Source organism: Etheostoma cragini, chromosome 2 (genome assembly GCF_013103735.1).
Source record: "Etheostoma cragini isolate CJK2018 chromosome 2, CSU_Ecrag_1.0, whole genome shotgun sequence".
Taxonomy (NCBI): domain Eukaryota; kingdom Metazoa; phylum Chordata; class Actinopteri; order Perciformes; family Percidae; genus Etheostoma; species Etheostoma cragini.
Window position 1 is genome coordinate 9,393,168 of NC_048408.1, and position 55,824 is coordinate 9,448,991.

The following is a 55,824-nucleotide window of genomic DNA, read 5'->3' on the forward strand; positions in this document are numbered from 1 at the left end:
CACATGTAAAAATATATTTTGGTTCTGAGACTCTAAACTCAAACCTCTTCGAATTTCAAGTCTGAATAGTCTGAAATAATGCTCAGAAATAGTTTGAAATTCTGTGGTTGTCTATTGCCCTTTGTAAACCTGTGACAACAACTTTGTGAATATGTAGAAACGACTTGAATCCTTAAATAATTCTGAGAAAAGTGTGCACAACATGGAAGTTTTACATGCACCCTGACTATCAAGTTAATGGCGTTGTTACTATTGTTCAATACAGTTATAGTGGGGAAGGTGCACAGCTTTAAACTTTGACTCTGTACTCAGGTGTTCAAAAAGTAGTCCTTTGATAAATAGTGAAACACCAAACATGGAAACATGGTTCTGTACTATAACAGTGCCTGTGTCAAAAGGTTTTCAAAATTAAAAACCTATTAAATGATTTTTACATTTTACATTGCTTCTTTTGTCACATAGCTCAAGCAGCACCAGTCACTGTTGGTCATGCAGGGCTTAGCAGCCATCATGCAGCGTCCCATTGGTGCTTGCGAGCATTGTAACCAGGCAACAGATGTAACCTTAGCTGTGTACCAGAGTAAACAAGCAGCATAGCTACCAATACTTCCTTTGTCTGGGTCAGTTTGTCCAGCAACTCCACAAACTCCACCACAGAAGCTTTGACTACAGAATCATTTTCTCCCAGATTTGAGTCAAAGAGAGGTCAACATGCCATCTCATGTAATGCTCTCCTACCAGCAGGATGACCAGGCTCTGGTGAAAGATATATACAACCGCCTTAGAGAGGATGGTCTGCCAGTGTGGATGGATATTGAAGGAAGGGTGACGGGGAACATAAACGACTCGTGAGTACAGAGGAATCATAATCAGTGATGTGATAAATGAAATGTATGAGTTGTAACTCTTTAAGCTGTGTGTGTTTTCAAGATGGCTGCAGGTGTGGAGGAGGCTTGTGTGATTTGTCCGTTCGTGACTCCAGCTTACCAGAACTCAACTATGCAGACAGCAGGGAGGTCATGGTCGTGCCAGTGATGCTGGCCAACAACTGGGAGCCCAGTGAGTGGCTGGGGCTGATCACTGCAGGCCTGTCAAAGAGGACAGGGGACTCACTTTTACATCACTTCATCCCCTTTCAAGGTTATATGAATCAAAACTTGATTTTGGTTCAAAGTGTATTTTAAAAATGGCATAATATGCATGCAATGATCTGAGGACAGCCTCAAGCTCACCCTGTAGAGTGTGCCACCCATGAAGGCATGAGTCCTTTGCAGCGGTCCAGGTTCAAATCCAACCTGCGGCCCATTTCTGGGTGTCCTCTTTTTTTAATCACACATGCACAAAATGATTCTTCAAATTATTAAATTAATAAGCCACATTTGAGCCCATAGATATTTTATAACTTACTATAAATGGTCTTATTTTTAGAAATGCAGAGTGTGACGAGGAGCACTTTGAGATGTGTCTCAGGTCTCTAGAAGAGGAAATCCTGTTTAACGCCGGTCACCCCCTGGCAGTTAAAGAACCTGCAAGAGAGTGGTAGATCTGCCAGAACCATCAAAACCCCGTCTGAAGAAGAAACCGGGACAAGGGTTTCGCCATGCACTCTCAGACCTCTACATCCATGACTTGGGTAGAAAAGTGATATAAAAAGCTCAAAAAAGTTATTTTTAGGGTCTATGACTATCTGTTCAAAACCCTTTATTCTGAATAGCTATCTTAGTCTAGCAGATTGAAATGTAACTGCATGGACCTCTATTAATACATGTGTATGTGAGTCAATCTTTTGGGTTGTGACGTGATTTTACAGGTGAGCCAGAACTGATCTTTACTGAACAAAAGAAACGGCATGTATGTGAAAAATGTACTGTTTTATTAAACTGAGCAAAATAAAGTTCACATTGCAACCCAGAAAAAAGGGCACCGTTGTTTCCACGTCTGTACAACTGGCATCTTCAACGGGACAATCTTTTATTTTTTTTCTCCAAACTATTTTTTAACACACGGTCTTTCCTTCTGCAGGGTTTGACCCGAGCAGTGAGCAGGTCCACTCCGAGGCCAGTCCGTCAGTGTCTGAAGAGTGGCTGCTGCTGGCGGATCAGACGGACCAGAGCCATCAGAGAGCCGTCGTCATCAAGAACAAACACTCTGGGAGGTTCCTGGCAGTCCAAAATGGCCGCTTCATTGGATTAATATCATACAATGCAGACTGCAAATGGTTTTTAGAATAAAATGAGACAATTTACCGGATTTTAGAATGTGGTTGCTTCTGTCAAAGACACATTGATTATAACAAAACAAAAAAAGCCGCAGCAAGTGAAACTTGATGAGTTGATCTACAGCAGTTGTTTGGTAGAAATACAAATAAACATTGTTACTGAGACAAGATGAACAGATAAAAAAAGAAGCATTAGAATCTTTTTCTCTTGAGGATTTCTGGTTTCCAGTTGACCGGATGAGTTTCTTCTGTCTACAAGAAAGAAAACAAGAGTTGTCAAATTATCCATCTGCTGCTTGAAATATTATATACTTATATCTATAACAGGTAGGGCTGGGCAATATACTGAAAATCAAATATCACAATATTTGTCACCAAATAGCTCGATGTTGATATTACGACGATATTGTATGTTTGACTATTGGTGCTTTAACAAAATGTTATTTACACAAAGAGTTTTTTGATAAATATTCTCCAGAAATGATTTAAAGACTTAGTGGGTAAAGGTAAACAATAGAACAGCTAGAACAGTCGGATAAGTTCCGAAAATGACATCACTTTACTGTAATGCAGCCTGTAAAACCAGGAGAAGACAACACTTACCATGTTACAATATATCCAAACTCCAAGACGATATCTCGTCTCATATCGCCCAGCCCTAACAACATGCACTTGAATATGAACTGACTGTACACATAATCATATAACTTACAGCCGTGTCGTCCTCTTTGTATACTTTAATGGTCTTGTCAGCCTCGGCGGTGATCAGTCTGCTTTCGGAGTTGTCGAACATGCAGGCAAAGATTCCCGACTCGCTGTCCAGAGATCCAGGCTGCACAGCTGCATGAATCCGCTGGAAGTTGTAGCCCGTCCTCCAATCCCACAAGTGGATAGTTCCATTGTCCGCTACAGAGAGAACAAACAAATGTGTATTATCAATCACAAGTTGAATGCGCTTATAAATCAATACTTGATCCCCTTTATCATAAAGGCAAAATTAACCCTCAGAAAACTTAATTTATTCTAAGAATTAAAAGTTAAACATTTTCTGTAGACCAAACGAGGATAGTGTTGCTAGGCCTGCGCAATTCGGGAGAAAATATAAATCACGATTTTTCAGCTTAGGATTGATATTGAAACAATTCTCTGCCACATTTTTTTCTCACAAAGTGTAATATGTATTGCACAAGTGAACCATGACAAAACAAAAGAAATTGGCAGTACCAAACATTTTTTGGCACCTATAGCAGATTGAGCATCACCACAGCCTGTAAACATAAAGGCTTCAATGAAGAGAAGGGAGAGCATTGCAGAGCTTGGGAGCTCTTTAAAACCTATTTTATACAATCTATGTTTAAAACTCAGAGAAAGTAAAAGCTTTTCTTGCTGTTGTGATGCAGTTGGCTCGTAAAATTAAATGATAATAAAAGCCAATAAAAAAAAAATGTTTTTTGATTTTTTAAGGATTTATTGTGCAGGCCTAAGTATAGCTAGTTATGAATACCTCCGGACACCAACACGCCATCAGAGTTAACAGCAAGAGTGTTGATGATGGCATTGTGGCCCGACAGGTTCTGGATGAAGTTGCCATCTGGGAACATCCACTGCTTGATGTTATCAGCAGAACCGGAGGCAAAAGTGTATCTGTAAAACACAGGAAATAAGATGACAACGTGTTAAGAACATTTCAAACTCTTAATTGGCTTTCCAATGGTATAATTGGTGATTATAATCCCTCGGGTCAGACGTCTTCATACAATACTCAAAAAGAACTTTGATTGACAGGAATTTTTTTATTACTGATTAATTTGCCAATGCCCTCTGTACAATTAAAATAAAAAATGACAAATGCCCATCACAAGCTATTTTATTTTTAATAGGAACACCTTGTTATGTGTAACGCTGTGACTATACAAATCCCAACGTCTAAATAGGAACATGTTGGCGTTATTTAGTCACTTATTGGGAGTAGTAGGCAGGTTGGAGCCGCCAACATCTGTGGTAAGCTAGGCTGGCGGTGGGTGCGTCAGACAGAGTTACAACACGCACAGAGATGAGAAGGGTATGTATAAACTCAGGGGGATAAGGTGAATAAGCTAGAGTCCCAATAAGTCGGCATGTTCCTTTAAGAATTCAAACTGATTTTATTTAATGATTCTATCTGAGGGAAAGCAACACATCCTACAAATTGGAAACCAGCTAACGTTTAAAAACAGTTAATCAAATATCCAACTGGTTTTGACTATGACGGACTTATTGTTTCAGTACTACGCTTAACACCAACTAATAAAACAATATAGGTTAGGATTAGGTAGCCGCTTATTGCTAGACCTTCCTCCACAGCGCTGCAAAAGAGGGTCTGGCACAGTCCACACAGCATTCCAGGATGGGAGAAAACCTGCTCTGGATTTCTTTAAACCAATCACAATTGTCATGGGCGGTGCTAAGCGCAGACACAATAATGGTGCCTCTGTAAAAAAGCCTGGGGAAGGAACTTGTTCTGCTGGAACATGTGTATGCCAAAAAGTTGTTTAATGGTGCAACAGAAGACTCAAATAGGACAGGTAGTCTAGCTAACTGTCTGGATTTACCCTGCAGGTATCTGAGGAGCAGTTACATAGTCCTTTTGAATTCAACAGAGTTTATAATGCTAACACAAAGAAAGTGGAAGTTGACGAATATCCGGCGGATCTTCCGGGTGTACCGGAGCAATCCCGGATATTAGTCGTTGAGGATACAGACTAAGGGATGGGTAACTTACTGTCTGGGGTGCAGCGCCAATGTTCGGACAGACTTCTTATGGTTGGTCAGAGTTGCTCTGGTTTTTCCAGCAATCAGATCCCACAGCCTGATGGTGGAATCATGGCTGCCTGCAAGAAGTTAATCAGCTGAGGTGAAAAGTAGAAGACCAACCAATCAACCATACCTTTAATATATACATATACACAATAGTTTGTTAGGAATTCTGTGATTGTTTAAAATAAAAAAAGGTATTTACCAGTGATGACTTGTGGTTCTGCCGCCTGACATCTCACCGTGGCCACGGTGTTGGTGTGGCCGGTTAGTGTGTGTACGTTAGCTTTGGTCCTGATGTCCCACACCTTTTTGGACAGAGAAGAAATCCAATTAGTTAAATAACTTAATCCTGCAGAGGCCTAATTACTTACACATTATATACAAAACATATTCAACTATAGACCCCTGATGGAAGGATTGTCTCTTGGACATCTTTCCCCTTTAGTTTGTTTAAGTGGGAGAGATGAATTCTATTTTAACTCAGGTGCACTGCCCACCACACCTCACTAAGACCAGGTAAAAATGCAGGATGAGTATGTTGTTCAATATCTAACTATTCTCCCATTGTTCAATAAGTTCTGCGTAGATATAAGGTGACAGGTGCAGATATCGGATAGCCAGAAGTTCCTCATACCACGGACAGGGCTGTGAGTGTCAAAAAATGCCTCGGCAATCATTACCCAATTTTCAGTCACCTAAGGAGTTAATCAGGTAATTTAGTTTGTTTTTGCAGAGAACAGAGATGCTGTTTTTTTTTTTTTATTGTTATAGATGATTGTCTTATTTTGTTTACAAGTTACAGATGGAGTCTGGAGACGATGTGGGTTACTTCTTGTTAACATCTTAATTTACATACTTCAGGCTGTTGCAGCTAGCTCAGGGGAGAGACTGTATGACACTACGGCCCAAGACACAAACAATAATAATAATAAAAATAGCCTTCTCCATTTTTGTTTTGCTTTTTCCTCTATTGTACCGAACTCGTACCAAACCATGATGTCTGAACCGGGGTATGAATTAAACCGTGACTTCTGTGTACCATTAGTACCCTGGTATAGGTACCAACATTTTTTTTTTTTTACACGATACCCAGCCCTAACCACAGATAAGATACAAACCAAAACAAAAAAGTGGCTAGAAGCAGACCAGCAGAGATGTTTAGAAAATAATTCAGAAACTGGAATGAAATGCTTTTGAAAAACACTGTTGCTGTGTCCAGCAGCCAGGTCATTTTCACATCCATGTGACCTTTGTTTACTTGCTTAGGGTCACTTGTAACAGAGGAAATGTAAATGAATAAAAAAAAAATTGACTACTAAAAATGAGAAGTCTTTTATCAAAACATATCCTGAACCTGTAAAATTAAGTAATTTCTACATTGTCCTTCACACATTAAAGAGCAAATATGCAAAGTAAGAGCTTACCCTCGCTGTGGCATCTCTGCTGCACGTCACCAGCACGTCAATAGTCGGATGTAGGTCTATATCATACACGGCACTGAGGTGTCCGTGGTAGTGCCTGATGACCTAATACACAGATCCACATTGTCAGGAGAACGTAGAAGTACTGTACATCAAATCAACTGAAATGCCGTTTCATGACCCTTTTAGACTTAAGTGAGTCCATCCCATTAACCTGCCTCTCATTACAATGTCTGACCTTGTTGTACTCCAGATCCCAACACTTGACCTGCTTGTCTTCTCCACAGGAGAACAGGTAGGGGCTTCGATTGCTGACCGCCACCCCTCGCACTGTACTTATGTGTCCAGTCAGGGAGAGTTTCAGTTTCCCACTGGCCAGGTCCCAGATCTGTCAAGACAAACATCACTCAAGTTCATTACTTGAATTATAGAACATTTTGAGAACTAGAGTCGCCCGAGAGCCATCTTCCAGTGGAAGGAGTTTGGACATTATCAGAAAAAGGCTTCAGTTGGGAATACCAAAAAAAAATTGCTTATGGGTCCAAAAGAACATGTATGATATGTGGCTGTTAAACAGCAGAGTGTAATATAATGCTTCTATCTACCATTCCGGATCAATAAGACAGGTGATCTATAGAGATACTAAATAATAACATTATAATATAATTTGCCAGGGTATGTGAGGGGAGACACAACACAAAATCTTAAAAATCTGTTCAGACATTATAGATCATTTTCTTTTTCAACCACGTCTCAGTTTTGATCAGTTCTGTTAAATGTGACCCAACAGAGAGCTTCATGACAACAGAGCCAACTTCATTTTGCCGAGGAGGAAAACAAGATGGGATTGAAAGCTCTGGTAGATAGAAGGTAAACATTGAGTTTTGGATTACTCTGTCAAACAGCTGTTCCCACGTCAAAAAGGAGCTTTCATGCTAATCCTTTCTAGTTTTGTACTGTTCTTATACAAGACAATAAAAAGGGATAACGTGACATTTTATCCACAAAATAATTAAGCAGAGGAAAAATAGACAAAAAACTGAAAATGATTATTATTATCACCTTTATGGTTCTATCAGCAGACCCGGTGACAAACCACTGATTCCCCGGCTCCACGGCGATGGACCTCACCCAGCCGAGGTGACCACTGATGACCTATTAGATGAAACACACTACAATTTAAAAAAACGCAGAGGACACATCCCAGATGCCTCGCTTTGGCATCAGCGTGTACACTATATCTACAGGTGAAAAATATAGCCTAGAAAAGGTTAAAAATGAAAAAGTTGAGATGAGTTGTGGTTACCCGGAACAGTTTCCATGGTGGATGCCACTGGGGTTTAGGCATGGTTGGCGCTTTCCTGGCGAGTGTGGAATTTCTGGTGCCGCCTCCCTCCAAGATTGACTAAAGTAAATACATTAATTCATTATCTTCTCTGTACATCTTACAGCAATTTTACATCAAGAGTAAAAAGTAGGGCTGCACAGTATATCATTTCTTTCCTTTTTTTTTATTATCATCACGGGCAATATAAATATTAATCAGACATCAATAGAAAACTGCACTTTAAATTTAACTAGCCTTTTTTAGTGGTGCCTTTCATGGTCAATTCAATTAGTTCTATTCAAAACAGAATGTTAAAAATGATTTCCTTTCATTCGTTTAAAATTCAACAAGCTAGTTGTTGTGTTTTAGAAGAATATTAAAAGCAGCTGAACTGAGTACACATTAATATCTGTTCATTTACCGGAAGTAATATCATTATCGTGATATTCAACAACCTTCTCACATATATTGTGCAGCCCTAGTAAACAGGATATCTGATCAGGTGGAAATACACGGCAACCTACCACAGCAGTCGACGGAGGGTGAGATCTCTCTGCTCCTCCTGCGTGTCGATGGATGTCACCCACACTGGCAGCAGTGCGGCTTACATCCAGCCTTAAATTCAACAATATGAGTAAAGTGTGTCAGAATCCTGAAAGTTCTGAAAATGTATCTCATCTTGAGTCATTGTGCCAAATTAGTACCAATAACATTCTCAACTAAAATACTGTGGAGAAAAAAAATATGTTCACCTGGCTTGTGAGGGGGGCAAAGCCAGCGCCATGGAGTGGATTCCTCCCTCACTTGGATTCCTGTGCATCGTTGTGTCAGCAGTCAAGGCTACTCCTATTAAATGAAAAACACTTGAATAAAACACTAGAATAATGCTGATACAGTTCATTGACTAGGTTCAGAACAATTACATGCATGCAGCTTGGTTAAATTAATAGCACAGTACTTACCAGGTCCAGAGGGATAAGCATGTGTCCCGGTGATCAGGTAGTCTGGGTCATCCCCTGAAACGTGTACAAACAGAACACATCAAATGAGCTAGTTTTGGAGCATCAATGTTCAGGAAAACAATACGCAATGATCTTACATCAGCAAATAAATGATCAAAACTAAATATTAAATACTATATTGTTTTATCCTCACCTGGCTGTGTGTAGCTCTGGTGGCCTAGCATACTGCCAGGAAGAGACATTCGGTCTTTCCCTTCCTTCAGGACAGGCATGTGTAAAACTGCACTGTAATCCGCTGTCATTTTCACACTCATCTTCAACTTGTGGCTGAAAATACACAAGACAATAATGCATTATTTTCTCCTTCAAAAATCCCTCATGTGCTCCTTCTACTTGGCAAATGAGCATTATGTATGTCTGACGTAAAAGCCCAAACACTACACAGTTCTTTGCTTTGAACAGTTAGGTTAGAAGTGATCAATACGGGTAAAATTCTCTCTTATGGTATAGTATGAAACCATATAAAATAATACCGATGTACAGTGTATTAAAAATAACGACATATTTTTGGTAAATCAAGTAAATAAAATAACTGACAAAATTCATGTAACATTACTTCATCACATTAAAAGATTGATATTACCCTACAGCAGTCTCACAATGTATTGCATTAAATATCAGCAGGCCCAGTACATGCAATTCAATATATATTGAATATATATATAAACTAGTCAAAGCTGGACTAGATTAACACATGTGAACCAATGGTCGTTTTAAACCCATTTTAAGTTTTGTATACTTGTACAACCTAAAGTTAGAGTGCTCTGCAACAGGTAGTGATGGAAATTGCCTTAATGGCGAATTACCTTTCCTCATCCATTGCGACGGATTTCGCATGGTCGGACACAAACATATCATGCGTCCTTTTAAGAGACCTGAAGACCAACGTGTGGACTGAGTGCTTCTGGACATCCTGTAGAAGAAAATAGTTACATTTAATAAAATTATAATTAAACAGACCAAAAACAGCACTGTTTATAAATGACTCTACCCTTGAATGAGTTAAATAGACAAGAAATCGTATCATAAACGTAACGCGATTCAGCAATTAGCCGGGCCCGTTGTGTGGCGCTTTACCGGGAGCAAAAGAAAAAGCTAAAAAAATACTTCAAACATCGGCTTACCTCGGCCATTGTGGTGATATGAACACAGATAAAGCACCACAGCTGAATAAACTACTTTTTCGAAGATTGTTGTATGCTTGCACTGAAAAATATATCACAATCCTGAAAACATGATCATCACGACAAACCAACGACGAACGTACGCCCCGGAAGTAAACAACACAAACAGCAGCTAGCTAGTTTGTCTGCGCCATCTATTGGTCAGGAGGTGTTAACCAATGCTAATCTGCAAGACATCCTTGGATCCATCAAACACGATTATGATTATTATTAGAAGTAGCACAGATAAGCTTTACAGTAGATATACTTGGGGATTCAGCATGGGGAATTGATTTTGCTAAAGTTTTTTTGGTCAAGATCGGTCACATCAATTTATTATTATTTTTTTACACTTATCTCCTATTCCACATTCTGGTCGGGTGGGTAGGGATGATGCACCTTGAGCTGGTTGCCTACTGCCAAAATCAGAAATAAATAAGAAGAAACCCTGCTCCTGTTACTCTTGCATCATTTCTTAATTTCTCCCCACTCTTTTAACAGCTTCAACCCCTTTACACCTCTGATCATATTCACATTGTTTCCTTTATTTGCTTTGGACACTGTGCTGACACTGCATTGAGATGCAGCCACTTTGCTTGCATTTTTTTTACTCCTCTACAGAGCAATTGCCCTTCCACACCTTCTGACTTTTCTACATACTGCATTGACATGTCCATACTCCTGGCAGCAGAAACAGCTGAGAGGAGCTCCCTCATATGGCCTCACCCTGTAACACACATACTCATGATACACTTTTCCCAGCAGTTCCCTTTCAATAATCAAACACACCCACTTCTTGGAATCATGTCAGTCTTTGTGGCTTTTACACAAAAACAAATAGTAATTAGATCTTATTTGTCATTGTGCTTTAAGCAATAAAAATCTGTGTGTCACCTCTTCAGCAGTGTGCAACATAAAAATGCAAGTAAATAAAAATGGAGACTAAACAATGGTAATAATAACTAACAAACACATTAGTAAATACAAATCAAGTAAAAAAGTGTTAGTGAGTAAAAGCAAATACAACTGAAAGCAAAACACAGGACATGCGATATAAAAAAGATATATATGAAAAAGATTATGTAAACAGACAGTACAATTTTGGTTTAGTATGCAGTGTGTGTGTGTGTGTGTGTGCGCGCATGTTTTTGTCAGTCAGTGTTTTGCACAAGATGATGTATTCCTGAAATTATATTTTGAATTTTAACTTATAGCCATTGTGTGCATATTGATACAATGACTGTAACTTGCAGTGAGCACAGGCCAAAGTTTGGTTTCCCTGCCTTGTGTATCCAAGCCATGTTTGCCTAAGAGAGTACATCGATCAATGGTTATCCAATCCTTCAACGGCAAAATGATTCTTACCAAGTTGGTTCAAAGTGTGTGGTTGCCCATGCTGAGGCATTGGAAAACTATTACCGAACAATCATGTTTCGGACTACTTTGTTCTTACAAGTTTGACTGTAAATATTATTAGACCGATCTCAACGTTAGGGACTTTGAGGAGTGAGGGGGGCTGTATGTTTACCTTTTGCACAATTATTTCTCATATTAGGCAATGCAAAGGCATTTGATGTTTGGCACAACCACCTACAACGAACCAGATGGAATTTGGACTCCACATGTCGTTATTGAGGTGAGTTTGAAGATGCATGAGGAGACAAACTGTCCTAGTGTGGATCAAAATAAACTTGGCAACTGTGACACTCAGATAAGATATCTGCCACAATAACTCAGTCCCGGAGTTGCTTTGTTCTCCTGATTGATCTTGAAAATTCCACCATAGGCTGGGGAGACCGGGGACACTACTTCTTACTCTTGTGTGAATTGCTATTCATTAAAAGATTTTTTCAATTGTCATTCCTACATTAAATGAAAGCTTAAGGCCTTGCACTGAAATAGGCTACCAATAGGTTAACCAATTTACCATCAAAGACACTCTGAAACATTCTCACAAAAGACCCCCATCGCTTGGTCATGAAAATGACAAAACCTCTCCTCACCTCAATGTTTTGTGTGTGTTCCACCAAATGACCAGTGCAAAATGAGCAGGATTACAGGACAACTGTTTAATATCAATACATTTTTGCAGTGGTCTCTAGGAAAAGAAAGTGTGACACAAGGTTAATTTAAGGGAACAATTTGTGGAGGATTTAATTTAATTTTAGTGAGGAAAACAAATAAACTAAAGTTTAAAAAAATATTCTAACATGCCAGAGGTTTGAGACAGCACAGCCTATCACAATAGGATGGAAATTTCATTAAAGAAGAACATTTTTTCTTTTTTCAAACCAACTACAGGTAAGCAAGAGACTCTATGAAGAACTCTCAAGTTTTAATGAGAAATGACTTCTAAAATCCATACTGGGACACACTAAGTTGCCTGTTAGAAGTGCCTAAATGATCACTGTCTTGGTTCATTTTTTTTAATTATTCAATTTGTGTAGAGAATAGGCTATAGATGAATTGTGTTTTGTTCCTCATAAAGCAAATTGGTTAAGCTGTGCAGCTTTTGAACTTGACATTTAATTTGCTTAAAAGGTACCCTGTGTATCCAGATCACTCATCAATACACTGCTGTTTTTTCATGCTTGTGTGTGTGTGTGTGTGTGTGTCTGTGTGTTGGGCAGTCAGTCAGTAAGAGATCAGAAAGCTAAAATCCCCTGGAGCTCAAAATGCAATCCAAATCACAGGTTCTGTAATAAATACCACATTCGTGAACTTTAATTATTTTAATGGTTGATTGATACTGCAATTGTCACAGTGGTGTTGAATATGTAAGACAGCATTGGCAAATGAACTGGACCCATCTTTACATGTAGGATGGCATTAAAGATCGAATTGGACATACATACATACATACAGGTGTACATTTACGGTCACTACGTGCACTACGAGAAATATTTAAATGTTTCTCAGAGTTTTTTTTCAGATGTTATATATTTTTTAGCATTTTGTTTTTTGTGATTTTGTCTCATCTCCACATTGTTTTACAGAACAGCTGCTTGCCAAAAAGACTGAACTACTGTAGTCTTGTGTCTCCAGGCTGGTGACAACAGATTCCAAACTAAGACTGTCCAGTGACGTGAGGACCACATATGGTTTAGAAAAGACATTTATTTAGTGCTGAAAACAACAATGAAGACGAGAAGGAAAATGTGAACGTCAGTGTCCCGCTGTGTCGTGATCAGCAGAACACGATGCACGCAACACACCCAGACACATCATTAACCCTTGTTTTCCTCGAATCAAATTTGACCAGTTTCAAGTGTTTTATGTCAGAACTATGGGTTTCTTACTACCAAATTGACCAATAAATTACTTGGATGCATGCATGGACGTTTTATGGAACCCAAGCAATGTAAAATGGTATGATGGCTTCTATTGAATGTTGGGGGTTTTATTCAATTTCATAGCATTTCATAAAAAAAAGAAGGTTTAAAACAGGATCCTGACTTAACTTTTACATAAACCAGTCTGTGATCCACTCAACAGCCTCTGATCGCAACTATTACTCAAAATAATTCATAGTTTCTGCTTTTTCTGAAGTCAAAAAATAAGTATAACATCATTGAAATGTGTTTAATTGACCATGAATTAAAAATGCATTAAAAAAGCAACAACAATTTCTTAAAAATTGCCAATAAAAGTGAATTTTCAATTTTTTCCTAGGACAACAAGTTCACGGTCGATGGAAGAGACAAGGGTTAAGTCAGACATTTTCCACGGAGGCATGTTATTTCATTGAAGGCGGTTTCAGTGCTGTTGTGCTTAACACCCTAACTGCAGCCTAAACTGACCATGGGCATGTCAGTCTACTTTTTAGAAAGTCCAGCCAGCTGTTTGACCCCAGTCTGCTGTCCACCGCCTGCTGTGATGCGGGTGAGGGGAATGATCTTCATGGTGGTTTCTTTCAAGGAGTACCAGCGGTCATGCCATGTCACCCAAATAATACCGTTGTCATAGCCAAATTCTCCTGCGTCCTTTTCTGTGTACGCACCACCTTGACAAAGAGAACATAAACAGGTCAGATGCTATGCTTGGATAACAGTTTTGTCTCTTTGTGTTTCTGTGAGGGCTATTTGTTAATAAAAACAACATTGCAGGATTGTAAACCGCTCGAGAGATCATTCAAAATGAACACCACTTTCGACGCTGGTTTCAGCCATGCGATCTTACCCTGGTAGTATTTGCCGTTCAAATGTGCAGCGTGACATCTGTTCATCCACCAGCCGGAGCCGTCCTGCGCAGCACAGTTGCCGTCATACTTGTCATTGTCCTTGTCGAAGGTACTGAACTGCATGCCATTGTGGGACGTGTAGAACTTATCACTGGGATCATCACCAAAGTCAAAGCCATCGAAGGCATCTCCAGCATCACCACCAAAATAGTAGCCGTATGTTAGACGGTACTTGTCAACCTCTGGTGCAACTCTGAACATGGTGTAGTCAGCATACCTGGAGAAAGGAAGCCACAGGGAGGAGTGGAAGATTAATATTTAAGTTTTTGGTCACTTCTGCCATGGCATACTTGTCTTCTTCAAAAGAAACCTCATCACCAGGGTCATGTTTGCCTTGTCAGCTAACCCCTGTGCTCTCCTCTTATACAATCTCTTATCATGTGAGTGTAGCCTACATACCTTTTTGTACCCTGCCAGTCAACAAGCTCTATCCTCAGCACAAGTGGGATGGTTGAAGTGGCCGTCAGGAGATGTATCTTCTCGTTACCGAGCCAGAACTCTGTGGTGTCATCTGGTGAGAGATAGCCAAAGCCCTCCTTGTACTGGATCCAGTCCTTGTGGAAGTCCACACTCCCATCGCGCCTCTGTGGACAGGAAAATGGGATCAGTGTCCCGGGACTAGGGGATGGTCTTTTGGACTGTCCTCATGTTTTATGTTAATGTTTCCTTGTCAAATGTATTAATTGGTCAATTTCACACATAGCAGGCCTCTGTACCATCACATCTAATTTATGTATCCAAGAAAGTTTGGCAAATTTTCTCTGGTTTCTACTTGTATCTACATGAGTTATTCTGTGTTTGAAATCTCAATTTCTCAAATAAAGCACATACCCTCTGTATGACTGTGAAGCCGCGTCCAAAGCTGTCAATCTCACAATAGACCAGGAACTGCTCAGTGGCTTTTGTTGGCTTCACATAATAAAGACCACTGGTGGTGGCACCTTTGTTTGCAACATCCTGGCAGTCTGATGAAAGAAGAAGAAGACAAAGAAGAAGAAGGAAGACAGTTCAACTTTAATAAAAGTCACAACAAAACCTGATTAAAGGTCTGTGTGGTTTGTTCCAGATTGGTGCTGTTAACAAAACGCAAGAACAAAATAATGACGTTTTTTAAATGTATATATTTTATATATCATTTAGAAATAACTTCTTTGAAATAAGGTCACAACAAACAACATCTAGAATAAATCTGTGTACCTTATTGATTTTACTCTCTAACTAAACACCGAACAAGGACACTGGTGGTTGAGCTGATTGAGAAACCTCTTGTGAAATGGTATTGGCCTCAGGGTTTGTTTTTTCCCCTTACCTGTTCCTGTAAGGGGTTGGATCTCAACTGAGTCTTTGCAGGGTTCACTGCACTTCTGCTGCAGCTGGACGGAGAGTTGTTTCAAGTCCGACATTCTCCTCTCGTTGGATGTAATTACGTTCTGAAGATCGCTGGAAAAAGGGAAGCAAACATGAGTTGCACAAAGATCATTTACACAATAGATAAGAACAAAAAGACGTGACATAGAAGCAAAATGAACGACTAATGAAGCAAATTTGGAGAAATATGTTAAACATAATTAAATATGAGTGTTTTTTAAATGTCAGGGGTAAGTCTGAGTTCCCATAGGGGAAAGAGGAGTGGGCGGAAAATTGCCACATGATCTGTGCTCAGTCCTAACAATGTGGGCGGTAATCAGGTAATCTTCTAAGTATCTAGGAATTTCAACAGTCAAGTAAAGGCTTTGATTTGTTATAAAGGTACAATATTTCACATCTATAATGGAGTTAAATAGAAGTATAAAGTAACATATAAAAGAAACTTGTTTGAATAGTGACTTTCCACCACTTGGTATGAAGGTTTCTCGTCAAATGATATTATTTCAGTATTAATGGTAACTCACATAATTTGCTGTTCCTGTGTGACGATGGTCTTTTCAAATCGAGCAACATCATCCAGCATACTTGATGACTTTTTGTAGTGTGAGTCTGAAACATAAAAGGGAATGTGTCAGTAATGATCTCAACACTCAACAACACAAAAACAAACAGGTGTTGACCAAAGTGCTTTACAGAGGAATTTGAAGTGAGTGCAACAGATAAAAATGATCTGGGCATGACAATAATGGGACTCAAACCCAGTTGTATGAAGATGGCATCAGATGAAGTGTGTTACCTGGCTGGGAACTTTTTTGAGCCGAAACAGCTGAATCTTTCATGTAGACAGCTGTTTCATCGGCCTCCTTGGTCAAATTAGCAATTATGTCAAGTTGCTCTTGCAAATCCTCCAAATCCTTGTCCACCCCTGGCATATACCTCAGCATGTAATCAGCCACTCCGCATGTCGTTGGACAGTACAGTCCCTGATTATAGATGGGCCAAGTACAAAAACATTGATGTTATAATATATCTATACATAATCCATATATGTGTGGATACATAAAATCCACATAGCACAAACATATCAGTTTCTTATTTGTAACTTACAAAGCCGTCATTCATGTTACATTTTCCTGCGATGTTGTCTCCTCGTATTTGCTGCGTTAAAAAAAAGATAAAAGGTGTTAGGTGTTTGTGCTTGAGAAAAATGGGTCAGTGAAAGAGCTAAAGTCAGTGACTTACTGCTGATGAGAAGGAGAAAAGTAACAGAAGTCCTCCTGCCGTTGCGAGAAGTGACGGTACCATGTTGTTTTGGCTACCAGTTGTGGTCTCGCCTTCTGTGGAGAATGATGAGCTGCTCGACGCTGTGGGATATTTATCTGAACAAGGTCCTCAGGTCAGTGTTTGATAAAGGGCTCATATGCAAACATTTCACTCACAACAGTGAGTGGGTGTTGGGACAAAGCTGTGACTCAAAACATCCAAAAAAGTCATTTCCCAGATTTGATGCTATCTGTGATTGACAGCTGTGGTTGAGCTATCAGAACACAGCAATGGGATTTTACCATAAGCTGTATGTTTGTATATAACCTAGTACTGGTAAGGATGATAAGGCAAGTCTAAAGGTATGGTGACTCAGCTTTTTATATTGCCTTCTCTAACAAGTACATGATGACATTTTATTCTATTAGACTTGGACTGTCAGTCAAAGAACTAAGACTGGGACAAAGTTGGTTTATCATATGATGAAAATTAAAGACAAATGACAACATTAATTATTTCTTAAACGACATAATGTCACCATAACAACATGAGGTGTAAAACCTGAACATCACTGTGTCAATAAAAGCATGCCCAAAAAATGCCAGAAGAACACAGCGACACCATAGAAAACACACGTTTTGAATTGGCAGATGTCAGTTAAAATATCGTAATAGTAGGCTACACTTTTCAAAATAGGGAAGCCCCCTTCTGCCAGTAAAAGAAAGAAAAATAAATAAAATAATTTTGCTTAATTATTTGAGAAAATCAAAAGCAAGCTCCGAGTAAAACACTATAGGATAAAATGTGGCCATATGAAATGTAAATGTTCCCATTCTTGAAGTTACTACTTGTCCTGAAAAATTAATAGTACAAAGTGCTCTGTGACATCGTGTCTGTGGCCAAAAGGAAAATGATTAATGCTTGATGATTGAGGTACTGTATATGATGTACCAGGCCTATATCTAGACGGATTTTGATTTAAACTAACACCTGGACTCAAGTACTACAGCCCGGGTGCTAGGCATTGTATAATAAATAGCAGATACAGTACTTGTTGCTACTTGCACGTATCATAAGTAAGACAGACCCAGCCATGACGTAAACTGACAACAACTTATTCTCTTTTTGCCCGTGGTAAGTGGCCGCGACTTAAGCCTCAAAATAACATTTTAGGGTTCATCAGGACACTTTGGTGTTTTATGTAGGAATGAAAACACAAAAGTCTTTGAAAAACATTTTCTCCTTACATGCTGCAGTTTGACTGATGTGCTGACCTCCTATTTGAAACTGCACTGGTAGGTAAAAGAACAAGTGGGAGTGGAACCACAATGATCCAAGAAGCTGAATCCGATTTACAACTACAGTTAAACAAAATCAGTATGAGAAAATTAATGTAATCGTTCTCTTAGATATTACAAAATGAATAAGACAGCTTAATAGAATTGTTCTTCCCAGACAGTTTACATATTGTGTTACAGATTGTAGTTCTTTTCAGAGAAGTTTTAATTGGATTCCTACAGTCAGCTGGAAGCATATTTGCAGCTGAGCTATTGTTTATTGAAGTGGAGCCAGACAGAGATACGAGGCAGATCGATGGCCGAGAGCAGAGGAACAGGAAATCTCCTCAGTGTAACCGATGAAGACAGCTACCGTCAGCTCGTTTCTGGCATTTACAAATCATATCAGACAGTGATGCTGTATATGAAAACTTTTAGTAAAGGAGGATCGTCAGAACAATTATATTATCTTTTTTAAATTTCCATCAATTTCATTTGCAAAGCATACCAACACTTAGGCAGGCTTGTTTTTCTAATGGTCGGTGGTACATACTGTATGTATAGTGATATTTGAAGAGGATTTTTCATAGATTTTGATGTGAAGATAAACTCAATCCAGTGGAATAATCTCATAAGGAATGTTATGCTAATCTGCATAAAGGGTGAGTATGTTCAAATGACCTTTTCTCAAAGATTCTACAATACTTTTCTACAATTATTAACGGATCTGTCACTTTAACATTTTACAATATACGTTCTTAACCACTAGTCGGTGAAAGTGATTTAAGGTTATATCAATAAGTCAAATGCAATGTTTTCACTTGTTTGACTGGGGAATGTATGCAGTTCATTCCATACTGTTCAAGGCCACTTCACGCTGGACTCATCATTTCAATATTTTTCATGCTGCACAGTGTAACTACAGCAACACATGCATATAGTTTTGTGATAACAGTAAGCCTGAGGGTATTCTTCAGGGTGCTGCAGGCAAACTCTTTTTATCACAATCAAAACAAACAGTGAGGGGAAATGGAACACAAGAAAGTTTAATAAGGCTTTATTTGTACACCCCATTTTGATATTAGATTAGATACATTTTACCTAAACTACCTCTGTGTGATCTGGTTTTATTGTGTGGGGGAAAAAACAGGCCCAGGACAGATGTAAAGCATTGCCGACCTGAGAATGAACGGCCATGCCCAAGTACCTAAATAGTGTTAAACCTTTACTGAACTGGCCTCTTTGTGAAGAGACACAAGATGCAAATCATTGCTCATTGATGCCGGGTTGACATTCTTACATTGTGTGAACAATACTAGGATCTAAAGCAACAGAAAAGCAACACAAAGTTAGTAGTTTCGCTTGGCCTGACCTTCCTACTTCGCGGCATTCCAGAGGAGGGTCTGGCTAGTCCACACAGCATTCTGGGAAGAGAGAAAAATTTCTCTTGTTTATTGGCATTACTTTAAACCAATCAATTTCTGCTGAAGAGCCTCAGGAAGGAACTTGTTGTGGTGGAGTATGTGTATGTTCAAAAGTTGTTTTAGTCGTGCAACAGAAAACTCATATTGGATAGATAGTCTAGCTGTCTAACTCATCAAATTGCAATTTAAAGGGATGGCTCAGTTGGTAGAGCAGGTGCACAAATATAAAGAGATCATGCCTTGACGTAGAGGTCGAGGAATCGAGTCCAACCTGTCCTGTCCATTCAAGGTGGAAATACCCAAGAAAGAATATTTGAAAAAAAAGAATTAAAAAAAAGACAGAAGTTCTTCCCAAAGTATTTCTGGGTCAAATAATGAGAATGTAACTAAAGCCTACAGGATTAAGTTAATCTGGTCAAATGAATGCATGTTTCATCATGTGGTTCTTCTGGATTGACGATGGGACAGAACAGACTAGCCACTGTGAGACAACAAAGTCCTCTGCCCACCAGGTCCTCTGCACGCCAGTGTCTGGACGGTAATCACGTTAAAAGTCTGATAAAAAATGTTGCTTCACAAAGGAGCAATCCCCCCCCCCCTTAAATTTGTTAATATCTTAAGGTACTTGTACTTTACTTCTTGCAGTGAAGGTTCTTTTGTACTAATACTGCCAGGGAACCCTTCTGCATAGTGAATGCTACTATGAATGTAGTACATGATGTAAGACTTTTACTTGTGATAGAGTATTTTATGGTGCAGCATTGGTGCTTTTACTAAAGTAAATGATCTGAATACTTCTTCCACCACTGTTAAAGATTGAGCAAAAATCTCTTCAGATATCAATCTGCTATCAATTCATTAAAAACACAGTTAATCCCAGATTGTCCTCCCAAAAACACGCCTCTGTGGGTCCTGTTAGAGGGTGAACAACCCATCATTGTGTGGTTTTGAGGACGTGTTGGCTGATCCACTTTAAAGCGGCACTAATCGATCAACAATATTGTATCAACTACTTGTAATGTGACGTAAGGTGCCATTCATAGTTAAAACCCACAGACAATTATCACTCGTTCCTGCAACTGCACTCAGCTCTACAGTGCGGATTTGATTTTCTGGCCAGCAACTTCACTGTTTGGTTCACTTTCACAACTCTCAGCACTCTCATCGAGATCATTTCCAGGCACAGCAGGCAGCGGTTTCCAGGGAAAAAGGTCAGACAAACTCTGATGTACACCGCCTGGTCAGCAACAAATGGCAGACTGACACAATTTGGGTTAGGGTTAACCTTGTCTCAAGCATTTCATGAGACAATTAGATGACTCTTGATTGAGCATTAAAACATTTAGATACATTGATAAATGTAAGTCCTTGAACTTATATCAGCTTAAAGGGACAAATGTTCTCATTTGTGTTCGCGAAAGCATTTAGCAACTACTGCAAAAAACTCATCTGTGGTATAACTGTGGTATAAGTGTAGACACTTTGTCACATGTTGCAGATACAGACCTGCACTCATTTCTGTGAATGAGTTCAGTCTTAAATGTTGTTCTGGTTATTTATCATGTCTACAGCATAATTATTGTTCTTAGTGCATAAGATAAAGGTATATAATCCATACTGGCACCTTAAGGAGTGTATCATCATGCTTAGGCTTTATGGTAGCCACTTACCACAAAAAACATGCTGTGTTTAAATCCTCTTTTATCATGCTAAAAATAATGCATTTTGTTTGCTTTTTAACCACTCAAAGACACTTTAAAGAGTCTAAAAAAGCATGGACATCCACACTTTACAAATAGACACACATGGATCAAACATAAATAGCAGCTCTAAAAAAGTGACAGGACTGGTTGGTGCAGTTGCGGATGTGTTTGTGGAGAGAGTGCCAGATGGAGACAGGAGGTTGGCACCAGAGGAGTGGAGGATGAGGGAGGGAGTGTGGATTGCTTTTCAACACATTTTGTTGTTGGGTCCCCCATTGACTTCCCTATTGGCCCCTGGAACCTTTACTTGTACCCTGCCACCTCCAAGTTCCCATCAGCCCTAAAAAACAACCAGTTATTCCATGTTGTTGGAACAGCTTTATTTAGGAATACGTTCTATGTGAACAACATAGGCTAAGAAGAAAAATAAGCTCTTAAAACTCAATTTTGACAAGTGATCCCTCCATTTCACAGGACCACAAGTTTAGATTAGGGTTTCACTGGGAGAGTTTTAACATCTTGTCTTGTAATTGATCCCCATATTGGTAGACGACAGTCAAAACAAAATATCAACCAACATCAATTAAATAGGCTGATGTATCATCTGTTTTTTTCTCTTGAGGTTAATGTAGGTTAATGTATTTTTTCAAAACAAATGTGTAAATGTTTTTCTTGTGTCTTCATATCCACCACTGCCATGAAGCACAGTAACAAACCCTGAGACATTCAACTTCATTCATACAGAGTGGCAGCTCTGCTTTGCCAAGTTGGTAAAGATTAATGATGATGATAGAGTTTAACCATCACAAGAACCGTTGCAACGGTTACCTCTACCAGGTAAACCTTGCACACAGATTAAGAGTGGTAGTTTAAACCGTTCATACAAACTATGATCATGGTATAAAAGATTCGATTTTAACAGACTTTTTTTAAGGTGAGAGTCCATCAGAAATCTTCTCTATCCATGGTATGAACTCAATACAACAATATCAAGCACAACATGAAATAAACTATTTATTTCCTTTGTAGTTCTGTGAGAGCTTGGAATCAATCATCAGAGACCAGTGCAGCGTGATTGTCCCAAGCCTCCATGGAATGATCTCCATCATCTGTTTTGGCATAGCACCGTCAACCACGTACTCCCAGTACCTATACTCTTTGCTCTGTGAATGGCTGGGCAAAGGAGCACAAGGAAACTGCTAAAACAAATTGAACTGCACTTCAACTTGACAAAGACTGATCTAAAACCTCTTCGGGATGGTTTTATTATTTTTAACTGTTTTTTTAACGGATTTTGTGTAAAGCACTTTGAATTGCCCTGTTGCTGAAATGAGCTATACAAATAAAGCTGCCTTGCCTTGCCTTGCTTTGTGAGTTTCCTTTACAACTTTACTTTCATTTGAGCGTAGAGACACTGTGTCATAGTTTCCTACTTGACTTATGTTTGTCATCTCATAAAAATTTGGGGAAATACTTTTCTTTTCAGTGTTTCATTTTTGTAAACACATATCACAAGTGTGGGTATTTTATAGTAGTGTAGTTAACATAATGTAAATATGACAAAAGTATGATAAACAATTTATTTGTACTTGTGTGCCTTGTGTGAACCACATGCCAGTGAAAGCTGATGCCTAAATTAGACTGTAATTAGCATGTGTGTGATATGTCACCATGTATTATCTTATTTGCCTGCTAGGAGACTGCTGATGAAATTTAGTCATTGAGCTAACTCTAGTATAATGAATGACTGCCCATTGTCCCTGGCAAATAAACCAATAAGTAAGTAATTAAGTAAATAAAGTATTTTTTATTTTGGCTACACTACACCTATGCCATTTTTCTTTGTATTGTGATGGATTTAGTTTATTTTTAGTATGTTACATATGTCATTGCATTTTATATAATGAATGTATAAAACAATTCTAAATGTCCAGGAATTCAGTTAACAACGATGAAAGAGCTGCAGAGCAACATAGTCCACAAAAACAAAGGCTGTTTATTTGGGTGGGATGACTCAATATGAGTGACCTTCTAATGAGGATTTGACTTGTTGCCAAATCAGCCTTCTTAATGAGGACCCCTGGTCTTAATACAACAAGGCCTGAGTTTCAAAATCCAACTACACATTGATTAGAAAAAGCTCCTTTGTTTCTGTCAAAATCTTACTGAAACATTGACCAATATCTAATCCTACGAGCCGCTGTAGCACCTCCCAACTCCGACTTAAATAAAATGAGTGGCAAGAACTCTGCAGCACACTGCACTCTGCCATCATGTTTCTTTACCAAATACTCAACTTGTTCTACGTAGCTTTGCAAAAAGAGGATGACTCCAAATATGACCTGTCCCTCTACAAGCGTGGTGATTTATTAGAAGTCCCCAGGACCTTATTCACACATTTTGGTATCTACTTGGGAGACAATCGTGTAGCTCATCTCATCCCGGACATCCTTCCTGTGATTACTAAGAATAAATCTGCAATTGCCAAGATGGTAACAAATAACCGCCTTCTGCTGGGGGTTATCACCAAGGTTGCCAGCGTCAGAGTGGACTCTTTGGCAGATTTTGCGTATGGCTCAGAGATTCTGGTCAACCACATGGACAAGGTGTGCAGCCAGCCTCCTTTGGATGGGGACGAGGTGGCCAGACGGGCTGAGAAACTCTTGGGCTCTGTCACCTACAGCTTACTGTGGTACAACTGTGAACACTATGTCATGTACTGCAGATATGGGATGGCCATCAGCTACCAGACGTACCAGGTAGAGTCTCTGACCTCCTGTCAGTAGAAAAATGAAAAGATAAGTTTACGTATTTCTGTCCATACTAACCATATAAAAATCCATTTCTAAGCGAATCCATAGTCCTAATCCTGTGTAAAATTGCATTCCAATGTTTAACAAAAGTCATTATAAGGCTTCAATTTGCTGAGTTTGTCCTCTTTGGAGGTATCTTCAAAAATTTGTGTTTTTCTTCCAAATTTACCTTTTCTTTTGTTTTCCCTTGAAAGACATGGCTGAACTAGAGTGGAAGGCAATATGTAATACCCTAGCTTTGAAAGATTACATTTTTATTTGACTAAGTCAGACTGCTGAAGCCTCATACTATATTATCTTTAGTTGAACATTGAAAAACATTGTTGAATGGAACAAGGATTGTAAATGTTTTCCCCTATTTTTTAAATTGGAATTGCAAGGGGAAAAAATCTCTTCACAGCTCGCATGGACTTAAAAAAATATATATGAACATGAGATCAATTAAAGTACCTTCCATCTAATATGATAGTATTCGTCCATGAAGTGTGGTCTACAAGCTGTCTGCTGATAATTACAAAAGAACAAATTTAGAAATATACTGAATATAAAGAGTTGCTTGTTCAAAAGCATACCAACAAAGCAGTGTTGATTGTTTTTTTCACAGTAACCATTGAATCTTTAATTCTTCACAAATCTTTCTATTTTTGCATCCTGGAGATTATTGCAAGAAAAAGGTCACAAGTGAATGCCAAAGGTTTAAGGTTCTTTGCATGTTTAGCATTTGTAATGCCGTCAGGTATTTCTAGGGATTTAAATGAAAAAACAACAACAATGCAACATTTAGTTTACAGGGATGTTAATCCATAGTGTGTGACTGAAGGCAGACATTCAGACTTTTGGTCACATGAGGATATTATCACAGTAAAGAGTTGTTTGCTTCAGCCTACGGCAGTGGAAAATACAATTGCCTTATTCAAGAGGCAAGTAGCTCCATCTAGAGTTAATTTAAATCCAAACCACTGTGATCTGGAGATCACTGTTCTTAGAAAGCAGACTTCTGCTAAAACTTCCATGAAACACCTAAATTGTGATTTACTTTGCCTCATCACTGTCTAATTCCCACACTCTTTTTTTGTAGTTCTGCACAACTGTACGGAAGATTGTTTTCAGCAGGATGAATGCCTATTTGACTGCACTGTGTGGTATAGGAACCATGCTGTATCTGGGCTGTGTGACATCCCTGACAGTTTTACTGACCTTGCTCATCTCATTCACCATCTGGATGGCAGCCTAATGGACTCTGTCAAGACGGCTCATGAGAAAGTATAATTTAACCCTGGTGGAAGCTGAATCGAAGTCTTGTGGTTTAGCCGTGTGGCTAAAGTCATTATCAAACAAAGGTGTTCACTTTAATAAAAATGTCAATATTTTATGTTTTATCTTCTTAAAGCAATAGCAGATTAACTAAAATAATTGACTACTGTTCTACTTGTCTTGATAGTTTGTGCCTAACAGCCGTGATACTTTGCATCTTTTTTCCTTATTTACCAGTAGCATAGATTTGAAATGGACTTTGACTGAGCACAGTGGAAAACTACAGATGACTGAGTTCAAGCTCAACAGAGATACTGTATCTGGAAAGAAGACTGCCCTGTGTATGAATATGATGGTGTATATGTAGACTGGTGTTGTCGGGAATGCTTTCCATGTTGTAAGTTTCCTACACTTAAAACATGTTCTGGCTAGAAGGTTGGCTCGGACAAAGTGCAGTAAGTTTCTTCTTCATGGAATACAGTATCGTTTTGATCAATTCCAATGACAATGGTCATATGTGTTCGTCAGTCCATTAAACGTGTGTTTCTACCTGCTTCCTGTTGTCTTTACTGCATCAAACATCAACAACTTTTATCTTATCACCTTATCTTCTGCCATCAAAGTTAATTTGATTTAATTAGATTTTTTACATTTATTACATGTCTGGTTTTATTTGCCTCTTTGCAGTCTTGAAATGTTTGCATCCAACTTTTGTTTTCATTAATTGTTGTCTAAATAAAGCTAATTTTTATTACTACATTGCCTGCATTGTGCCCCATAAAAACAAAGCTTTGGTAAAATACATACAGATACACGCATATATACAAATCAATAAATGTGTATCATAGTTTGATGGTGGTGGATCAGCTTTGACGACAAAGCTAAGAAGTTCGTGGACGTCCTTGAAATGGACTTCAAACTGAACTAAAATAGAAAATGTCCCCTTGCTAACAATAACTATCAAGAAGACTAGAAGGCTGCAGTGCTGCAGCTTGGACAGCACAAAACTGGAATAACAAGTAAAATGCGGGCTAAACATAAATGTTGAGCCGATGAGTGAATTGGGGCCAGGTGTGCAGGGGAATGTGGAGGTTAGCTCATGTGGAAATGTAGGAAAGGGACTACAGGACAGGGAGGGATTAGGTTTTAACAACAGGAGATTAGAAACTGTCTAGTCTACAGCCACGAAGTTCCACTTCCAGGATTGCTGTCAATGGAAATTCCGCTGGATGTCCCTCATTTTGACCGGATATCCGTTACCTTTGTGTTGAAATTTTAACTGCTCCTCAGATCTCTGCAGGGTAAATCCCGACAGCTAGCTAGACTATCTGTCCAATCTGATTTTTTTTGTGACATTTTAGGCCTTTATTTGTGACAGTACTGCTTAGACTTGAAAGGGGAGAGAGATGGGGAATGATTTGCAGCAAAGGGCCGCAGGTTAGAACCAAACCCACGGCCGCTGCGTTAAGGACTGAGCCTCTGCACATGGGCGCACGCTCTACCAGGTGGGCTACCAAGGCCCTTGACTAAAACAACTTTTAAATGTAACCGTTTCACCAAAACAAGTTCCTTCCAGAGGCTATTTTGCAGAGGCACCGTGGCTTTGTGCAGAACTTAGCACCGCCCATGATGATTGTGATTGGTTTAAAGAAATTAGATTAGATTAGATTCAACTTTATTGTCATTACACAGGTACAGGTACAAGGAAACAAAATGCAGTTTGGGTCTAACCAGAAGTGCAATAGCATTAAGTGCAGGAAATATAATGGTTCATAAGTTTAGGACATGGATATGTACTGAATAAATATAGAAAGGAATACTATTGCCAATAAACCAGGAGCACGTTTTTGTCCCATCCCAGAATGCTGTGTGGACTGGCCAGACCTTCCCCGCAGCGCTGTGGAGGAAGGTCTGGCAAAGCATGACTAGAAATTGTCAGACTGGCAACAGAGCAAAGAATGGACCAGATGTTATAAATTGGTTGTTGCCACGACAACCTGTACCTGTCTCCTTAGTGGATCTCACCTTTCTTTGTGATTGTAAACTCTGTATTTTTCTGTAACTGTCTTTTCTATTGATTATAAACACAATGACTCATACCAGGAGATTATCATTTATAGTCAAAAAATAATATTCACACACTTTTCTTGTCGTCCCGGTATGTACACACATTCAAAACACAAAGGCATGTAAACAATCAGAACAACACAATCACCACAAGCACATAATAATCAGTTAGAATGAATTAACTTGGTCTCGTACTCGCTCTACTATTGGTATTAGACAGAAGCTTCTTGACCTTAGCTCAGATAAATCAAACTGATGTTAGGATGTTTTTTTTTTCACTCCGACTATAATAAACCTGTTGGACGTCCAGGATAGTAAGATGTAAAAAGTCACTAGGATCAAACTGTCTTTATGTATTTCTGCCTGTGAAACACTGGTACAGACCGGTGTCAATTAGAGATAATTGCCTTGCCGTTACACGTTGGCGCTTACCCTGCGGAGAAACACTATGTATTGATTTGAGAGAGGCCGATGTAATGGGCCCAAGCCTCCAAGTTCTATTAAGCGGAGTGCAGGTGCACAGTCCCTGCTGAGATTGAAGAGTAACTGAGTTTGGTCACCTCTAAAATTGACGCCTTTCAGTTTTAGCCTGCATTCACTGAGGGAAATCGCATTTTCATATCTATATTCCCACATGGTGTCAAGGGTCTTCTTTATTTATCTACCAATAACCAGGTCAAACATGGATCACATGGCTGCTTTAAATCAAGTTTTCTGTTTCTGTAAGATGAATCTTACAAACAGTCTTTCTCCAGGATAAAGTAAGACTTTGAGCTCTAAGCATAACCATATATAATATCCACCCTTCACCATTACTGTACTCTTAGTCCTGATTAATTTGCATTTTAGACTATTTGATAGACTTTTCTTGCTGTACTGGAAACAGTCCAACTGTTAAAGGGATCCACACCACTGAAAGACCAGTAGTTAGGCCTACTCAATTTCATAATGATCTCTCCAGCAGTGGTGTACATTAAGGTTACATTACTGTGGTGAGATCATGACTGATAGACAACAGCTAGTGATAAAAAAGACACACACATCCCTGTGCCCATTAGAGTGGATGCTAGATCTAAAAGTTACAGCATGATGCCTGGAATTAAAGATACATTAGAGTTAAAAAGTTGAAACCTTAAAACACACTGCTGTAATCGTTTTTATTGACAACAGAAGAATCTTTTCTCGTGCTAACAATCACATTTAAGCAAGACCACCACTTACACTTAACATGCCCTGCTATCCAGGCTTTTCTGGTTTTTCCTCATGACTTCACCATCTGTGTAGTTGCACTATGGGCTAAGTGGGCTTTTGCAAAGAAGGCTGCTTGAAAGTAACTCAATTTCCAATGGCCACATGGTGTCTTGGTTTGTAACAGTGGTAATCAAATTATGAGTCAAATTACTAGCTAGAGGCAGTTTGGAATGGGTCAGCTAGATTGTAAAATATTGTATATATATATAAAATATTAGGATTACTTTAAGGGCTCAAATGATGACGCACTTTGTGGGTATAATAGAGTAAAGTCAATGAAGCACAAGGGTTTTAACACCTCTGAAAAGTGGGATTTGGCTTTTATTACTCAATATTATCTGCAGACATGCTTTTGTCATCATCACTCAAACATCGCTGTAAAAACAATTTTCAGGCTCAGAGGTGAGTTTACCTCATAATTGTCAACGTACAATGTTGACGTTGGCAAACTTAAACATGCCTGACTGTAACGTCCTGATTAATATTCATGTTGCCCTTCATTAATTGACACACTCTGATTTTGACTGAATTACCTTGAGGTGTGTCTAACATGGTAGACTAACAACCTGAGGGTGTACCCCGCCTCAGTTTACCCCGTTGGGATATCTGTGGCCCTGCACAGGACACACAGGGTGTAATTGGTTTAGGAGTCATGATGTCTGTCTCTGAGTACTTTTGACTTAGTGCTCACAAAGATGGAAAGAAGCAAAAAACAACCAAGTTCTCATGCATTCAACCCAACTTATGCAGTCAAATTCAGCCAGCCTTTTAAGAAACATTATTATCTGCCGGCAATTAAGGCACATTTAATATCTTATTTTAATAGGAAAGAAATAATGATCAACCCCTGCTCCCTCTTTCTGAAGGACTGCTCTGCAGAGGCACACCTAGCTGCTGGCATTCTGCAAAACAGATCAAACTGTAGTCCATCTATAAGTAATTTGATTCTTGATTATGTTTGAAACATCTCTGAATTTGTTTGAATTTCTCACACTAACTGAGAGTTGAACACAAATGCAGCATTGGTGTTAATATAATTATATATATACCCAGAAGCGAGCTCGTTCGGAATACAATGCATCAAAAATGACCCATTGTGGGGCAAAAGGTGGGGCTGAGGATGTTGGTCAGGCAAGGACGTTTCCTCTCTGTAACTCAACACGCATCATGTTTTGTTCTCTCACTGTCTCGCAGGGCAGGTAACGCGCGCCCTCAAAACCAAACGGGCTGCAGAGCGCACTGGCAAATGTTGCGCGCTTTGCTTCTGAGCGCACGTTGTTCCTCCTTAAAGAATATTCAACAGAGGGCGTTTGAGTGGATTATATTGTTGTTGTCTTTTCAAGACAAGCTTTTATGAAACTCTTCTGGAGGCAGAAACAATGAGAGGAATCTGAAAACATCTGCAGATGGAGGTGAGTAAAGCGCAAGATCTTTTGATCCGGACAATTTATCAGTATGGGAAAACTGAGCAGTATTCTACTGTTTCACTGGTTTGTGTATTAGCAACCGACCAGAATCTTTTTTTCTTTATAAATGATTATCACAAACTGCTGCGGGGCCCAGTCCGCATTTTTAACTTTTAAAGCTACGTTCTCTGCGTAATGGACACGTGAAATAGAAATAGATCCAGACTGGGATTGTGTAAAGGTTCCTTAGACAATTCACGCATACTCATTTAAAATTTCCAGTCCAGCAGCAGGTTGTCGCTCATCTTCACTCAAAAGTTCAGAGGTGAGAGTCCAAGCTGGAAAACAGAACATGAAGACTAAAATAAGTGAAGTCACGATGACACTTTGGAGTGTCCTAGAGTTGGGAGTGACTTCAAGTGAACGAGCTTTACGCTTTATTTGTAGATAGCTGCGGTTCATATTACAGCAAGCCTCCAACAGTGCTTTCAGAGTGTCCATGGCTGTTTATGTATCTCGCTCTATCTGTGATACAGCTCTAGGATCAGTCTCCTGATATCCTCTGCAGTGTGCCAAGCTAATTTTTATGTTAATAGTCAAATTTGCATAGCATAAATCATAGCGCATCTTCCTCTGAAATGCTAGTTAGATTTCTTAGCAGGTATCAGTGCATACCTAACTCAAATAAATGTTCTTAGAATCTGTTGAAATCTACACATATATTAAAAACACTTCCACAGTGTCATTATTTGTAGACAGAATACATATTCCTTAACGGCAACGCTTTCAAATGTTCCAACAAAAATTTTGTTGATCACACAGCATTGTTTTTGGAGAAATTTAAACATTTAGCCAGCTTATTGCCTGTTGATGTAAAAAAAGAAAAACTGATAAAAAATAATTGACTTTGTTAAGTTACAACATGTGTGTCCAATACTGAAAGTGATGTCCATATTTCCCCAGAGTGACTTATGGAGTCTGTTCGCAATGGATTCAGCAGACCAACACAACAAATCTTCCAACTGCTGCTCAACTACCGACACAGTGAATGATGACAACTTTTTGAAGCTGGATGACAGCACAAAGCTGGTTGGAGTTCGAGTTATTCTCATTCTTGCTTACTGCACAATCATATTGCTTGGAGTCATCGGAAACTCCTTGGTGATATACGTCGTCTCCAAGTTTAAACATCTACAGACGGTGAACAATTTCTTCATTGTAAACTTAGCTGTGGCAGACTTGCTGGTGAATATGCTATGTTTGCCTTTCACCCTTGTCAACACTCTGTACGGCGAGTGGATGTTTGGTAAGGTGTTGTGCTTCATGCTGCCCTTCTCTCAAGGCCTGGCTGTGCATGTGTCCACCGTCACCATGAATGTCATCGCCCTGGACCGCCACAGGAGCATTGTCTACCACATGGAGACCAAGATGTCCAAAGACATGTGCGCTGTGGTGATAGCCATCACATGGGTTGTCAGTGCGCTGCTGGCCAGCCCGCTTGCCATCTTCAGGGAGTATGGGACGTTCATCATCCCACCGCACCAGTCTATTCAGGTGTGTGCGGAGCATTGGCCGGGAAGCAGCGCAAATGGAAGCATCTACAGCATATCAGTCATTCTGGTTCAATATGGTTTACCTCTGGCCATCAACTGCGTTGCATACATCAGCATCTGGAATAAGCTGAAAAAGCATGCGGTTTACGGAGGTCGAAATGACCGCCATCAGCACAGGAAGAAGACCACTAAGATGTTGCTGACCATGGTCATGGTTTTTGCTGTCAGCTGGTTGCCTTTAAATGCGTTCCAGTTGGCTGTTGATATTGACAAGACGTTGCTGTTTATGAAGGATTTCAAGCTGCTTTTCACGGTGTTCCACATTGTCGCAATGTGCTCAACGTTTGTCAATCCCATCCTGTACGGGTGGATGAACAATAACTACAGGGTGGCCTTTCTGTCCGTGTGTAAGTGTTACCAGCCTTTTAGTTCGCAATCAAGACACTCCAAAAGCAGAGAGACACAAAAAAATGAAGACAAGGTTTGTACAGATTGCAAATCAACACATGTCTAAGTTGCACATTCAAAGAAGGTTAATTGATAATCATTTTTGGAAATGATTGATTTGTATTTGGGTTTTTGTGGACATTTTCAGGGAGGATGAAAACTGTATATAGGTTGGAAGAAATTAATGAAGTGTTTGAAAAGGGGCCTCATCCTCAAAGTGACTAAATTAACACTGCGACAAAGGGGGGGGGGGTCATACTCACTCTCATTCCAATCAATACTTGGCGACTCACAAGTAATTATGGGTAAAACCATGATGGATATCCCTCTTGGTTGATGCAGTTTTTCTGGTTGGCTTGTTTCTCTTTTTTCCAACAAGTTCAACAAACCATACGGCCACATATAGGTCAATTGTTCCTACCCTCTGCTGTGACCCATATGGCTGTTTCATAAATTAGTGTCCCTAGCGGTGGCAGGAAACAACACCCAAAGGAGTTTTTTTTCTGTCCTCATGCCTAAAGGTAATAGTAGCTTTTTTAAACAGAACATTGTTATATGGTCACAGTGTGGCTAGGTTCCGGCACCAAAACTGTTTGGTTAGGTTTAGGAGACAACTGTGACCCTAAATATACACATAATATAGGGCCTGTGTATCAGTGTAAAAGGGGGACTAAAATATTTGACTCTCACTCTCCACTTGAATTCTGGAAATGGTCTTTTTTAAATCCTTGTCCTTATATTCTTATCTAAAAAGCCAGCATTGAATTTAGAGTATACACTTAAATGCCAAAAACCATCACTGCAGGGGGAAAATCAACTGCCGACATACAAAAATACCAAACAAAACAACACCCATATAAGACACCCATATAGAGTTTAAACAAGAATGGTGGTGGCTGATCCTGTTTCTGACATGAAAAGTTAAATCCCTGACCTGTATGGTGGACATATAATTCTAATTATGAGGATTAAGATTCCCCTCACACCCATATTTTAGTTAAAGTTTTTCCAGGGTTGATTTTGAAGTATCTAAAACACATGGATATAATGAAATTGTGACTATGATACCTGGCAATAACTGCAGATGATATCTTTTAAATGTCTTTAAAAAATTCATTGTAATAAATCCTCTGCAACTTTCTGGCATGTTACTTTCATTTAAGCAAAATCAAGAGGAGAGCCTATTTAAATTGGTGCCTTTTTAACTGTTGAACAAATCCCATCATCTGCAATCATATCAAGTTTTACAACTACAAAACCTCAGTGTTTGTCCCTTGTAGTTTGTACATGTTACAGTGTACATCTCTTGAGGTTGTTCTGTGCTATTCATCAACCTACCTGACCTACTTGATTATGATATTTTATCACCACTAGTATCATATAAAGTCATAACAACCTTTGAATGTATTTTCAATGTAAATCTATATCTACATGAACAATAAGAAGGCAGAATAATGTTTTTCCTACTAGCGTTGTTGCTTCAATAATTCATCACTGAAGCATTTGTAGATATTTGGACATAGTAATGTGCTAAGGAAACTTCATTGTCTGTGATATGTTATATAAGTAAAATGTGCAGCTGTTTACAATCAGGAATTCACTGCTTTAAAAAAAAAGAAAGGTTAATTACAAAGTCCATGGAGGGACCAGACAGGGATGCCCTTGTTCCTCGTTGCTGTTTGTACTGGCCCTTTAAACCTAAACCCTGCAATCAAGTTATGGACATTATGCCTTTTTTAGGACAACCTGTGCTATCAAGAAATGTCTGCAAGGATACCACATGAACATAAATTGTTATATGAATATTAAGACAAAAGAAAAAAAAACTAAACAGAAAATGTTTTCCCAAATCTTCATTTGTCTGGGTGGTGATGGAGTGGATATAACACATGCAGTGGATAGGACACATGCCTTTTATGTGGGAGATCTGGGTTCAATTCCCACTGCGATACATCAACCAATGTGTCCCTGAGCAAGACACTTAACCGCTAGTTGCTTGACATACTGTACATAGCAATTGTAAATAGCTCTGGATAAAAGCTAAATGACATGTAATGTAATGCAATGCTATTGAATGTAATGTAATGTAATAGAGATTTCCCCACGTGACAAATCCATACACTTTTATCCAAAAATAGTTAGTTGTGTTATGTCCAAAGCCTTTCCTGTCTGCTATGAGAAATCAGACCGCCAAATCACACATTAATGTCCACATCCAGGGCCGGCAGAATGACCTGAAGCTCTGCCGCCTACTCACACACATACAAGGAGTTATTGGCTGAGTGAGTTGCCCTTCTCCTGACAGCACTTCATGTTCATTTCACCGTCATAAAGTTGGATAAAAATATGTTTAAAAAAATGATACCCATCAATGCTCAATGCGATGAGATACAGACAATTGCTGTTCTGGCTGATTTTCGTTTGTATTTATAAAAATTGTCAATGGGATCTAGTCATTTGATTAAGTGTTATTACTGACAGCGTCTCATTTTATCATTTGTTGGACATAATAATATCACATTGTCAGCTGTCAGCAAACAAGCCATTAAGTGTTTGGTGTACTGCATGCTAAAATATATGAATAAATGGACAAATAAATATTGAATACATGTGAATTCATGGCATGTGAAATGGAGAAAGTGGCAGACATCTGACTGACGTTTATTGGGGTCGTTGTTCCGGGTTTGACTTCCTCCCCCCCTTGAGTTCCTCCCCCTCCCCAACTTGTCTTTGTTTGCATTGAGTATCCTAATTACCATTATTTGCTTCTCCAGTGATTACACCGGGGCTCAGGTTTTGAAGAGACTTTCCTGTTGACCAGGTCCTCACTGATTTTCTTTTGTGCGTACGTGAGTAGCCAAGGGACTGATGTATTAGCTCTACATGTCCATTCTTAGCATAAGCTATTCATGGTGTTTGCGGCACCTAACCAATAATCATTTCTGTGATTGTCTGATGTTATTGAGCAGCTGCTGCTGTCACAAAGTGTGCCCTCAGGAGGAGGATAGGCAACTTGCTAATTGAGTCAAATGAACAATAGCTTTGAAACTAATTAAATGTATTCTTGTTAGACTTTTGGCTTTCATAAAGGAAAGCACTTACGACATTCCCCATGTCTGTCTCTTGGCTCTCCATCCATACGCATTAATATGTGATTAATGTCAGGGACTAGAGCATCGATTTGGTCAATGCATTGTATGTGAAAGAAACTAAGTGGAGTCAGTAGCGAAACACAGTATGACAGCATATTCATCAGATGGTTCACTTATAGACCATTGTTTGACTTGTGGTGGCTCATAGGGTTCTAGGGATTTTTTTTACTTTTTTTTTTACTTATTAGTGTAAACTGATTCTGAAAAGAGCAGTCATATTATTCAAATGTTCAAGTAGGCAGAATTTTATCTTTTACATAAGTAAGTAAGTAAGTAAGTAAGTAAAACTACCCACCATTTGAACTTGTGTCTCATATTATTGTAAATTGGATATTTTCTGGACAAATAAAATAGGTCTCTACAAAACTGCATTCATTTTCGGAGATAACAATAAACAAAGCCAGCATGTCAGCAACAGTTTCCTACTCACACATCCAACAGACGTGGAGCAATGTTTGCATTCAATTTGAGTAGTTTTTTTGGAACCTGAATTAAAGTCAGGGCAAATATTCAGTGGTGTTGCAGGCTATGCACTGTAGCGGTGGTTTAGTCCCGCTCCAGAGAAATATCTAGGTCTTTAGCTTTCCCTCTTTTCCATAACATATGGCAAACTTTATTGTCCGTTTGGTGATGCAGGATGCACACAATGGGTTTATCACCACTTTCTTAATAAAAAACAAAACAGTCTGTAGTAGACGATTTGAGCTACTGAGAGTAAACCGTAACATTTATGAACCATGAAACCTATAACCGATAAACCTCTCCTTTGTCACTATACACCTTTCAGAAATGACTAATGCAGCTTCAAGACACCTCTTTGGGCTCTGGGAACTTGTGATGGGCACTTTTGTTTGCTTTTGATATTTAAATTTAACAGCAACTACAACTATATACTTAATGAATAATGAATAATCATTATTTGCAGTACTAGAGTGAACTCAGCAGCACACACAGGTAAACATATTCAGGGTGCAGACTGTTGACTGTGTTAAGAGCTTAAAACCTAAGCTTAAAAAAAACAGTAGCTCCCCCAGCTGTCTCGACCAGGTCTTGGCACATCGGCAGGACTCATTTCGCTCAATACACAGTCAAATGTGCAGTACACTGAATCATTGATATAAGCCTACCGATGCTACTGTTGAGCCTTAATATTATTACTAACATTGCACCTTTATTTGTCTGTTTACTGCAGTGCATTACTCTGACTGAAGAGTTTTAGGGGTTCATTACCAGTAAAAGGCTGACTTTTTTTTTAATCACTGCATACTGTTTCTGACTGTCATTGTAACTTTATTGCAGATGATTGTATGCTTGCCTTGATGACACGTTTTATTTTATCAATGACTGCTCCATTAGATCCAATGGAAATATTCTGTTTTTATTTCATCATTTACTTCACGTACAGACTGGAAACTGAAAGTTGAAATAAAGATCTGTAGTTTCGAAAAACACAACGTGAGTGAGTGATGATTGATCCATTGGCTTGCTGTGCTTTTTCCTCAGCCAACCCGGTAGTGTAACTGTTGGTAGCACATGCTGTAGAGGACATTTTCTAGTCTTGCCAATGACATATTTATCTACACTGCTTCCCCGCTTTCCTGCTTTCCTTCTACACTTAATTAAAATGTGAAGGTGAGGGATCAAGCCAACAACTGGAAAACTGCAGTTTGTCAAACCATATTGCATTGTATTGTCTTGTTTGAGTTATGTAATGTATGCCGAAGCAATCCTAATAAAAGAGAAACAGGTAAAAAAATAAATAAATCACATCTTCACTTACAGAACTCTGTTTATACTGATTGAATATTGTAAAGAAGCTGCGTTTTTGCTAATAGCTAGAGGATCACACTGATGGCGGTGTAGGAGTAGGTGTAGGATTCTCTTTTATTGCTAGCAGGATCCTTGACAATACCTTACTTCACTTCATAAGGGTTCCCATTTTCAGACCCTTGAGTGCCAGTTTACCAGTCTGCTTAGAAGCAGTGGTCTGGACCGTAAAGCATGTTGAATTTACTAAACTAAAGTTCAAAGTATTGTGCGGCTGGATCGTGTACAAAGCAGAACAGAAATGTAGTAGTCATGCTGAGCCTGTTACAGGGGACTGGTGTATTTGTTGTAGTGTTGTAGAAGACCTACACATCAGTAAGGGTCAGATCATGAAACAGGTTTATTGCCACAGTTATACAGAATACCGATAATAGGTTGACATTCAATAACAACATGGTGGCACTTTGTAAGAAAACCCGCCAGACTTCGTCTGGAAGCTCAACAGGTTTGGTGTGTGAGTGTGTGGAAAATTCATGACACTCTTCGACAGTCAGTCATCGCCTTTTCTATTATGACTTGGTTTGTTAATTTCTCAATGGACCTTTTTCACAGCAGACATATTTTGACTTGTCATAGTAGAAAAAGCACAGGCGAAATGGATCACCTTGACAATTGCTCAATTGCATCAAGTGTCCCAGTAAGCTTTTTCAGTGAGTCAGCATGCACAATAATCTCCTGAGTAGAATGCAGCCATCATTAATGGTTTTAAATACACCTGTGCTTTTCCTACTATGACATGTCAACATGTCTGCCGGGAAAAAGGTCTATAGGTGACAAGGACAGGCTGCAACATATGGTCAAAGTGGCCTGTCAGATCATTGGTGTTAAACTGCCTCATCTGTCTCACATTTTCTGAGAGTACCAGTAATCTCAAAGGCTTGAGTTATTACACTGTCTTCTTGTGCATGAACACTTTGCGCTCAACTGAATGGTGCCAGCTAAATTTTTGTGTTGTCACAGTATATATCCTACAGGTTCTGCATATTTTATCAGGTTTTATGTATTGTGTTTTCTTTGTGCCTATGAGTTTCTTTTGTGCTGGTTTCATAGCTGTCAGGCAAACAGCCCCTAATGCCAGTTTAAGCATTTAAAGTCCTCCAAACCTACACAGGTGTTTCAGTTTTCTAGCTAATTACACCTAGGCTAAGGTTGCCGGGCAAAGCTCTGATTGGAAGAACAAGAACGATAGGTGCCAAAAGGAATGATTTGTCCCGCCCTCCCAGGTGAAACCAAAGCTAACATGAGACAGGGAGATGTCAATCAAATTAGACTAAAAAGTGGTCTAGTCAAACAATAAGTGAAGCCACCTGTGTGGTTGTTTTACAATGGACTGGGATTCACAGGTTTCAAGAAAAGAAAATGTAAAAGTGCACCAGGCTCAATTTAGCTTTTTTTTGTTTTGTTGTTTATTTGGAAGCAAATTATAGAAAAAAATCTTTGCTTAAACTCAAACTGCTAATGCTCATATTCATTTCTATTATAATCCCAAAAGTATTTTTCACAGCGGACATTTTAACATGAGTGTTAGTTCATAACATTGATGATAGCTATGTTCTAGTGCTCTCGTTCCGACAGCACAAGCTGCTTCCAGTGTTGTCAGGCATTTACATGCATTTGCTTCATCATAGAAATGTGTTGCTAGTGTTGCTTTTTTAATTATTATAGCTTGATATGTTGCTATCAGCTGGCACATAAGCCCAATCATAACTTGTGCTATATGAATCACTTGTAGGTAAGTGATGACGCAATCAATTTTGTCTGGCAAAACTTTTGTTTGCTATTGTCAGCTTGAATGTTGTGCGATTCAGTACCAATTTGACCACAAAACAGCATAGGACGTCATTACTCACAGGTTTGTATTCGCTCTAAAGCCGTTAGATGGAAACACTTTTTCACCAGCTTTGTTTGCTTGACTGTTTTTGTGATTTTGAACTTCAGATAATTTGATTGACAAGTGGATGGAAACTAATCAACTGTGTGCCAGAAAAAAACCAATTTGAAAACATGCCATTATTATGGCTAAATAAACTGCTTCTGTTTGTAGCCTGCACAGTTTGCTGCTTACAGTTAAGCTAACACAGTCATGACTGACGAATATAAACACAACCATGAAGCTGCTGAAGCTTTTGAAGCTGTCAACATTTAACAGCCACCTTTCAAGTATCCAGCAGGTGAGTAACCAAAGTGTAGGTCAGCTGCTCTGTGAGGATAAACTTAGGCACATTGGTGCTTTTTAGCTAGGTGCTAACAGCAGAAAGCTACCATGCTCATAATGACGCTATCGTGCTGATGTTTACAATATCAAGCCTGCCATGCTCACCATTTTAGTTTAGCATGCTAACTGATGGGGTTTGTCAATAGTTTTTGAATAATTTGGTAATCAACCAAAGTAATGGACGAATTGAAATTGTGACCTAATGATGGCATGAGACGAGGTTTAAGGTTAAAGTTGTTACAAGACATCCTGAGGGGGAAATGAAGGTATGTGTAAATGTCATGGTAATCCATTCAATAGAGGTTGAAATATTTAACTAAAAACTGAAAATCAACCTCATGGTGGCACGGCAGAAGAAGTCAGGGTGATCACCAAAATCAGCAGGTGTTAACCCCGGGGGACCATCAACTGTCAAAATGAAAATTCATTGCAATCCATCCAACAGTTGAGATATTTCAGTCCGGACCAAAGTGGTTTAACTGACTAACCTAGAAGCTGAAATGTCAGAATTAAACAGGTTCATAAATGTTTTATTTTTTCTTTGACGTGATTCAAAGGACAAATGTGTAAACTAATCAAGGCAGCTGCACATCCACTTGTAAACCTGGAATCCCTCTCCCTTTTATTTCTTCTTACGGCTATTTGCATGCTAATATTATACTTAGGGTTATTACATTTTTTGAAAAAGCTGTTTCTCAATAGATATAGCCACATAAATGCTGTTTTCTGTTAATACCTACAGGTGAATGTTGCTTTCATTTTAAGGCTTTTGAATATAGATGCCATGAGTCAGTATTAGCAGAGGTCTTTATTGGAAATAGAGGCTGTTAAATTTTGTAGGAACTGGCAAGATAAAAGTGACCAGTTTCAGTGTGCTTTGTAGTCGGTGCTGCTGGGCTCTTTAAATAACCAGGTGGAGAAAACATCATACTGTTACATTCAGCGATTAAAGTCTATTCTTCTCATTGAAATATTACTTTACACAGAGACAACATCAGATAAACGAGTGCAGCTAACACATAGAACAGATGTAGGACATAGGAGTGTCTGTTTGCATGCGTGTCTGAGTGTTTGTTGGGGATCTATGCAGAAGGGAAAGTTGTGATGAGGTCATGTCCCTCCGGTGGTCTCATTCTAGAGCGAGCGTGAGTCTCACAGTACAGCTGCCCCTCTACAAAGAAATAGCCCTTCTGTTTGAGGTTGACTTCACAGTCGGAGCACACAAAGCAACCAGGGTGACGATATTTGTCTCGTGCTTTCACCACCGTCCCGCTGTAGCAGAAAAGACAGAGAGGGAGATGTCAAAAGCATGTGTGTAGTGTTGTAGTAATAGTTAAGTTAGTATAGTATACTAGATTAATCAGGGGTTAAGAAATTAACTTTCTACTAGCCTCCAAAAAGGCTAGTAGATTTTAAAAGTTACCAGCCAATTAGATTTTTTTCACTAGCCAAATTGGTACTAATTTTAACAAATGTAAAATAACATTACTACTGGTACTTAATTTGAATTTATCTTGGCTATTGTCTTTGTTTCAGCGTAGCTAGTAATTTATACAACACATGGTGGGTACGTAGCCAATGGATGGTTGTATGACACGTCACAGCATAGTGTTCATGGGAAATGTAGGATTAGTACTACAAGCAGTATTGGAAGATAAACATTGCGTTTCCTAGCCAAACACACACAAAAGGAAAACAAAACAATTTGGAAACACTGACTTGTTGCATCGTTTCTGCAGCCTGCCAGTACAGACGGACACAGAATTATTTGCTTAATTCATCACCACCCAAATGGGCTAGTAACTTTACAACCCCCCAAAGTTAATTTTAACTCACATTTGCCGGGTTGGCGGGTGTCAATTTAAAGCCGTAATAATAATACACACTCCCTAATGGATCCAAACTGAGGTCACTGACAAAAGTGACCTGAAAGCAGCACATAGACTGCACCCATTTTCAATGGGATCGTCTAACTTTTCAACCGACAAATACCTGTGCCATCACAATAATTTGAATAATGCCATAGTAAACAACAATACCAATTCAACACATAGTGGCATAAAGGAAAGTAAAGAAGATTTTGATTGGTTAAACAAAAAAAATGCAAAGAGACTTAACTTTCCATACATACAAAGAAGTTACAGTAACTCTTAATTACCCTATTATATTGCCTTAAGAATAACCTAATGTTTTATAACACTCTATAATGACACTTTTGAAGTATTTAATGTATAAGTCAATCATGATAACGTCTGTGACTTTAACTGGTGTATAACCAGTTCCTTTAATACTTGATAACACATATCATATAATGACATTATGTATGATTGCATTAATATAAACATAAGCAAGTGTTTGCAATGTCTCAACAATTAATACCCATGTACAGTAATTCACAGGCTGATTACAGATTATTGTGAATGTCTATGATTGAAATTATGTGACAATACTTTTTAACGTTTACATTAGTTAGGACTTGGAAAATGCCTAGGAGATTAACTGGAAAGCTCTTTATCAGGATCTATTTTTTTTTATATAAGGATTTGATTTGTTTATGTGGTCAATGAACAAAATGAGTCCTATTTTTGTAAAACAATGTATTTGTAAAAAGGCATGTTCTGATTTATATTATACGTGTGCAATAGCGGTACAATTCTTTGCAGCAGCCCTGCAATGAGCAGTACTTGGAGCGTATTGCTTATTTGTGTTCAGATAAAAGGGGTTTTAAATAATTTGTATACATAGTTAATGTTGCTGTGGACTGTATTGTTCCTAAACTGTATTCCACCCTTTGTTTGTATTGACACTTGGATGCTCTAAATGTGAATCACAGATGATTTCTTTCTATTTTTACTCACACAATCCCATTCCCACACTTGTCGCACACGGGCAGTTTCTGCAGGTTTCCTGTGGGCGGAGTTGGCCTGGTTGTGGGAGCTTTCACGGTTCTGGTCACAATGGGACGAGTGCCTGCCCACATGGGAGAGAGTCCACTCAACAAAACAATGCTGTAGCTATACAGGAGCACGTGAATGACAACAAAATAAAAGACTTAAGAGAAATGAGGCAGGGACATTTGTAACCTCTTCAATCGTAAATAAGTGCTTCCGAATAGGGTATCCTCTTATTTCATAATTCAACTCTACCAAGACTCACTTTTATAACACAGATAATAAAGAAAACACATGGGTGAGGGATTTTGTAATGATGTATTGTGTTAACACAAGTTGAATAAGGGAAAAGGGAGTGTGGCTTAATTACATATTGTGTAGCATGTTGTCTAAGTTATAGCGTTGGTTAGTCATCAAGGGTCAAAGGAATTGCATAAATGATTTCAACAATGGTATTTTCACCTTTGTTCCCTTTATGCTTATGAATGGACTTACCGGCATAATTGTTTATGCCACAGTTGGTAGGTAATCAAATGTCGTTCAGTAAATTTAGCTGTAGTGTAGGAGTTACAGCAGTTGGTCATAGGTTTCCTCTTGTCCACATGTCAAAGTTTCTTTGGGCAACACACTGAAGCCACAAAATTGTTCCCGATGTGTGTATGGGAGGTAAAATAGAAGTCGCTTTGAAGAAAAATAAAAACACTTGCTGCTGCATCTTATTAAATAAACAAAAAAAACTAACCTAAATTAAAAACTCTAACATTATCTAAACATCCGTGGTGTTGCGTTCTTTAGGCTACTTATGTTAGTAGTTTTACATGACTTATTAAAGCCAATCCCTGATGTTTTACCAACCCAATTAAGTATTTTTTGTTTCCTAAAGTTGGTTAGTTTTGTTTCATATTGTTGACTACTGCGCCCGTCATGTTAAATAGATCATGATTACAGTCCCGTGATTAAACTGCCACCATGCAGCAGTAAATAAAACTGCTTACTGAGTTACTTTTGGGTCTCTGAATAGAATAATAATGTCGTTTAGGTATGAGGACGTGTTCGGGCAGAACCCCAGAACTCATAGTAAAAAGCTGATTTAGAAAATGAGTTTTCAAGGCCTTTAAAACATCTATGTGTTTCCATGACGAGGTGTTGCGTTTTTTTTGGCCAAGATGCTTTGGTGTAGTGGAGGTAATCGTCTGGGAAAGATGAAGAGCTCACCATCACTGTCAATAAATTCCTGCAGGGCTCTGAAGGAGCCAGACTGCCGAGGCTCCTGGGGCTCCTCCTGGTCGTTCTGTAACATCTGGTACACGTCAGAATCCTTGATACTGGTCAAAGTCTTGTGGCTGAGCAACACACACACACACACACACACACACACACACACACACACACACACACACACAGTACAATGAAATATTTGGTCACAAACACAAATGCAGTCTTCTATCCAGTGGCCGAAGAAGGATTAACACCCTTCACTTAAGTAAAAGTACTAATATCACAAGTTAGAACCCTGCATTCAAAACCATATTTAAGTCAAGGTATGCGAGTATTATCAGCCAAATTTCCTTAAAGTATTAAAAGTGAAATTACTCTACGGAACCATGGCAACCCGAAGGTGTTTTAGGATCAATATTACTGCCGCATTAATGTGTGTGTTGCATGTTACTTCTGTAGACGTTCTGTATGGTTGTGCTAATTTTAATTCCTTTATATCATGTTGGCTTGGGTGGATCTAGCTCCGTCAGTGGGGAGTTTGGGGGGGGAACCGGAGGGTCGTGGTTCAAGTCCCCATACGGACCAAAGTAAGACGGTGGACTGGGAGCTGGAGAGGTCCCAGTTCACCTCCTGGGCACTGTCAAGGTGCTCCTGAGCAAGGCACGGAACCCCTAGCTGTTTGGGGTGCCTTTTCATGGGCAGCCCCCCCCTCACTCTGACATCTCTCCCTTTAATGCATGCATAGGTACTGAACGTGTGTAATTCAGGCCTGTGTGTAATGTGTGTAATAACATCAGAGTGTAAATTGTAATTTCCCCTTGCAGGATTAATAGTATACATTCTTCTTCTTCTTTTGACCTTACATTGTTAAAGGTGCAGTAGGTAACCCTTATAAAACTAGGAGAATACACACCACATTTAATCACCAAAGTTATGTGGTTTCCATGGGACAGGTTGCAGTTAGACAAGAGTAGAAGTACAAAGTCGCGTCAAATGGAAATACTCAAGTACTCAAAGTCATAGTATGTCCAAAAAAGTCATATGATAATATGTCCAAAAAAGTCATAGTATGTCGTAAAAAGTAAATGTCCTTAGTTCCATTCAACCACTGCCACTGACTATGACATAGCACTGCTTTGGTACAGAGCTTGCCATGCTTCATGATTTCTTTTTCCTAGACCTCCCTAAGTCAATTTAATTCATTCAATCTAGTGGCAGAAAAGATGTATTGCAATCTTAACCGCATTACCCTGAGTTTTTTTTAAACTTGTGTTGAAGCAGAGCAGGTGAGAACAACCAGCTGGAGATTACAGAGCTACAACTTAGCGAGTCAACCTTAAAAGGAGAAAAATGCTTAGATGCTAAATGTGGGATGAGGAAGAAGCTTCATGGGCTGAACCACAAGGAGGAAAATGTGAAAGGAAAGATGAATATTTTAGCTGAGTTTTACAGCATGCTGATTCTACAACACGCCCTTTTTATGCAGATTGTAATATTGTTTTTTTCATAATCATGTTCTGGTTTGTGGCTTATGCTTGCTTTCAGTAAATATCTCGGGGTGACTTCTCTTCTTCAGCGGCGCATAACTCAATTCAAATGTAGTGGTAGGAACAGAACATATTCTCAGCGTGACACACCACATATCAGGTACCCTAATGAAATCCACATGAGGGGACAGCTGAACAGTGGTCTAGTCTGCGAGATCCGCAGGTATACGCAGTATACCACTAAGAAAAATCCAGGATTTCCATATACCCTAATGGCATGAAAATGCCACGCAACAACATACTTTCCATTATATTTTTTAAGTATTTTGAATCGTCATCTGTGTTTTTCTTCTTTGCATAGGCTAGGTTGGACAGTTTTCCACCATAAATAGGTGAATAAAAGTGATCTGATTGCAGAATATAAAGTGTTTGATGCTTAAAATAACCCTGAGGGAGGACAACCAGACCGCCCACTATGATATGCTCCCCTCCCACAAAGGCAGATTCAGGCCCATAATGTATATATAGGCCAATATATTAATATACGCCACAGTATACCCACTACAATACATTAGACCACACCACTGCGGCTGAAAGCTAACATACTGTAGCACATCTGTGGCTGTGTTAAGCTACTCAGCCGGGGACTGGGAGATTCAGGAGAACAGGTGGAGTTCAGTGGATGTATTTAGGAGCCCTTTCAGGCTGTAATGATCATAAGTTATTAACCGGAAAAAACAACCGGATACTTTTACTATTTTAAGATCTTTACCGTTATTGGGGAAAACATTTAACCTCCTTTTTCAGCTATTTTGTGTATTTGTTTCCTTTTCCTGTATTATTGTTTATTCTTCATAATGTTCAATATGTTTGAACTATTTCTATTAAAACAATTAGGCAATTAATGAGTTTTGTGATGGAATATTCTAAACTTGGATCAGCTGTTTATCAGAGATTTTAAGAAGGAGATTCCCTCCTAAGGAACACACATTTCCTGGGTGAAAGGCTTTAGTTATGCATCGGGAAGCAAACTCAACACTCTGGCTTGAAAGTCCTGTGTGTTAACCGTGTTCTTACAAAGCTGCCGTCAATGCAGTTAACACAGCAACAGAAAATGTGGAATGCTTACTAATTACAGTGCATAACTTTTTGTTTTTGGTTCACAAAAAACATGCTGGTTTTGTGACGAACGATATCCCTCAGCTATTTCTTTTGTAATAAATTTGACAAAATGGCAAAATGTCATTTTGGGCCCAATTGCGTCAGATGACTTGCATTTCCAGTTGTGGCAATTACAGCAGAATGAAAGCAAAACCTAGTGCAGTTCCTGAGGGGAAATTTCATATAAATCTCTAGAGCCATATTTCTATGGATAGCATGGCTATTAGCCTAATCAGTGTATGATAGCTGCCGAGCTGTTGCCGTATGGTGCAGGGCTTTGAAAAGAACCTAACTGCCATGTTTTAGCAGTAGATAAAGGGAGAAGCATCACCTCTCTGGCTTGGGCAGAACCAGGCCTCGGATCTGGCCCTCCATGGCGTCCTGGATGTTGCCTGACGAGTAGAGGCCTATGGGGGTGTTGTAAGCAGAACTGACCACCTGATGCGTGTCATCGATGTTCGCTGCTGCAACAAACGGCTGAGCTTTCCAGTTGTGAGCAATGCCAATAGGTTTATATTCCTGTAGAGAGAAGAAGGATGCAAGGATATTATTGAGACAATGGTTTGATAACGATGTGAAAAAAAAAGTCTACCATAATTAAAAAAAAGCGTGAAGTTTTCCAACACTCTTACAAACCTGGTGTTCTGCTTCCAGGTTGATTTTAAATGGGTGAACTTTTCCATCCTCCACAGCTCGTGGGGACCACAGTCTTGAGTCATTCCTGGAAATTAAGAACAGAGGCTGGTGTTGCATAATCCCAACCTATAAAACATCAAAACTAAGGTTTAAAACTTCTGCTTACATGTTGGCCTTTCCATGTCACACGATTGGATATTTTTTCTTTTTTTTTTTTCTTTTTGAAGGGGATTCAAATCGTATCCAAACTGAAAAGGTGAAAAAACTAAGCCATAAATCATAAGTCATACCAAATTCACCTGATTTCATGGCTGTGCTTTTGAATACTGCCCCATAATTCAAACCACAAAAGCGTTTTTTTCACTCTATGGTGAAACCATGACGTTTCAATTCACATGGTGGAGGTCACTCTTTTCGGTCTAATGTCCATCCCCTTCTGCTTTCTTTGTGTTGGCATTCTAAACCCCGGTGGATTTCTGAGGACTATGGTTAACTGGTCCTCAGATCCCTGCAGGGTAAATCCGGACAGCTACCTAGACTATCTGTCCAATCTGAGTTTTCTGTTGCATGACTAAAACAAGTTTTGAACGTACACATAGTCCACCAAAACAAGGTCCTTCCAGAGGGTATTTTACAGTGGCATCTTGTCCCTGTCCAGGGTTTAGCAACGCCCAAGACAATTGTGATTGGTTTAAAGAAATGCAAATAAACCAGAGCACGTTTTTCTCCCATCCCAAAATGCTATGTGAACTATAACCTTGGCAGTGCAGTAGAGGATGGTCTGGCAAAGTGAGGCTGTTGCACGGCTAATGCATTACATTTCATTTTACTGTGCACGTGTAGCCTCCACTCTGCCCACCACCGGTTTGTGCATGCTTTTTCTTTCTGCAAATCACCTTTCGACAGTAAGACCGAGCTGGTTCCTGGCCTCTTTTATCTTGTTTTGGGCTTCACAGTGCAGCATGTCTGTGGCTGGGACTCCCTCGATGGCCAGGATGACGTCACCGGCACACAAGTTGGCAATAGCGGCTTTACTGCCGGGGGTGACCTGGAAGTGAGGAAAAGGAATACAGAAATACAGACATTTTGTTTTGATTCCTTTGCTAATTTATTAGCCATTTAAGCATTAAGAAATCAGAGGAACCCATGATTTCAACAAAAACGGAAACACCTGCCCCCCCTCCCCTTTTTTTACATTAATGAATGTTGGCTTAATCCCTTGAATAAATAAAACCAAAGAGCAACATTTTTTTAAATTTGTATAATTAATTTTAAGTTTGAACCACAAACAAAATTAGGACTTGCTCAAATTCGATGACTGTTGGGGGTCGTGAGAAGGTTGGGACCTAAAAACAGGGTCATAGGGCAGTAAAGGTATTAAAGTTGTTTATCCTATTAGTTTTGTATTAGACATTCCAACATATAATGTTCGGTTGCCATTGTAGCAGATAAGAGTTCACCTGTCATCCTCCCATCAACACCTTGTCTTTTTTTTAGAGACGCTGAGACTCCACAAGGTCACACAGGTAGGAAAAACTCGATCAGAGACATAATTCCAAAAGTAATAATACATTTATGTGCAATATGTGAGTTACCTGGTTGCAGTGCTCCATTGTATTTAAATGTTGACTCACACCTGTCTGTAATTTTAAAGAGGAATGTTGTTTACACAATTTATGTGTACTTCTATGGAATCCCGTTTTTCTCTAAACTGTGTGAACTTTTTGAATCTCAAAGTGGCTAAAATTAAAGAAGTTCCTGGGGGTGAAATTCCCACGACACTACAAACTAACCCCCAGTCCTGCTACACCACGTGGGAAACTGGCATGCATATCTGATTTTCTCAAGTGTCAAGTAGTTCATTGAGTTCATTGGGTTCTTTTTTCCTTGGACCAAATTTTGGAGGTCTGCATCTTGGCATTTAACTAGTACAAGTCTTCTAGCTGGGTTTCCTCAGGGTAGCCAGGGTGGCTGGCGTCTCCCTTAGAGATCGGGTGAGAAGCTCAGTCCTCCGTGAGGAGCTTGAGTAGAGCTGCTGCTCCTTCGTGTGGAAAGGAGCCAACTGAGGTGGTTCTGGCATCTGGTAAGGATGCCTCCTGGGGGCCTCCATAGGGAGGTGTTCCAGGCACGTCCAGCTGGGAGGAGGCCTCAGGGAAGACCCAGGACCAGGTGGAGAGATTATATCTCCAACCTGGCCTGGGAACGCCTCGGGATTCCCGAATCAGAGTTGGTTAATGTGGCTCGGGAAAGGGAAATTTTGGGTCCCCTGCTGGAGGTGCTCCCCCCTCTTTGTCCGTTATTTTTGTTCAATTCATTAAGCGTCCAATACTACAGATATGAAAAATAATAAAAGATTACATTATTCATAACATGTCATTGACATTAGGATGAATCCAAAAAGCAATATCTTCTAATGTGGTCAACCAGAAAACAAAAAGCTCTGCCTTTTCACTTTTTATCTCTCTATAATTCCACATGCCAGCAGTCCAGTCTAGAATGTACAGGTGGGTCGTCTTGTGAAAAGTTCAGGTCTGTTCTCCATCACTGGCACTTCATCTCTTAATACACAACTCAACCGTGAGGCCCCTGGTTCATGTTTCCCTGCTGGGATCACAGCTTTATTTGATTTTCTTTTTCCTTTCTCTGAGTCTCACCTGGCCTAAGTACTCCTGCAAAACACTAAACGCAGACTTCACTAAGAAGCCCAACTATTCAGTTAAACTCAGAAACTAACAGAACTAACAGAGAAAAAACTCGGGCCATTCATTCCGACGTACTAAATCTACAAATGTTGCACCAAATGGACTCTGCCAAACACAAATTTCTCTCTGAGATGCAGATTGCCCTGGTTGGTATGAATTTGTGTAAACTGCCCATCCCTTGTCATGGAGACAAAGTAAACATGTGCTGCTTCCCACAAAGTGACAGCATCCAGATGAACATATGTTCTGCTAGCCAGGAAGTAATCAAGATTAATAATGAGAGAGCCATCAGGGTCACAGAAAATACCTGAGGAGGCAGCTTCAATCCAAACCAAACAGTCACATTTACAATTCACAGGCCATGACCTATGCTCAGCCATATTGCATTACGGGACAGCTACACTGGGATGGTGCTTGAAACTTGAATTAGGCCGTCTGCCTATAAATAACTGTGGATGAAAGTTCTGAGGGGATGTCTCATGCTGCCAAAGGGAGCAGTAATTTACAGTGGAGCGTTTGTTGGAGTGCTGACTGTCTGACTGTATGTTTTACTGCTCTGAATTCTGGCACCTGAATCTTTGGCAAACTTTTTAATGGATTCTTTTGTTTCCACGCAGCTCAGTTGTGATGTCACCCATTTGTCTATGTTTAAATTTCAGGCCATCTTTTCTGTTTTGCTCTGTGTTTTCTTTCATGCTTCCTTACATCCAACTTTCCTTTTCTCTTCCTACGTTATTTGCCGCTTCCTCTTTCCTTATTTATTTACTTTTTTCCCTTTTACTGTGTAAAGTAAAAAGGGGTTGCTCTGAGTGACAAACCCACAGAAGTTAAACTAGAAGAGCACTCGGGGAGCACAGACCTCGGCTAAGTCTTTGTCCTTTCTTGCAATGTAAACAAAATTGAAAATAACTTGAATCCGCACCCCGTGATTCAGATCAGCCCCAAGATATGATGTGTTCTTTCTTAGCCCTTGCTACAACCTTCCACCAAATTTATAAAAACATGGGCCAATACGTTTTCTGAAATCTTGCTGACAAACACACCAAACCGATAACATAATCTATTTAGCGGAAGTTATTACCACCCGACTCTAAAGCCAGACTGAGTCAGCAACTAACTTGTAAGCATAGTGGAACATTTAACTGCTAAAGAGCCACATCTTTCCCTCAGGAGTTGTAGACAAAACAGAGCTCAAAATAGATTTGAAGTTGGGTACCCAGAAATGAGTTTGCTTAGTGTCTTCATGGGCAAGAAGTTACTAACATTGTGTTTACAGCTTGTTGCACTGCCCCCAAGTGACCAACATGATTACAATTGATTTAAAAAAAAGTTCTCTGCTTCTCTTGAAAGTCGCCAGATTCCTCTACCTTATAACCAATGATACAATCTAAGTAGAGGGAGGCAGGCCAGTACAGCCCGATCTGGCAGGGGAGAGTTCTAGCCTAACCAGGCTCCTCTCCTCACCCTGTCTCTCTTAATGATGCTGTTATAGTTTTAGAATGCCGGTGGACTTCCTTTGACACACGGAGCTCCTCTCTCCTTTCTCTTTCCATCTGTGTGCATCCACGTCCCAGAAATGCTTGTTAATAACCTAGCTCTGGGGAGTTTATTCCCTGGAGTCCTTATGTTCTTTCCCCCCCAGCATGTTTCCTTTGATAAGGGAGGCTCCAAAGTCACGATTGCAGTGCTCCTGCTCCGTGCCCTCATGTGTCCTATTGCACCCTGCTACACCCTGCAGCACACTGCTATGCCATCCACTACTACAACTACTATTTCATGTAACGTACCATTATCCTTATTGTGACTACTGTTGCCACTGTTCATCATACCCCCAACCGGCACCGTAAGACACCGCCTACCAAGAGCCTGGCTCTGTCCGAGTCTCCACGCTCCAGCTAAGTTAACCCTAATGACGTCACCAGGGTTATGTTCTCATAGACAGAAGCTCTTCCGTGGCTCCAAAGGCCCTGAAGTACTCCCCATGACATAAAGACCAAGTGAGCTGATCTTGATGTGTGAACTCGGCGACGTGCCCCTTTAAGGCTGCTGTCTGCTGAAGAAAAAGATGATTATCACTTGTGTTTACTTTCCTAGGCCAGCTGGGAACACAGACTGGTCATTAAGAGGAGGATGTTCCGGACCAAACATGGCAGTGAAGGGAGACACTGATGTTTAAAAGAAGTCTCAGGGTTCACTGCAGCAACATGCCTTCAATGTGTCTCATAGACATTGAATGTTGGTGTTATCAGGTATATCAGAGCTTTTCACTTTCTTTGATTAAACAAACATTTCCTATACAAGTATACTTTTACACATTGCTTCTTGTATTACTGCTCACAACCCCACAGATTCCTCTCTCTCTCTCTCTTCTATTCCTCTCCTTCCTCGTTCATCCCAATCCTCTCTCATCACAGAGACCACTAACACAACAGGTGTGGGGTTGTTGGACAGAGCCGGTGGTTTGGAGGCCGAAATATGCTTTCAGTCAGTAAATCCTTAGGTTAGGTCCTCCTCTAAAGATAGAAATATAGACGCATATAACCCTGACAGAGCTGGATTACTGGGCTTCCTCACATCTGATCCTGTGTGACATCAGGGACACAGCAGTCTGGCTGCTGATGAAGACCTCACTGTTCATATTCAGCATGTTTACTTGTATGTAGGCTATGCATTTAACTGTACTGACCTTTTTCATAACTATTTATTTAATCCCCTCTTCTGTCTATCCTTTAATTGTGAATAAGTGAGCTTTAGGGGTACTGGTTGAGATGTGTTGTTAGTCTACAGTATATCAACATCGTTCCACTTCCGCAATTGTTAAGGTGCAGCCGGAAAGTTCTTCAGACGTCCTTTTGGGACGGATGTCCTGTCAAAACCCACGCGTGCCAGAGACAATTTTGATTGGTTTAAAGCAATGCCAATAAACCAGAGCATGCTTTTCCCCCTCCTATCCCAGAATGCTGTGTGGACTAGCCAGTCCCTTCTCCGCAGAGCTGTGGAGAAAGGTCTGGCAATGCGGGACTAGACCTTTGGACAGAACCAGGCTAGTAGTTTCCTCTTGCTTCCAGTCTTTGTGCTAAGCTAAGCTAAGCTAACCAGCTGCTTCATATTTACCATACAGACATCAGAGTGGTAGTGGTCTTCTCACCTAACTCTCACCTAGAAAGGCAAATACATGTGTTGAGTGCCTCCTTTAAGTGAAAACAAGTTCTTTTCATGTGATTCGGTTGTTTTTTTTACTTTGTATAAACAGGAAATGCCCTATTAGTTTAAGGAAATCATCGTTTTCATCCACAGATTTACCAATCTGAATCGGCAGCCACAACTTTCTAAATATTTTCTTTTTAACCAAGTATCTGTCCAATAAATCATTTGTTCATCCAAAGTATTTGTAATTTGGTTTCTGTGAGTTTACTTGATTAAAGTACAGTTATTTTTAGTTTGTAGATTTTTAGTCAATGTGTCATCTCCCAGCTCGGCCTGTGCTGTCAGTCTACAACAATGTCACGCTTCGGGACGCTGCGTGTCAACCTCAAGCTGACGTTTATTAGCTCCTGAACAGCTGCGCCGGTGTACGTGGACACATCGTAATGACATAATACTCATGCTCATCTTCTCCAATAACTCTCAAATGAATTCTTCTATGTTTTGACTCAACTGTCAGCACGCAATGTCCTGAATGTGGAGGGTTTAAAGATAATTTGATTATCTACATCTGGAGGATTCTACCTTTGTTTTTTTTCAATAAAAAAACAAAAATCATGTTTTACTCAGTATTAATTAAAATACTCTGCAGGACTGTTTAGGAATAATGTCATAACCTCACTGTGCTCATAAATTCTCCAGTCTGAAATCCACACAATGAAATAATTGTGTGTGTGTGTGTGTGTGTGTGTGTGTGTGTGTGTGTGTGTGTGTGTGTGCACATGTCAGAGCACAATGTAAGCTGCTATTTGTATCTAAGCCTCTTGTATATCCTGTGGCACAGGTGCAAACCCCATGCCAGGCCAAACACTCTTTCTAGAACCAACCTTCTTGGAAACACAATGTTGACCCTTACCAACCAACCAACTTCCTCAAATCATCAACCAACAGTAAAGACAGTACAAGCAGGGTGAAATGTTCTTCATCAAGTTATTTAGAGAAAAATATTTTCAATCCTTTCCTACTAATCTTCAGTTCTAATAATAGACACATCCAGTCCCTCACTCACCCTGGAGATGGTCAGGGGCTGGTTAAAGTCCTTTCCTCCTGTCAGGCGAAACCCCCAGGGGGCCGGACCATCCAACACGACGCTGAGTGCCATGAGCCTTTAACGTCTTTCCGCTGTTTGATAACAACAGCACAGACAGTAAACTGCACGCTACGGGGAACAAAGTCAAAGAGCAAAGGAATATCAAAGTGATGGAGATTTTGACCCATGTGGGTTGGAACAGGGGGAGGAGAATGGACAGACCCCACCCCAGGAGTGACTGTTCTACCAGCACTTGCTCACCAGTTTTCCTTATTTGTTGAGCACTTTTTTCTGATTTCTCTTTCTCTTTTACTACTTCTCTCTCCAAATAGAAAGCAACGTTTTGCTTCTAAAATCTGGTAGTACAAAAACTTCACTCATCCTAAACTAATCCGGTTTTGGCTCCTGGTCTGCGAGTACCTACATGAACTCTTGTAACAGAGTGAGAATGTAAACCAGCACCAGCAACCCCCCCCCCCCCCCCCCCCCCCCCCCCCCCCCCCCCCCCCCTCCATCGCTTCTCATCCCTGGGCAGCTCACAGTTTGGCTGGCCTCGTCTGGCTCTGGTTGACGGGTCGTGCTGCTCCTGTCCTTATTTGGTCTGAAGGCGCAGCTCCACTCTGAGTCCGTGGAGGTCCTACAGGCACATTCCAGCCACTATTGATCTGGATGGGACCCAGGACTCTCACCCCTGCACTTGTCAACAATCCAGTTTCAACACAGGTTTTCGACACATCATCTCCCTTTTCCTGTGTCTCTGTTTTGTCTGTTGAAATAAGTTATTTTATGTCTCTCAAAAGATTTCCTCTAGCCTATAAAAAACCTTGTTTACTGTGCTCTTTGTTTATGATCACAGTGTTTCATTACAGCCAGTTGAATGTGTTTACACATGCCCTTCATGTCCGCATTATATCCAAAATTATAAAAACACAAAAGGCTTTCTGTGGCGACAAGAGCACTCTATCAACAAAGTGGGACTGAGGCTTGTTAATCTTTGTCTGCACTGATCGGCCTGAGTGTTCGCTCAGAGTTTTTCCATCATGTTAATGACTCACAGTGCCAGTTAAAACAGTTGAAGAATCACAGCACAAAATCTGTCAACTGCGTAGAGCGTTAAAAAATGTCATTATATAGGCAAGGCGGGTAAACGCAGAAGTCCAGGTACTGTCACCATTCAAGTGCATGTACGGCAGTACAGAAATTCCACAAACAAATCCCTTCAGCTACCAGCTAACTCTTATTGCAGCTAGCTAGCTTGGTTGGCAGAATGCTGAACTTGACATTTTTAAGCAACACAATATGTTCCAATTAACTTTGATGAAGTGAAAACACACAGTAAGATGTTCAACATTTTAAACGAAAACACGGACAGCACCCAAAAACAAGTACGCAGCTATTTTAATGTACAAAGAGCCATGGTTAGCATTGCTAAGCTTCTGTCATGATTTACAGGATTTAAAGCATCCACTGCTTTGTCATTTATGTTTTTAATAATTGGAGCATAATTTACTTAATGAACACCAGACTTAAAACTAGCACTCGAGACCATACATTTATTATAAAAAAACTTATACTGAGGTAATAGATCAAGTAAGAAGTAGGGTAATTTTCCCATTGACTTAGAAATAACTTCTTGTTGGAGCTAGTAGAGTCGCCCCCTGCTGGGAAATTAGAAAACTGCAGGTTTAAGTCACTTCCGCATTGGCTTCACTTATCAGAACCGGAAGCCTCGTCCGTTATTTTTACGTTCCAACTTTGCACCTGTAACCATGACCAACAATGATGTCATGCTACACTGACACACCCTGGAGTTCCCTTATGCATTACTGCTGGATGCTGAGAGTTAAACAAGTTTGGGGATATCTTATGTTTCTGTTATCAACAACCATTTCATTGAAAAAGACCCAAACTAACAATTAACTGATCCTATTGACAATTAATAATTAAGCAGCGTCTGTATTTCTCGGTACCATAGAGCATTGTCATCCAAAAACTTGGGGTGACAACATATGACAACATATAGGGAAGATTCCAGATTGGCCCATCTGAGTTTACTTTTTCCTCAAAGGCGGAGCAGGATACCCAGGGTGTCCTTTCTAGCCACTAGGGGACCATAAGCAGGCTAGGGGAACTTGTATTAATTAAAATAAAACTTAAACAGTGAAATGTTCCTGCCATGGAACCTATAAGGAGCCACACTGTTTCACTAGGTAACATACACTCACCGGCCACTTTATTAGGTACCCCATGCTAGTAACGGGTTGGACCCCCTTTTGCCTTCAGAACTG

The 55,824-nt window shown here is 39.7% G+C and overlaps 5 protein-coding genes across 5 annotated transcripts; 2 read left to right on the forward strand and 3 right to left on the reverse strand.

Moving 5' to 3' along the window:
- Nucleotides 1-1,852: 1,852 nt before the first annotated feature.
- plrg1 (pleiotropic regulator 1) lies at nt 1,853-9,949 on the reverse strand. The gene is made up of 15 exons (XM_034888600.1): nt 9,909-9,949; nt 9,591-9,697; nt 8,918-9,051; nt 8,725-8,778; nt 8,515-8,608; nt 8,287-8,377; nt 7,742-7,840; nt 7,498-7,590; nt 6,674-6,823; nt 6,439-6,540; nt 5,217-5,319; nt 4,980-5,088; nt 3,723-3,862; nt 2,931-3,124; nt 1,853-2,470 (listed from the first exon to the last, which is right to left on the reverse strand). The coding sequence occupies exons 1-15, from the start codon at nt 9,915-9,917 to the stop codon at nt 2,411-2,413; spliced, it is 1,539 nt and encodes a 512-aa protein (XP_034744491.1). The 5' UTR covers nt 9,918-9,949; the 3' UTR covers nt 1,853-2,410.
- Nucleotides 9,950-13,548: 3,599 nt separating this feature from the next.
- On the reverse strand, nt 13,549-17,059 carry fgg (fibrinogen gamma chain). Its single transcript, XM_034888576.1, has 9 exons — nt 16,798-17,059; nt 16,663-16,713; nt 16,352-16,538; nt 16,080-16,164; nt 15,497-15,627; nt 15,019-15,152; nt 14,587-14,771; nt 14,127-14,404; nt 13,549-13,950 (listed from the first exon to the last, which is right to left on the reverse strand). The coding sequence occupies exons 1-9, from the start codon at nt 16,858-16,860 to the stop codon at nt 13,763-13,765; spliced, it is 1,302 nt and encodes a 433-aa protein (XP_034744467.1). The 5' UTR covers nt 16,861-17,059; the 3' UTR covers nt 13,549-13,762.
- Nucleotides 17,060-23,468: 6,409 nt separating this feature from the next.
- Nucleotides 23,469-25,843, forward strand: LOC117954676 (lecithin retinol acyltransferase-like). Its single transcript, XM_034888620.1, has 2 exons — nt 23,469-23,981; nt 25,114-25,843. The coding sequence occupies exons 1-2, from the start codon at nt 23,496-23,498 to the stop codon at nt 25,267-25,269; spliced, it is 642 nt and encodes a 213-aa protein (XP_034744511.1). The 5' UTR covers nt 23,469-23,495; the 3' UTR covers nt 25,270-25,843.
- A 5,157-nt stretch (nt 25,844-31,000) lies between these two features.
- Nucleotides 31,001-32,487, forward strand: npy2r (neuropeptide Y receptor Y2). Its single transcript, XM_034883204.1, has one exon. The coding sequence runs from the start codon at nt 31,001-31,003 to the stop codon at nt 32,078-32,080; it is 1,080 nt and encodes a 359-aa protein (XP_034739095.1). The 3' UTR covers nt 32,081-32,487.
- Nucleotides 32,488-39,996: 7,509 nt separating this feature from the next.
- On the reverse strand, nt 39,997-53,768 carry LOC117954649 (PDZ and LIM domain protein 3-like). Its single transcript, XM_034888612.1, has 7 exons — nt 53,516-53,768; nt 47,497-47,648; nt 46,601-46,685; nt 46,296-46,483; nt 43,314-43,441; nt 42,066-42,177; nt 39,997-40,479 (listed from the first exon to the last, which is right to left on the reverse strand). The coding sequence occupies exons 1-7, from the start codon at nt 53,606-53,608 to the stop codon at nt 40,290-40,292; spliced, it is 948 nt and encodes a 315-aa protein (XP_034744503.1). The 5' UTR covers nt 53,609-53,768; the 3' UTR covers nt 39,997-40,289.
- Nucleotides 53,769-55,824: the final 2,056 nt, after the last annotated feature.

Coding starts and splice junctions, on each gene's coding strand:
- LOC117954676 (XM_034888620.1), top strand. CDS start 23,496: ATGTTTCTTTACCAAATACTCAACTTGTTCTACGTAGCTTTGCAAAAA. Junction 23,982..25,113: donor TCAGCTACCAGACGTACCAG/GTAGAGTCTCTG, acceptor CTTTTTTTGTAG/TTCTGCACAACTGTACGGAA.
- fgg (XM_034888576.1), bottom strand. CDS start 16,860: ATGGTACCGTCACTTCTCGCAACGGCAGGAGGACTTCTGTTACTTTTC. Junction 16,165..16,351: donor TCAAAAAAGTTCCCAGCCAG/GTAACACACTTC, acceptor TTTATGTTTCAG/ACTCACACTACAAAAAGTCA. Junction 13,951..14,126: donor GAACGGCAAATACTACCAGG/GTAAGATCGCAT, acceptor CTCTTTGTCAAG/GTGGTGCGTACACAGAAAAG.
- LOC117954649 (XM_034888612.1), bottom strand. CDS start 53,608: ATGGCACTCAGCGTCGTGTTGGATGGTCCGGCCCCCTGGGGGTTTCGC. Junction 46,484..46,600: donor ACCTGGAAGCAGAACACCAG/GTTTGTAAGAGT, acceptor TTCTCTCTACAG/GAATATAAACCTATTGGCAT. Junction 42,178..43,313: donor GGAATTTATTGACAGTGATG/GTGAGCTCTTCA, acceptor CCATGTGGGCAG/GCACTCGTCCCATTGTGACC.
- npy2r (XM_034883204.1), top strand. CDS start 31,001: ATGGATTCAGCAGACCAACACAACAAATCTTCCAACTGCTGCTCAACT.
- plrg1 (XM_034888600.1), bottom strand. Junction 8,609..8,724: donor TGCTTATCCCTCTGGACCTG/GTAAGTACTGTG, acceptor TTCATTTAATAG/GAGTAGCCTTGACTGCTGAC. Junction 3,863..4,979: donor TTGGCGCTGCACCCCAGACA/GTAAGTTACCCA, acceptor TGTGTTTTACAG/ATACACTTTTGCCTCCGGTT.